The sequence below is a fragment of the Mytilus trossulus genome, chromosome 7 (genome assembly GCF_036588685.1).
Source record: "Mytilus trossulus isolate FHL-02 chromosome 7, PNRI_Mtr1.1.1.hap1, whole genome shotgun sequence".
NCBI lineage: Eukaryota > Metazoa > Mollusca > Bivalvia > Mytilida > Mytilidae > Mytilus > Mytilus trossulus.
This window is the reverse complement of record NC_086379.1, coordinates 776,246-848,334: the sequence shown is the minus strand read 5'-3', so window position 1 is coordinate 848,334 and position 72,089 is coordinate 776,246. Positions and strand designations below refer to the sequence as shown.

Sequence of the window (72,089 nt, the reverse complement as noted above, 5' to 3'; positions counted from 1 at the left end):
TTCTGGAGATTAATTTTGAAATGTCTGACATTGTAAAGTTCGACTACAGTAAAAGTTGTAAAATGCATTTTTTGTACAAAAAAACACTTCATTTTGTTATTGAAATTGTGGTTATATAAAAAAAAAAAATTTCAAACATTTTTTGTTCGTTTCAATGCCAATGTTATCATAAACAATGTTTCGATAATATTATACAAATATTTCATCCAAAAGAGAGGCTGATTTTTCAAGTTTAAAAAAATCAAGGTGTTGCAATACTTTTTTCCATGTGTATATTTACCAATGCTGTCCTTGTACCGATAATAAAATTTAGTGAATGTTTTGACTAGTTTGTGATATCGAAAACATTGGTGTCATAATTTTTCAGTAATACGTATATTTCTCTCGCTAAAATCTAAAACGTTGTTACAGACACGAGCTAGTCGTACAATACACAAGACTTGATATTCCATAGTCTGGATGTGAAACCAAACCGACAGATTTGATTTTTATACTTTAGTTATAACAAATATATCTATTGATTTAATATAGAGATGAAAGTTTAGAAAAATAGACCTTAATAAAATCAGAATGGAAATTGGGCATTTGTTGTAGAGACAACAACCCGACCATAAAGCAGACAACAGCCGAATGGTTCTTCAATTCAGCGAAAAACTCGTCCATCAGCTGGCCCCTAAACAAATATGTATACTAGTTCAGGGATAATGGACGTCATACTATACTCCGAATTATACACAAGAAACTAAAAATCATACAAGACTAACAAAGGCCAAAGGCTCCTGACTTGGTACAGGCGCAAAAATGTGGCTGGGTTAAACATTTTTTTTAGATATAAACCTTCCCCAATGTAGAAAAAACGAACGCAAAAAAATATGCACAGTTTAAATCAGTTTAAGAGAAGTTCGAGTCCGATGTCAGAATAAGCCAAAACATAAAACATATTCCTACGGAAAACTACAAACAGCGGTCTATTCAGAACAAATTAATTAACAACACAACAAGCAAAAGTTACAAATGTATTGAAATTACACCGTCTTTGTTAAATACTTGAAAGTGTAATATTTCAGGGCACGAAATAAACCGTTTCTAATCATTTTCAATTTTTTGAATTAGTTGTTAATTTCTATTTTTTTTCAAAATTTGCAACGCATGCAATTTATGTTATTGCCTTTATCAGAGTATAACATGATGATAGACGTTACATTGTATAATATAGATTTCGATAAATAAATGGTGAATCAAATTTAGTCCTCCAAAAATGCTGAAATAATTACATTAAAATAACTTATATACTATCCGATCTGTATTTTTCATTTATTATGCATTCATGATTACAATTTACTTGATAGCATAATGAATAACAACATATATACGAGGAAAATTCAAAAAATTAGAATTTTTATGAAAGATACATGATTACTATTGAATAGAATGCAGAAGGGAAATGGGGAATGTGTCAAACTGACATCAACCCGAACAAAGAGCAGAAATATGCCTTCAATGCAGCGGGAATCCCGCATCCGGAGGCGTGTTTCAGCATACACAAAAACCAAAATGTGTACTAGTTTACTGATAATGGAGTGACACCTAACTCCAAAATATCACAATGAACAAAGACAAAAAAGCCAGAGTCTTTTGACTTGCGACAGGCACAAAATGCAGCGGGTTACACATGATTTTTAAGTAAAGCTCTTTGTAAGAACCAGGCAGAGTGCGATACATGAATGTTTCCGATTTTTTCTATAATTGGTCAAGTAGAAGCAATAAATAAAAACTGCTCAAAATATAACTTTCAGTGGGAAAATATAAGTTGTTGTCATGGTAACGGATACTCTATTTTTTGGTTGTTAAGCGTGGTAAAATCTTTTAAAAATCTATACTAAGATATAGCATATTAAAAAAACCCAATTATTCAATTTTTGATGAAATCAAACAAAGTTTAGTTTTGACGCTTTTGGTCCCTAATTACTAAACTGTTGGGACCAAAACTCCAAAAATCAATCCTAACCTTCCTTTATGGTCATAAACCTTGTGTTAAAAGTTCATAGATTACCATTTACTTATACTAAAATTAAGGTGCGAAAACCAAGAAAAATGCTTAATTGGGCCCCTTGTTGGTCCCTAATTCCTAAACTGTTTGAACTCCCGAAATCAATCCCAACGTTTCTTTTGTGATCTTAAACATTATGTTTGAATTTTACAGATTTCTCTGTAGTTATACTGAAGTTATTGTGTGAAAACAAAGAAAAAATTCTAAATGGACCCTTTTTTGACCACTAATTCCTAAACTATAGGGACCAAAACTCTCAAAATCAATCCCAACCTTCTTTTTGTGGTAAATAAGCGTGTGTTTAAATTTTATAGATTTCTATTTACTTACATTAAAGTTAAAGCGGAAAAACAATGTTTCTTCGGACGACGAAACGCAATTATCTTTTCAAGTATCTATTTGTATGCAACATTTATAAAAATTAACTTACGCCCTCCCCCTCCCTTATGTTTCATGACATATTACATTTATTGAACAATCTGAAGGAAAAAAAATTCAGACAAGACTGTGAGTAAAGCAAAGAATGAAGTCATATTCCAATTTGAACCCTTTATTTATATATTTTTTACATAAATTTCTATTTATGCAGTTTTTTAGTAGATGTTGCTAAGGATAATATGTCTTTCCGTGGTAACAATTGAAGTGAACAACACTTAACGGTTGTTGTTTATATTTTGCGTTAGATTTTATGTATTTTTCTTATCGGTTATGAAAAATTCAGGACATTTAAGCTCCTAAACTGCAATATTCGGCAAATGAAAACTCTGTTTCCACTGCTGGTGGACGTTTCGTCCTCGAGGGTATCACCAGCCCAGTAGTCAGCACTTCGGTGTTGACATGAATATCAATTATATGGTCATTTATATAAATTTTCTGTTTACAAAACTTTGAATTATTCGAAAAACTAAGGATTTTCTTACCCCAGGAGTAGATTACCTTAGCCGTATTTGGCACAATTTTTTGGAATTTTGGGTCCTCAATGCTCTTCAACTTTGTATTTGTTTGGCTTTTTAACTATTTTGATTTGAGCGTCACTGATGAGTCTTATGTAGACGAAACGCGCGTCTGGCGTATAAAATTATAATCCTGGTACTTTTGATAACTATTTACACCACTGGGTCGATGCCACTGCTGGTGGAGGTTTCGTCCCCGAGGGTATCACCAGCCCAGTAGTCAGCACTTCGGTGTTGACATAAATATCAATTATATGGTCATTTATATAAATTTTCTGTTTACAAAACTTTGAATTATTCGAAAAACTAAGGATTTTATTACCCCAGGAGTAGATTACCTTAGCCGTATTTGGCACAATTGTTTGAAATTTTGGGTCCTCAATGCTCTTCAACTTTGTATTTGTTTGGCTTTTTAACTATTTTGATCTGAGCGTCACTAATGAGTCTTATGTAGACGAAACGCGCGTCTGGCGTATAAAATTATAATCCTGGTACTTTTGATAACTATTTCCAAGGAAAAAATCGGTTGCTATAGTGATAAAACTAATAAAAATACCACACATTTTTCTATTAAATTTGGTAAAATAGTATCCAAACTTCATAACTACAGTGCTAACGAGTCTGTACACATTTGCACTTTTCTGAAAAAACACCAGAGAAAATGTGGTAATTCCACAAAAATCCCAATTTCAAAAAAGTTGAAAATATGCATTTTTTCACAAAATTTTACAAAACAATTGCAAAATTGGTTGACATGCAATCGTCACTAAAATGAAGCTTAAACCAGGTTCTATCAATGTTACATATAAAAATGTATGAAAATTGCACTATTCTATTCATAATCAGGCTCTGAATAGTGGTGATTAAGCTGATTTTTGAAAGATTTTACCATGCTTAACAACCAAAAAATTGTGTGTCCGTTACAATGGCAACCACTCATATTTTACCACTGCAATTATTTTTTGAGCATTTTTCATTTATTGCTTCTACTAGGCCAATTATAGATAAAATCTGACCCCCCCCCCCCCCCCGCATGTATCACATGTATATGGCACACTGTCTGGTTCTTATAATGAGCTGTACTTAAGACATCAACCTCCTAAATTGAATAAAAAAACACACGTTATCCTTTGGCGTTTCGCAAAGTATCTATGATGTCCTAACACTGAATGATGTAAAGTTTGTAAACCAGTCCGTTTAATTGGACGTACACGTGAAATATTTTGATAAAAGAGAACATTGACATAATGATAATATACGTTTCAGAATACATTACACAATAGCTCACTATTTATATCAAATGCTATCTGCATGCGTTTTTATTTTATTAAGTGGAACATCAAATGTAATCAGGTTTATCTGTCGTACTAATGTACTTATAGATACGTCGCCCTCTTCATTAATTCCCGCGTTCTATCTACCGTTACCACATCTAAAGGAAACATATTGGTAAAGAAATATGACTACAGCCAAGCTCCTTTGTTCTTACAGGGGCGATTTGAACCGGATTACCCCTACCAGATCAACTCAGATTGATTTTCTATGTTTTCAATGCTTTCCTTTGTTCTGTAACATCAACCCATACGTAGAACTACAGCAGGACGACTTGATACCAGCCTTCGATAATTTAACATACTTAAAAGAAGCCAAATATGCTTTTACATGTCATTGGGGCAGACCTTTATTCAGTGGGGTTTAACCTTTTCGATAATAAGTGAGTTGTCAAACTGACTTTTCAATTTGAGTTTAGCCTTTTCAAAAGTGGGGCGAGTCAGTAAACACGAGTGGGGCGATTTTTAATAAAGTGGCGATTTAGTGTGTGCTAATTGGCTGATGGGGTGAGTTGACAATTTTTATATTCAATCATCGTCTTCGGGGTCAGAAAGGGTATACATTATATAGTAATATATAAAATATAGTATAATGGTTGTGTGGCGTTCTTAACTTAATTTTATGAATTTTAAATGGGGTTTCGTCTAATCTAAAACAGCTGGAATGTAAAATAATTATCCTATTCAGACTTGGCGTGTCAGTTTAAAATCACCCACTGGCCTCGGGTTAACGGCCATCGCGTCCTCATGGGATAACTATTACTATTTCTTCTCAATTCACTCGTCTCTTATCTTCATCTTTGTTTCCACCTTTTCTATTGATTTTTTTTATATTTACAAGGATTGGGTAAAACGTATGTGAGTGAGTCATCGATAGAAATGTACAAATTTCAAAAGGAAAGCAAAAGACAACTAAAGGTCGGCCTACAGTTTATTAGAATATAACAATGTTCTGATGGTGGCAAAATTATTAAGTTAGCACAATATGTTAACGTCCAAAAAAAAATAAAGATAGAAAATATTTATATTTACAATTTTAATCGAGAGCTATAACATTTTTATTGGAAACTGCTGTTGAGTTTTTTGTCTTAGTTTATTTTTTAATTAACTTTACGGTCAGGTCCAAACGGTTATTCTATCAAGACACATGAACATGTACACAATGTACATGTTACTGATTGAAAGTTTTTTTTATTTATTAAACTAGATTGTCTCATTCTGTATGTTACAGCTGTTCACATAATTTTAATATGTATTTAAAGAAGTCACCGAACAATAAACCCAATGCTTTAAGTTAAATGTTGGTCTGGTCTATATTTCTACCACTAGGTTATACATGTTGTAATTCTTAGAGTTACTGCCAATGCTTTCCAATCTATGATTCTGCTAAAATGTATTTATTAATCTTGCCTCACTTAAACTCTAACGGTCAGAATGTCACTTAAACAAACACAATTACCGATATCAAGTTAAAAGAACAAATAAGTGTCGTAATCAAGGTATTTTCAAAACTTTCACGTGTATGACATGTATTGTTTATAGTTCCTCCATTGTAAAGATAAATTTTGGGAGAACATAATGCAGCTCTAATTGATAGATGTAACTGTATTAATAATTCGATAGCCTAAATGTTGTACACAAGATCAGAGATAACGAAATAAACAAACATACATCTGTATCAAACTAGTATGGCGTTCATTATCATTATCACTGAACTAGTATATATTTGTTTATGGGCTAGCTGAAGGACGCCGTGGGTGCGGGAATTCCTCGCTACATTGAAGACCTGTTGGTGACCTTCTGTTGTTTTTCTTCTATGGTAGGGTTGTTGTCTCTTTGACACATTCCCCATTTGCATTCTCAATTTTATCTGTATCAAACAGAGATGCCAACTTTATTTTAAATTTAGTGTAGGTTAATCTCATGGACTTTTGCACACTTTCTAAATAAAAGCACATTTATAAATTACAAGCGTACAATTCAAATTAGGATGGGTGCACAAAATGATAATAACATTACTATTAATATGTCATGCGTCCAAACCTATCAACACAAGAATCCCTTAATCCGCAAAAATTAGATACCAAGCCATGGTAAGTAGCAAACGACCAAAAGGCAATAAACAAACAAAATCAAATAATGGCAAAACTGCAAAAGTAATAAAACAATTTGCTGTATGAGAGAAACATGGACAAATGTTCAAAAATGAGGCGGATGAAGATGTTTTATTATTATTTAGTTCAAAAATGATATGTGTATGAGACAAAATCCCATAACTCTCGATTAGTCATAGACAGTACATGATCCATATATCTCAAGGTGAAATTAAATAACAATCTTATCTAATACTCTCTCTCTCTCTCTCTCTCTCTCTCATTTTTAAATACACACACACACAAACACCAACACACCAACACACACACACACCACCACCATCTATCTATATATTTTTACCAATACACCAATTACTATCCCATTTATCCACTCACATAGATAACAACGTTGAGTTCAAGCTCTTTTATTTAACTGTACTTAATATTCATTGAGGTTTTTTTAGTTTATTTCTGGTAGTTGACGAACTTTGATTGGATTTATTATTGATTGACGTATGTTTCGTTTATCTGGTCATATTCGTTTGCTCCTGTGTCTTTCCTTAGATCTTGATAGGAAGATACATTTTCCATTCCAACATCGTCATAATGATGCTGATCATGACTGCAAAATAGAAGTCAGGTCAAAAACTCTTCATATTGTTACAAATATTGAATAAGTATTACATGAAATGCATATAAATTATTGGAATATGCACTATTCAATAATTTAAAATTTACAAACAAAAACAAACATGCATCGACAGCATAAATAGCTTGAGAAGCAAAAATATACTTTTCTTAAAACTCAATTCTGATTATTTTTCGCAGACTTGTATGCTTAGAACTTTGTATTTTTTCATTTTATTATACAGATAGTACAAAACATTTATGACATGTGGCAATCCAACACTTTTGATTAAACCAGGTTTAAATTCGAAACAATTTTAATTCTGGTATCTTTGATGAGTTTATATACACATTGACCAACGAAATAAACTTTCACTTAAATGTGTGGGTGCACACGGGGAGCATCGATCATGTTTCAAAACAAAGTTTGACATCAAAGAGATGCTGATTATTTAACACCGACTACAGGTTGTTGCATTGAACTTTCACGAAATTTAACAGTTTAAAGCATATGACGCGAAACGAATTAAGATCATGCCGAAGTGAAGACGAATTCCATTTTCACTTGAATTATATCTTTCGTGTTTCAGACATTTAATCATTCATTCAGAGAATAATCTAAACATATTATCAACTATTAATAACAAACATACCTCTGTGTTTTCTTTGAAACATTATATTTGCCTATAACCATAGTAAATAACATAAAACTGTTAGTATGTATGTATAGTATGTAATACAGTATCAAATGATATTAATATTTAATTCAATACATTGCATATATATTTCAAAGAAAGGAAGACCATGCAGTGCTTAGCATTTAATCGATTTTTCATATATATTCTTACCTCAATCCGAATAGATACATATATCTTTTATCAATTTTTATCATTTGATGGAAATCGATTAAACTGTCATTGTCCCCAAAAAGACATACATGTTGTTTACGATCGAGTCGGAAATTTATAATATATCGGTCTCTGGAGGATCGCATGCAATATATTTCAGAAAAAAGAAAACGATGATATTTGATTCTTGTATACAGAAGTGATATTTACAGCTTAAAATAAAAACACCAAATATGCCAGGCCTTCAATTTGGTAAGTTAAACGCTCGCAATTATCTACCTGTACCTCCTCGGTGACACTAGAATCAACAGTTGAAAGCAACTCAGGTACGAAGTTGATGATAAGTCGGTAATATTATTTTACAGTTTTCAAGTCAAACCCAATATATTTTTAGTTTCAATGGTATTATTACATTTGTCATTTCGGGGTGACTCCTTGCTTGCTATGCTGTATGAGTTTTTCACATTGTTAAAGTTTGAAGTATCGACATTGGTAATCATATCAGATCTTCTTCATTTAATATTGACAGAGATATTGGCCACTAACAAAAATTAAATATCCTAAAGAAGTTAAATACACAATAATTATGTCGGGTGTTTTGGCGTCATTTAATTAGTTTATCTGCAACATTTCTTACTTTGCTCTTTCGGTAGTTGCCGATTTTTCTTAATAACAAAACACACGAAAACTGTTATAAGAATGCCTAGAAGAATTCCTCCAATGACAATTCCAATCCGAGTAGTTACTTCGTCGTCATCGCTTCCTGCTGTGTTTATAGATACTGAAATGCAAAGGATAAAAACATACAGAGTTCATCTATTATATATGATATATTTTCACAAATAACAGCAAATGAAATATTACACATATGTGTCCATTTCATGGTTTTATTCAGCGTGATCATGGCTTTATTTTCTTTTTATCTTTGAAATCGATTTTTAACATTTTAACATCAGTACTATTTTGTACATGTTTCTGTGTATCGAAAAGCAGTATTAGCAACATTAAATCATTTTTTGTTTCATGTTCAGGTAGAAGCTAGGGGTTGTGCAAAATTGTCAGATTTTGTAAACACTCATTATTCATTTGGAAGTATAATACTTAGTCCCCCTTCCAATAAAATTACAGTATGACCATACCATATATTGGTGACACTGTTTTCGATGATAACCAAGTATTACAGTAAGGTGAGTTGTTGTTTTTCACAATACATATAGGCATCAAAATTGTATGTCTAAAAATTACTTACACTTGTTACAAAAGTCTCCTGTTCGTCTTTCCTTGCAACCATCGGTACAAATACCGGTAAATTTATTGCAATTATCATTTAAACAGTAATCAGTTTTACATCCAAAAATACAAGACCCATTTCCAGGGTAGCAATGTCGTTCCGTGCAATATTCGGAACACACTTTTTCGCAGTTACTTCCCCAAAAACCTTTTTGGCAACCTGAAAAGCAAAAAAAATCTATTATTTACATAAATGGGTTACAAGAGCGCAACACTAGTTTTAACGCTAGTAATGAAAACATTGAACATAGAAAATGAATCTGTATGATATTCCAGAGCTTACATTTTCTATCATGAATTCCTATTAAAGCGATCGAAGCTATTTAACCAAGTTATCCATGTGGCGAATTTCTCACATAACATTTCAATGCAAATAACAATCATCGAAAGTTACCCAATTAAAGGTCACCTCTTTTTTTTATCTGTGAACTAGCTGTAGTAAAAAAAGTATTTTTAGTACCCGAAGATGACATGATAGATCTTGGTCTTATCAATCTTGGTTCATTTATTATGACGTAAGTAACATGTCCAGGTCAAAGTGTAAATAGCTGTACAAAGTGAAGCAGACAGGAGGAACACCGATGAAGGCTTTTGTCATACACCTTCACTACGACATTTTTACAGGTGTGTTCTGTGTGCTGCCTATTTTTGCGTTTGGTTGTGTAATATTTCTGTCATTCAGTGTTATATTTCTTAATATTACCAAATGAGCGGCAGGTTTGGCCAGCCTGAAAACCAGGTTCAACTCACAATGTTTCCTTTTAAATACTTGTACCAAGTACAACATATGGTAGATGTTATAAAAAAAATCGATTCTATGTATGTTGGCGTTTCGGTACTTCCGTTGTATTCCTCGTAGTGTCGATGTTTTTGCCACGGTGTTAGTTTGTAATCCAGATGTGTTTGCTCTCAATTGATTAATTCCTTTTGATCAGCATTATACCATTTTTGTCTTTATTTACAGGCTAACCGTTAAAAAATCACGACAAGACAGTGTCAAAAATATTAAGACAAGTTATATATTAGTGTTTATTTTTCTATCATATCTTCAAATTTGTTTGTGTTTGTTAAAAGCTATCTAAAAACAAAATAATAGAACTCTATGATGGTATTCTGAGTTTGTGCAATCTAGCCTCAATCACAAAAACAAAAGCTACTGATCAAAGCCAAGGTATTTTAAACTTTATACTAAGTCCTCATTTAACAAAGAGACTTGAACAATCTAGCAATCGCACATGAAAGCCTGACATGTAGAAACCTTAAAGAAAATATATATACATGAAACTTTACTCACCAATAATAGCAACGTAACAAAGTTCAATTATGGGCTGAGCACCATCTGCTCCTGTAGTATCGTAATAAATGACATATCGTCCGAGTTTGTTACATGAAATAGTCTGAGTAATGTTCGGGAGACCTGGATCAGGATCCTCATAACAAAGATAACCAGCAGGTGGAATGACTGATGTATTGGTCACATATAACTTAAATCCATCCATGCGTTTAGACCCTGTAGCAGAATTACACCAGACATAAGTTTTTAAAGCAGAAAACTGCTTATAAATTTTTTTTAAACAATAAGATAAATTATTATTTGAAGCGAATCCAAAATTTTGCACAGGAAATTTGAAAAAAGTAAATCATTCACGCTTTCAGTTTCATGTTTTTTATATTTCATTAACCAGATTAATATGATCTCGACACTTTAAAGAAGAAGGGTCATGCAGTTGTTGTGTCAACATGCTTTAAAATAAAATGCAATTAGCATGATTTAATAGTATAATCAACATGGACAATTTTCATCTTGATATTATATGAACTAGATAGATTACAGATAGAACATCCCGTATATAGATATTTTACACTCATGAACATAATATCAAATATCAGGTATTCACGGTGTATTTTTGTCCTTTTCAACTTTTATTTTATTTGAGCTTCACTGATGTGTCTTTTCTAGACGAAACGTGCATCCGTCGCAAAGACAAAATTTCAATCATTGTATCTTCGGTGAGTTTATTAACAACCACTGGGTCGATGCCATTGTAGGTGCAATTTTTTTTCTCGAAGGTATCACCAGGCCAGTAGTCAGTACTTATATGTTGACATGAACTATCACGTATTATCGACTCCTAGAACTCGATATTAAGAATTGAACAATGGACAGTTAGCGCGTGAATTTGTCTTGCTACCTGGTTGAAAGAGATTACGAGACGTGAATAAGCAAAGTTTATTGATTTGTTAGGACAATCAAAACCTTGTTAATGTCTTATTATCCCGTAGAGAATCGGATTTGTCCTCTCTATTTTAGCAATTAGATGTTGCCTGGTCATTAATCATGTATATTGATTCACAGGTAACTTAGCTTATATCTATCAACAGCCGAATCTTCTGGAGGTTCGTAAACAACAACGTTAAACGATATATACTATTTCATAGCGTGTGACCGCATGTGGTTATTCCAGTAAACTGAATTAATCTACAAAGCGAGAGCACTTTCCATTTTCATCAGCTAAGAGTCGACTAGCCCTTTTTGAAAGGCTAATGCTTGTATGATCTTAATTATGAATTTTATGTTGATAAAACGAAAAATAAAAGAAAAAGCAAAGTTATTCAGACCTCAGGAATAGATTACTTTAGCTGCATTTGGCAAAGCTTCTAGGAATTTTGGTCCTTAATGCTATTGAAGTTCGTTATTTATTTCGCTTTTTAAACTTTTTTGGATTCGAGCGTCACTGACGAATTTTTTGTAGACGAAACACAAGTCTGTGGCAAATTAAAATTTTTATCCTGGTATCTAGATGCGTATATTTGATATCTTTTTGTCTAAAGACCTTTTTCAATTTTTATATGTTAAGATATCATAAAAAAAATATATGCTCGAAAAATTTATTAAGAAAGGAAATGATTCGTCTTATAAAAGTTTCGAATTAAGGACAACGTTGTTACGACACCATTTCATATGTACATGGTTTCTTTATTTTTATCTTTTCCCGTCATATTTATGTTTCTTTTGAATAACATTTATGATCGAAAATTCCGAAAGGAACGAACGGATGTACTAAAAGCTCAAATAAAATTATCGAACTCCGGTGGAAATTCAAAACATAACATCTATAATCAAATGCATGGAGATATCAAAATCTTAAACACATAAAATGTTGGATAACAACTGTCATATTTCTGACTAAGAGTTATTTCGTCTTAAAATTAACATACTCCTAAGCTCTGTTGAGTGCGTTAAATTATTTTATTAATAAATGGTTTTACTCTAAAATGTCTTCATACAATGCGTTCTGTCTTGCAAATATAACCGTCATTTGGAATTCTTTGTTAATCTAATCTGTCAAATATAACCCCTATCCATATAAGCGTAGCCCTACATGTACTTCTAATTGATGACTTTTGGCCTTAGGCTGCCAATTCAACTTGAAACCATCTCATTCGTTTGAATTGAAGTCTATTTTAGAGGTTTAAATGTTTTTCTGTGGTTAATTATTGCTGTCTCTATGCATAACGTTTCAATTACTCCAAATACATTCAGTTTTTTTTTTCTTCATATGTATACATGCCAATAGAACGCGCGAACGATACCGACGAAACATTTACACGAATAAGTTGAAAACTTACTGAAACTGATATGGAGCGAAAGTGCACCCGTCATGTTTTATAAAAGTACACATGTTTTTCAATGTGAAAGTTCAATCTTGTTAATTTCTTTATTGACCTTGCATTCTTACTTGTTTGTTGTAATGCTATTAACACTGATTAGTCGTTCAGATACGCATGCGAGTTTAATTTAGTTGTTTATAACTCTTTTATTTTTTTACGATATAGCCACGATTTCCGATTTTGGAAATATTTATGTTTCGCAATTAGTAGGGGAAAATATTTATGTCCGTTCTCCCGTGAGATAATATTTTCGATTGTCAGCTCTAAACAGACAATGACATGCATTTTCCCCCTTTTATTTTCGTCTATCAATATATACAAAATAGTGTTTACATTCCAACCAGAACTACCTTGTGCTTAAGAAAAGGGCGAAGAACAGAGGGAAATTCAAAGATCAAAAATAAACTGGCAACGCCATGGCTGTAACAAAACGGACAAACAATAGTCTACATAATTATCAATGGTACCAAGCTTATAGTTAAATTCGTTAGGCGCACGTTTTGTCTACATAAACTCATCAGTGACGCTAAGATCGAAATAGTTAAAAAAAAACAAACAAGTACAAAGTTGGAGAGCCGTTATGACTTCAATTAAAAAAATTGCGCCAAAAATGGTGAAGGATATCTTTGGCTAGAAAGAAAAATCCTCAGTATTTCGAATAATTCATTCTTTTGCAAACAGTAAATTTATAAACATGACCATATAATGATATTCATGTCAACACCGAGGTGCTGACCACTAGGCTAGTGATACCCTCGGGGACAAACTTTTTTTTATTTGAGCTTCACTGATGTGTCTTTTCTAGACGGAACGTGCGTCCGTCGCAAATGCAAAATTTCCATTATTGTATCTTTTGTAAGTTTATTAACAACCATTCGTTCGATGCCACTGGTGCAATTTAATTCCTCGAATGTATCACCAGCCCAGTAGTAAGTACTTAAGTGTTGAAATGAACTATCACTTAATATTATTAATTCGTATTATTTAACAAATTTGATTCGTTTAGGCGTAGTCACATGTTAAACTATATTTTCGAAGGTAGAGAGAAAACGGCGTATAGCAAAAAGCATATTGACCGGCAAAACGCATATCGCACGGTTATTTTGAGAATATCTAAAAACCGATATACTTTGTGACGTCATGTAATGAATTTCAGGATATTGTTTAACGTTTTGAAATACATGATATCTGTGATCAATAATTTGACGGAAAAAATCTTCAAACACATAAGATGTCAAAAAAAGGTAAATTAAATAACAACTAATATGTTGTTATTGTCAAGGAGACAAATTGATGTAATATTTATAAAATTCCAACAAACCTAAATGACGATTTTGATACCAATATGGTCGGAAATTAATAATATAACAAATATAGCCTTTGTATGAGGTCAATACAGGATATATCGACCCAAAGAAGTATATCGACCTCGGACTTCGTCCTCAGTCAATATACTTCTTTCAGGTCAATATATCCTTGTATCGACCTCATACAAAGGCTATATTTGTATAATATCATCGAAATAATTATGAATTTTCTGTTGATAAAACTAAAACAAATTTATTCCGACCTCAGTTATAAATTACCTTAGCTGCATTTGGCAAAACTTCTAGGAATTTTGGTCCTCAATGCTCTTCAAGTTCATAATTTATTTTTTCAGATCAAAAAAGTAAAAAAAACCCAAACAAGTTCAAAGTTGGAGAGCAGTTATGGCCAAAATTCAAAACAGTTGCGCCAAATAAGGTGAAGGATATCTTTGGCTAGAAAGAAAAATATTCAGTATTTTGAATACTTCATTCATTTGCACACAGGAAATTTATAAAAATTACCATATAATTGATACATGTATTCATGTCAGCATCGAGGTGCTGACTACTAGGCTTGTGATACCATCGAGGAAAAAATGTCCATCAGCAGTGGCATTGTCCCAGTTAAATAGTTTTTTCGGTACCAGACTTATAGGTTGATATGCCAGACGCGCTTTTCGTCTACATAAGACTCACCAATGACGCTCAGATCAAAAAAGTAAGAATATCAAACAAGTAAAAAGTTGAAGCGCATTTAAAACAAAAGAAATAACATAGATAACTAATGACTAAGTAGCACGAAACCCACTTAAAGTTACAGGTTATATCAGATGCTCCGAAAGGGTAAGCAGATCGTGCTCCACCTGTGACACCCTTTTGTTGTTAGTGCAACTGCAACCCGGTAAATGTTCTAATTATGTAGTCACATTCGTGAAAAAAGGAACTGGATTTTAGGTACGGCATAAGGCACATATCCGAAATTATCTGTGAAACGGATATCATATATCGGTCAACCAACTCGTAATTAATAAAATTTACGTCGGGGTTATGTCAACTTCACCATTTGAAACTCTCCATTTAATAGCTACCGTGTGAGCAGCAAACCACTATCATGGAAATCATAATAGACAATTCGAACACAAGACACCCTTGTGGATTTCGAAAAATAGTAGGCTAATGCCGCTACAAGGCAGAACTCGCACCCGCAAAGTGGAAAGGGATAAATATAAGTTACAAAACTTGTTTCCCAATCCACTATAAATAAATATGATTAAACTAATTCAAAGACAAGAATATCGTATCGATTTGACTTTTGTGTACTTCGTATTCGGGCGCTGGTGGAATGTTGCTACATGAAATAAAAAGTTAACAGTTGCGCGGCTGAAATTATCTCTTTTGTCGTAAAGTCTTGTTTTCAACTGACCCTCATTGTCAATTTCTTAATTTCAGTCAAGATATGAGGCTGACTTAACTTTCGATGGTTTTATCTTTATTTCTAGTTCAATGAGATAGATGCGAAACCAAATATTAAATCATTTAGTGATTGCTAATTTTCATATTACTTGGGATAATTGTTTAAATAGCTGACTTTTTTCACGTTTTTCATTTGAAAATGAAACCTTTTTAAAACATAGTTACAAATAAATGATTTTATAACAATCAAATTTACTCTTTAGTAGTACAACAAAACTAACGTTACGCTTGGTGATATTCCTTGCAAATTAAATTTGTATTAAAGATAAGCATATTAAGGTGAAAATAGTATCGTATTGCACAATCATTTCAAATGTATTTGATGTCTGTACTTACATCTTTCCCTGTAGTAGATTGTGATATCTGTGATGTAAGCAGTTCCAATTGAGAATTGAAACATCCACCAAGCTGGTCTTGTATTGCCTGTGTGTGAACAATTACCATAGGAAAACACATTTGATACAGGGGGTTTTATAGCATGTTGAGGAATACCACCCTTATACGTAGAACTCTGAGTAGCTGTGCCAAACGGTGTCAGATTATCTGTAAAGTACATACTGAATCAAAATAAAAACAGACGATATTTCTGTAAATTATACACATGTTGCCTTCCTTTCTAGATTATTTTTAAACATATGATAACGCAGAAATGTTTTGTTTCTATAATGTACCACTGTAAAAGTCCGGAGGTGTTTTATCAAGTTATGATCATTTGTTTCTTTAGTTGTGTCAATAACACGTGTAACGACATTATAATTGCATTTAACACAACACATTTTTAAACATTATGCTAATTCACATTGTATTAATTATTATGTAACATTCCAAGCTTTATACGTATTTTTGTGAAATCCTAATAAATTGAGGGAGAGCAAAAATATATCACGAACCTTTTTACAGGGTGAGATAAGTTTGAATTAGTAATGAACAAACATTATATGATTCAATTCTTATAACTGAGGTGAACATACGTTGGGCTACAACTCTCAATAGTATAGTTGTGTGACTGAATAAAAGTAATAGCATATCAGCTGTAGTTAATTCATACACCCAGCAGGTCCATAACAGTTAATGATTCGCTAAAATGAATGAAAAAAAGCGTTATGAGTTAGGTATAATTTAGTAGGATATATGTTCACCTTGAAGGCATGCATTTTGTACGACCTGACTTAAATTGTCTCATTGGCAATTATACCACAACTTCTTATTTTACAGCAATCTAGTAATATGCTGTTTTGTCTATTTTCTTAATAGTTGTAGAGTTAGGTATGTTATTTCAGTTGGGACGCATTATGTGTTTCCTTGTTAATTCACTGACTGAGATTCAAAAAGTAGATTAAATATATAAAGAAATATACTTTTTTTCACAAAAGATGCTTGTAAATGTCTGAAGTCATTTCATATTTATATCATGGTTATATTATAGCTTAAGTTTCGCTGGGACACAATTTGAGAACTTGATTATTTCATTATGTTGGTAACTGCTAATCTTATTTAGAATATCATTTGATTCCCTAATTTTCTATCTGCAATTTAGGAAATATGTTTCATTTCAATATACATTTTGCACCTGTCCTAAGTCAGGAATCTGATGTACAGTAGTCGTCGTCTGTTTATCATGTTTATGTAGAATTGTTATCTGGATGGAGAGTTGTCTCAATGGCACTCATACCACATCTTCCTATATATATTTGTATATGTAAATACTTTTATATAATTCATCGTCGACATTCAATACAATACACGCAAAATATAAATGGATGTTTAGCAGGATAGTTTCAATTCTCTTATAAAAAGATAATAAATATCTTTATTTGTATCTTCTTCTTTTATCACGTTTTGTTTCCTATTTGTTTTCAAAAACTTTTTTCTTTTTATCAGTTTTGTAAATACTTCTACAGATTCCAACTGCAATGCATGGCAACTATATTGTTTTAAATGCTAAAAATGTTGAAGTGCACGTGTTCTCTGAACATGTGTCTATCGTTTGAAATATGAGTAAAATGCAAAGTAGAACAATTATTTTGTGAGATTCTATTCTAAATTTCAAATGGAATATACTCAATGCGATAACTAAACCGTTCATACATGTATTGTTAACGGTATTCGAAATATAAATAATGCTTTATTGTATTGATGTCTGATGAACAAATATTACAAGGCATCTTTTATGTGTGCCTATCCAAATGATTTTCGTTCAAAATAAAAAAAACATGAAGTCAGAAACTAAATCATAATTTGATACTTTCATATATGACCTGGATCATGTGTGAGAATACAGCGAATTTGGTAAATAGAAAGTTGGTGAACAATGCCATTACAAAGACATAGCACAACGTACTGAGCACTTGTAACGTTTGATATATATAAAAAAATTAAAATCTCTATTTGACATAAAATTCCTAAGAATAAACATCGACGAAAACAGAGAACACATAAACCGGGGTACGGAAAAACAATCCCACGTTTAAAAATGTAATATATGAGACTCTAATAAAATTAATTGTTTTATATGTCTATTACTTATATTTTTTTGGTCAAATCAGAAAAGTTTGGTAAGTATTAAAACTTGCTATTTTGAACTAATCATTATACAGATATATTTATTATCGTTATTATCATTGCTTTATTCCCGAGACGGCCTCATTAGGTAAAGTAACAAGATAAACAGGTGGAAATTGTTTCTCAAACTAGTGTGTTTCCAGTATGTCTGCCTTAACTGCCGACCTGCAAGTTTTGCAGCAGAAGCGGAATTTCAATATTCTTAAAGGAGTTCATATAACTGTAGTAATTATTTGATTTAAATACGAAATATTGCATCATGTAAACAACTTCAAAATAATTTTTAAAAACCAGAAATGCTCATTTTGAATTTGCGTTTTAGAGCAAACTGCAGACATAATTTGCTATTGCTAAAGCCTCTGTGTGTATATCTGGAATACTTTTGTGCATGTGTGCTTTTTATCACTCTTTCAAAAATCTTACGAAAATTGAATAAGGAAAGCATATTTTAACAAATTTACTACATGAAATTCAGTAAAATAAATTAAAAAAATTTACCTTGTATATCATGTATATGGACAACTATCATCTGTAATACAAGTTAAACATGAAGTTAGACATTCATGATGTCTAAAGATATAACATTAATTTCAAAATCCGGTTAATGGTTAACCGCATGTTTTACATTAAGATTTGCCCTTGATAAGTACCTTTTTAAATGACTATTTAGTGAACAAAGCACTTTTTAACTGATGTTTATCTTGTGTTATTATTACTTTCACCGTTTTCAATTGAAAAGTTTCACACAATTTATGTCAGGTTTTTTCATAGCTGACTACATATACTGTCCCTTTTTTTTCTCAATGTTGAATAAAACTGTTAAAATCAACTTCATTTGAATGTTGATGGATAGTAGCGTATTTGCGATTATAACACATGTCTATGTTTGTATAAAGATATCGTAAACCACAAATGAGTGATCATCACGTAAGTGTGTTACAAGAGAATTCAAAAAATATCTGTTACCTGACAATTTGAGAAACTGTACATTTAGAAATTTTAATTTTAAAAGGAAATGTATAATAGAAATAGAAATCATTTATAATTTCAAAGATTATATTTGTTAGTTTGATTGAACCTGTATTCCTAATCAAATGGGATCAATTATTGACTAATACCATTTTGAATTTATTTGATTTATTAATTGAACAAATGTTCCACATACATGATAAAACACACAAACCACAACATACATTGAAACTTGCAAAAATTAACACAAACCAAATCAAATAACGGGATGATCTCATATCGTCGCTGGGCTTCTAAAATGTCGTATATGAATTTTTGGCTACAAATACTTTTTGACATAATGGTCTGGGCGGAAGGACATCTTTGGTTTTATAAAATAGCATACAGTTAGACCAATCAAAATGTTTGTAATAAGACATATTACAAAATTGCCAATGTCAGATGTTTGTAAAGTTTGCTTCCAAAATGTTGTATAAAAACTTGAAAATCGTTGTAGAATGGTTTTGGGTAGATAATAATTGTACATTTCTTTATTTCTGTGAAAATAATTTAAGTTCTTGGATAATCCAGAAATGCCAAAGTTTTTTTTCCCTGCTATTTACAAAAATGAGAATGTTTACATACGACATTTAGGAAGCATGCATTTTGCCAAAATGTTCAAAGCCTGTTTGTGAGATATTTTTTCTTGAAAAATTTGTAATTTACAACATTTTAGAAGTCCAGCGACGATATGCTCCGTAAGGTAATAAGCAGATTCTGCACCATATGCTCTGTAAGGGTAATAAGCAGATTCTTCTCCATATGCTCCGTAAGGGTAAAAAGCAGATTCTGCTCCATATGCTCCGTAAGGGTAATAAGCAGATTCTGCTCCATATGCTCCGTAAGGGTAATAAGGAGACTCTGCTCCATATGTGACAGTCATCACGATACTCATGTAAGTATAAACGTATATATTTTAGTTGACATGAAGTAAAAACAAATTATGGTGGGTAATCATGAAAACAAGATAATGTTTACATACTGACAAAATCATTCCAAAACGATGTAACCCCAAAACGTTCGGAAATGTTGTTATTACAATTTCTTCTATGCAAACTGTAGAATATTATTCTTTTTAAATAAGACCTGGACTTACATCTATTGTGTTAAATATGAACAAAAGTAGCAAGATAATCTTTGAATTAAAGTAGTAAACATACAATAAATAGGAAAGGATCATTCTACTATTGAATTTAATTGCTAATTTGATTTGACTTTTCATCATTATTTCTTTTTACATCCATAAAGGTAGGAATAGATAATTGTTCGTATGAAGTTAGGAATAAAATAGTTCACCGATCTTTTTACGAATGACCTTACCTTGAATGCTCGTCATAATCTAATAAGCCTAAAGTTGTTTTATGTTTTTGTTAATACAGAAAATAGCCGTTTTCTATCAGTATTTATGTCATGAATATGTTAATATATTTTGTCGGTTTGTTTTAGACTTTTGAGTTTGGCTGTCCCTTTGATATCTTTCGTCCCTCTTTTGAAACGTTACACGTGTCATGATGATTATCCCGTCATCTTATTGTGTATGTAATGTTTCATTATAAGACTTAGCTGTTAATTTTTGTGTCATGTTGGTCTCTAGTGGAGAGTTGTCTCATTGACAATCATACCACATCTTCTTTTTTTATATTAACATCTAGTGTTTACTCACATATATATTGAACACCTAGACGAGTGAACATATAAGCAGGCACACAATCATGTTGATGAATAATACTTTTCCTGAGAAATCAAGTATCTTTTTCGGTAAATATCTACTTGATTATTAAGTAAAGGTACTATGAGGAAGTGTACATATACATTTACCTATATTTCAAATCACTAAATAAATAAATAAAGCTTAACGTAGTATACAGCTGTACGCAAGTCATAAATCGGTTTAGAGGAAACAAATCCGAGTTACAAACTAATATAAATCCGAGGGCAATACCGTCAGTATTATTTTGGTCTATTATATGTCATTATGATATATTTCTATTATGAATTACTATATACGTTGAACCACAAACGTCAAAAACATTCAATCGCGTAGTGGAATTAACTATTTTTGGATTCTCATAAATTCTACCTACAACTTTTGGACTAGTTTAAATCACGGTCTATTTCTGTAATTTGTTCTTACATACCTTTGATTTTTTAACATTGCCTATGTAAATTTTAAAACTGTTTGTATGCACATTGAACGACAAATTTATGTGACGTATACAATTTTTATGATGTCAGACACTCAAGTCAATCCATGTGTTCGTAGATAGATGTTTTTGTGTTCTGTTAAATTGTCCCTTTTAAAATTGATATCGATGATGACTGATGTAACCATATTTTGACTATTTTATTAATTGTGACTGTTTATTTAACGCATCATGTAAATATAACGGAATTTGATGAGACTGTTATTAAAGAGAGAGGGTTAGCGCTATAGAACCAGGTTTAATCTATCATTTTCTACTTTTGAAAATGCCTGTACCAAGTCAGGAATATGACAGTTCTTGTCTATTCGTTTTTGATGCGTTTTGTTATTTGATTTTGCCATGTGATTATGGACTTTCCGTATTGATTTTCCTCTGAGTTCAGTATTTTTGTGATTTTACTTTACACTATATGAATGAATGAACAAATACATACTTTATCAGAGTACAACCTGAATATATACAATTTAATGTACATTGAGTATAAATATAATGATTCAGCCAGTAAAATAGGCTTATGATGCACTATAAGGGAAAAACAGCAACAAAAACAAACGCCAACATACATAGAAACGGTCTGTTTTATCACAAATGCTATATTCCTCAATTTGGACAAAACAATACTATGTGACAGTAAATAGTACGAACATACGCAAGAACACCCAACACAGAGAAAATACTCATAAATAATATAACAGAGCATACATGTAATAGCATGTCAACCCCATAACAACCGCTGTCAAGACGTCGTAATTATTTAGACTAACAAAATACTTTGTCGGTTGATAATTGAAATCAACTCAACTATACTGATAAATGAGTCATATGTGAAATGTGCCGAAAATACAGAGTTCAAACCAGAAACGAATAGGCATAACACTGTATATATATCAACCCGGACTCACAACAATATTATAGTATTAATGTATGGACTTTTTCATATCGGCCCTGTAACATGCCCTCGAGGTGTTTATAATGGCCCAGGATGGTTGTAGTGGCCCTGAGGCAACGCCGAGGGCCATTACAACTGTCCGAGGCCATTATTAATATCAAGGGCATGTTACAGGGCCAATATAAACAAAAGTCCATATATTGATACTTTTATTAACCTATATAAATATAAAGGCAACTTCATTCAAAAACAGTCTTCGAGTCTCGGATCCATAATTATACCGCTATCCACACACTACAACAGGACCAATACAGAAAAGCCCGTTTTATAACATTTCTATTTTCTAATTCTTCGATTTAACCAAGAGTAAGAAACCTACCGTGTAGAAGATACAGCAATTTCATAGCTGAACTTCAACTTGTCTTTTCGCATGGAATTTTAGTCAACATTGTGAAAGAAAAGAGGGACGAAAGACACCAAAGGGACAGTCAAACTCGTAAATCTTAAACAAACTGACAACGCCATGTGACTGTCAGATGTAATTTCTGATTTCTTATCCAAGTACTTAATTTTATGCTATTTAATTTTATTTCGTCTAGCAAATAAAAAGTATCTGGGGAAAATATATCAGACAGTTTAACAATTCTAAAGTCTGCATTCTGAGGATTGAACAACGGAAATGAAACAGTGATAATAATCGAAAGTCGTCCTCGAAAAAGTCTGTGAAATATTTCCGTTTCAAGTCGTTACAAAACAATGTCAATGCACATCATTTAAACTTGCTTTTATGATATTAAGTTTAAAAAAGAATAAAAAAATGTCACACTTATTTAAAGAAATAAAGCGACATTTTGATTTAATCGATGTCCCGTTTCATCTGTTCATAATGCATGACTGTGATTTCGTAATGCACGGGTGTGATTTCGTAATGCATGACTGAGATCTCGTAATGACTGGCTGTAGCAATTTCTCCGTTCATAATGACCAGATGTCGAAATTTTCCTTTTTTAAAGCATGGGCATTTCTATACATATTGTAGAAAGTTGGTTAATAAACTACTGTAATTACATATGATACATCATAACTTAATACAGAGTTCAAACTAGAAACGATTCAGCATAACATTATATATATCAAACCGGACTTACAACAATATACTACTGTAACTACATATGATACATCCTAACTTAATACAGGAGTGTTGGATGTATTAATACCAAGAAACGTCGTAACGCATTTCGAATTTCCACTATTCAAAACGGTCATAAATTACATTTTATCATATATTAAGTTTCTTCGTCCTTCAGTATATGATTTTTTATGCCTTTTTGATTGAGTTCAAAAGATATTTAAAGTGTGTCTTTCTGTGTTGTGATGTTACACACTTATTTCAGGTTAGGATAAAGGTTGTCGCCTGTTAAAACGCTTAAACCCGCTACAGTTGTTTGCATCTGTTTTAAGTCAAAACATCTGTTTGGTGGTTGTCGTTTGTAGATGAGGTTTATTTGTGTTTCTAGTTTCTCGGTTTTTTTAAAGATTAGACTGTTGTTTTCCTTTTTTTTAATTATATATACTAGTCATTTTTAAGGTCTCTATAGGTTCGTGTTCGGTGTGAGCAACGGCTCCGTTGTGAAGGCCGTATACGTACGTTGACATTGAATGGTTAACCTTTGCATATTGTTACTTGGATTGAGTATTGTCACATAGGCCCTCACACCACATCTTCAACCCATTATTGATGGTGTCAATCAATCTCATAAAAATAAGATGTTTTAATGAGATTGGGTGTCAATAAAATGTACGAAATTATGTTTTTTATCGTTCCTCCTCGTAACTCTGTTGAAGCAGTTTTTGCGCAATGCACTCATTCCGTATGCAAAGTCTGTAAAGTGTGCACATGAACGTATCAATAAATGCAAAGGGTATGTTACTATTGAAAAATCAAAAACTGATAATTGAGAAATTTCAATAATCCCGTTTGTTATAGATTTAACTGTGAATGACCAATCTGTGTAAATATTGAAAAAAATATCAAGGTATGATGCATGTTTAAATTTCAGAATAACTGCAGATGTCGTTTGTGTGTTACGCATTTCTATGGTTTGATCAGTTGTCATATTTTATGTTCGACTTATGATTTTGAATATTCATTTGCCTGGTTTTTTTTTACATAAATAAATATTAAAAACCTATGTTTTTTTTCTTTTGAAAAATGAATTGTTCACTGCATCCCCTATGTCTGAAAACATCCTTGGTATTACTTTATACACCATCAACTGTTATCTGATTTAGTGATAAGTGCCATACCATGAATAAATTGTAAGACCAAAATGACAGAGACATTAACAACCGTACGGCCTTCAACAATGAGCAAATCTCATACCGCATAGTCAGCTATAACAGGCCCCGATAAGACGTAAAACAATTCAAACGAGAAAACAAATGGCCTTATTTATGTAAAAAAAAAAATGAACGAATATGTAACACCTAAACAAACAACAATCACTGAATTACAGGCGCTTTACATGGAACAGGCACATACATAAATAATGCGGCGGGGTTAAACATGTTAGCGGGATTCCAACACTCCCCTCTAACCTGGGACAGTGGAAACAGAGTACAACATAAGAACGAACTATAAGAATTAGTTGAAAACTTGTTCACATATCGAAGCATCCCATTCGGAGCATCTGAAATCATTCCCAATTTTTTGTTGATTTTATGTTGCTCAATTTAAAGGGCTAATTCGCGATTTTTCACTTTTCATCTTATTATGTTCATAATACCATAAAAAACATATTCACCAAGTTTTATTTTTATATGAAATCTAATAAAGAAGAAAATTGGGAATTATTAATTTTATTTTTTGAAACTTCCTGACTTATGTGACGTAGTTTAAGTCTTTGATGCATGCCGGGAGTGAAAATATCTCATTTAAGTCTTGTTCATTAACGATCTAATAACGCGATTTTAAGCGCATCGACGACTTTTGGTGTAGCTATTAACCGACGAAAAAAAAGTGATGCAACTTTTAAAATTAGATTGTGTTGATTTTTTTAAACGAATTTTAATAATAAAAGTAAATACACTGGAATATGTTTTTTTCTCTGAAAATACTTTAAACAAACATATGAAACTGACATTATCGATAATGTATTAAACAAACATGATTGTATTCTGACCTTTCAAGTTGCTTCATTCCAGCAATAATTTTCACTTGCTTGTACGGTGGAAACAATAAAATGTGTATTGTTTTGTGACACCTACAGAATGCGGAATGCGTAGTTTAACTCAAGGTAATTAAAGATTAGCATTATGTAGTTCTAATATTTTGATTCTTATTCAATGAAATCTAGGTGTCACGGTTCACTGGCATTTCAGGTGTGAACAACTTTTCGTATCAAATGTAAACGGGAGTCAGACAAAGTTTCAGACACATGAATGTAAAACAAAATAATTAAAATTAATTAACGGGAATAATAAGATCGCACAATAACTGGATAGCTGTTGTATATTTTTATATTTCGCATAAGATCACTTTTAATGAATTATGACTTTTGATTACTTTAGTTACGATAAAATACTGAATTATTTTAATTGAAGTATTTATAAATAAAAATAGCCTTCTAAACATGAGTTTATGAACAAAATTGAACTTTTTTGAATTGGGATCGGCAGCCTTAAATATTTCAAACAGATCATTGACAATTGCAATTTGTAGTCCATCCAAATAAATCTTTAATTACCTATTTAGGAATTAATGTGCTCATCAAAATGTTTTCAATCTCACAACACATGAATACTTCAGATATTTATAAAAAAAAAATGACAAGAAATTAAAGGATCTAATTGGTATGGAATCAACAAATTACGAACAGATATGCTTTTCAATTGAAAAAAACATCAACAAAATTTATACATAATCGGGAATGTCCTTCTTAAAATACTCTTCGTCTCACACCGTAACTATATATAATACTTTAGCTATTTGACCAACGATGTATTAAAAAAAATGAACAAATTAAATGTCATCTTTCCCTATTTTTTAATGTAATTATAAGTCTGTTTCAACTGGCAAGAATATCACTAAAGCGGACAAGCAGTTTATTCTTTAAATTGCTGTCATTGAATATCAAGAGAGGAAAATAAATCCAAAAATTGATTTGAAACTTTGATACTCTATAGTTTTCCTGGAAAATATTCACATCCCTCGGTATAAGTGTACTTCCAGTTGCGTATACATTACATGCATGTCGGAATAAGTGTGATGATGACGAATTTCTTCCTTTTTTCGAGAACAATCTAATTGTTATATAAACATGATAAATGTCCATAACTTCGATGAGCCAAATAAAGTAATATATCGACCTGAATTAAAATCTCTTCTTCTTCCTCTTTTGGTATACAATAGTCTATCGACATCTGATGATTACATACTGTTGGCATACGTGGACTTGTCATTTTATAAAACTTTTACCCCAATTTACGCAAAATGTACGTTTCTTTCGTATGTTCTATGTATATATGTATGGTTCCGTAACTTATAATTCAGGCGTATTAACGAATGGTCGACAAGTGCGTACACTTTTTTAAATCAATATTTCTAGTATGTTCCAGTCAGTCCTTCACAATTGACAACAAGTATATATTACATTTTACCAAATTTCCCCTTGGAAAAAATACGTATATAAATTTTTATTTCATCAAATCTGTTTGGGTTTTTTTTTTATATTAGTATATTTTTATAAATAATTTTTGTTTTCACCAAAAATGTTGTCATAAACAAGCGTATGAGTTTAGTAATATCACTTTCGGACACGCAAGATAGAGTAATATCTTTAGCCATGCGGGTGATCAGTGGATCAAAGATCCTAATTTAGTTGAATAAAGTTTATTACATAAAAGAATTATGAACTAATTAGATTTCCGAAAACAAACAAGTTTCACGGAAGACTTATTTATGATTTGAAATTTTGACTTTTTCACTAATTCCTATATTATCAGTCTAAAAATAACAGATCATGGTTATTTAAAAAAAAAAGAAGGAAATTTTCCGTATCAGGTTAGTTAACTAGTAAACTATTCGGATAAAACAACCGTACGATTGACGAGATATGGACACGCAACTACGACTACAACGGGTTACTGTAGTGTTGGTCTTTAGACATATCCTGACTGCAAATCGGAGAAGGTGACAAAATGGCCGACCGCAGAGAATTGATACTCTAAATTTTAAATCGATGGTGATCTCTTATCTAGCAGAATAAAACTTTAATATCTATGAATTTGAGCATTTTTATACAGAATAAATATAATATCATTTTTTTATTTTTTGGCGAAGTTTCCCTTTATTGTAATGTTTTGTGTTTTTTATTTGTCATTTTTTTTTTCGATGGCTCTATCAGTTTTATATTGACTTCTTCTTGAGTTTGAATGTTCCTTTATTGTCTTTCACCCCACGTTTACTTTTAATAGCCTTCCCTCCTTATATGTATATGTTTGTCAAATAGATCATGCTGATTAAAGAGTGATTTATAACAATTAGATACAGAGAAATGGTCCAGCAATGAATATGTAAGCTAGAAAAAGTAACACATACAGTCGAATCAAAATAGATAGAAATAATATAACACTAACACTTATACGTTTTACTTCACTTTCAACATTGTTCAAGAACAAAGTTACTTACATTACTTAGAAAAAAAACTAGATTTAAAAGTTAAAAAAAATATTGAATTCAGACACTTTTACAATAACACATCTAAACTTACACACACATATATACATATTTGTTATCAAATGTCAGAATAATAGTCCATAATAATTGTGGAACGATGGATTAATATTACACATTTTTGGTGGTGCTGTATTTTTTTTAGACTTTCTTCAAATGTTTATCAATACACCAATTATTACCCAATTGATACAATCCCACAAATCACATCGTGTAGAGCAAGCTCCTATTTTTAACTGTACTTAATATCCATTTGTTTTCCCCTGTTAGGTGACGTATTATATGTTTATTTCTCAGGGATTATCGTATGCTGTGCTTATCTGGTCATATTCATTTGCTCCAGTCTCCATTATGAGATTCTGATAAGTCGATACATTTTCCATTCTAACATCATCATTGTGTTGTGGATCTTGACTACAAAATAAAGCCCGATCACAAGTATTTATAAAGTCTTCATAGTGTTGAAAATATTTAATAATAGTACCAGAATTATAAGCTAGTACGCAAGACGCGCGTTTTGTCTACATAATAGATATAGGAAGATGTGATATGAGTGCCAATGAGACAACTATCCATCAGTGACGCTCATATCAAAATAGTTATAAAGCCAAACAAGTACAAAGTTCAAGAGCATTGAAGATCCAAAATTCCAAAAAGTTGTGCCAAAATACGACTAAGTATTGCATGAAATGCATATAAATTATTGGAATATGCGCTATTTAATAAACTTATAAATAAAAACGCATGGAACGCATTAATAACTGGTGAAGCAATAGCTCCTGAATTGCTAATATTTCACCTTTTTCAGCGGGAACCGATTTTTTTTACAGTGTAATATCACCCCCCTTCTTGCAATTTGAGACAATTTGAGGCATTAAACATGGAGAAATAAATTTGGAAGAGGTATAAAAAATAACGGCAAGTAACCCACTGTCAACACTAGGGACTAGGGAACAACGAAAATCAAGGGACGACACTTGTGGTCTCGGACCAACATACTCATCGACGAAATATACTTTTATTCTGTTCATGTATGTTTTATTGTTTTTATTTACTGATTAATTTGTTAAGAGTTTTTACCGAACTTACTCTAGAATTTGAGTATTACCACGGGGAACACTAATCACATTACAAAACAAAGTTAAACATCAAATATCTGCTGATTATTTAACACTGACTATAGTATTTGCCTTAAACATGTTTAAGTTTAAAAATTGCATCTAACTATCACGAAATTGAACAGTTGGAAGCATCTGACACAAAACAATATAAGATCATGCTGAAGTGAAGAATACCGTATTCACCTGAATTATATAAAATTTCATGTTTCAAATATTTTATCATTTAGAGAAAGATTCAAATCATTTAAAATTAATATTAAACATACCTCTGTGTTTTCTTTAAACCGTTATCTTGGCCTAAAATGATAGTACAAAAAAATAAACTATGTGTATGTATGTATGTATGTATAGTATGTATTACAGTATCAAATGGTATTAACATTTAACATTCAATATAAAATTCTAAGAAGCGAAGATTAAGAGAGTGCTTTACAGTCAATCTTAATTATAAAACAAATAAGATGTGGTATGTTTCCCAATGAGACAACTCTTCACAAGAGACCAAAATGACTTAATTTTTCCGTAAATATTCTAACATCAATCCGAATGGATACATATTGGACTTATTGTTTATCACATATTGAAGGGAAATCAATCAATATGTCATTCTTCCAAAGGAGAAGAACTTGTGGATTACAGAAGAGTCGGAAATTAATAAATTATTGATTTCTCAATGATATCATGTATTACATATCAGAATAGATGACGATGATAATTGGTTCTGGATATACAGTAAGTGATATTTACAATGTATCAAAGAGACAACAACCCGACCATAAAAAAAAAACAGCAGGAGGTCACCAACAGCTCTTCAGTGTAGCGAGAAATTCCCGCACCCGGAGGCTTCCTTCCGCTGGCACATAAACAAATATATACTAGTTTAGTTATAATGATTGCCATACTAATTTCCAAATTGTACACAAGAAACTTAAATTAAAATAATACCTGACATGGGACAGGTGCAAAAATGCGGCCGGGTTAAACATGTTTATGAGATCTCAACCCTCCCCCTATACCTCTAGCAAATGAAGAAAAGTAAACGCATAACAATATGCACATTTAAAATTATTATCTTTTTAATCTAATATTGGCAGATATATTGTCCACTAGCCTAAGGTACATAAACTAGTATCAAAGTTATACGGCATGATTTCTTACTTTGTTTTTGCGGTAACTGCCGCTTTCTCCTAATAACAAAACACAAAACAACTGTCATTAGAATGCCTAAAAGAACACCTCCCATGAAAAATCCAATGAAAATTTCAATCCGAGTAGTGACTTCGTTATCATTGGTTTCTGCTGTGTTTATAGAAACTGAAATAAAAAGGACAAAAACATACAGAGTACGTATAATATATGCTAACAAAATTAAATATGATTTACAGCAAAAGAAATTTTACACAGTTGTAACGATTTGAAAAAGCTTGATCATTGCTTTATTTGTATCTTTTTAATCGATTTTTAACTTATCTTAATCAATACGTTTGTTTGTATTTCACTGTGTATCGAATGTAAAAAGAAGTATTATTAAGTATTATAAGCAACATAAACTCGTTTTTTTTTTTTTATGTATCAGCTACGGGTTGTGCAATATTATCAGATTTTGTAACGATAATGCATGGAAAATCAAATTGTGTGTGCTAAAGAAAAGTTCAGTAAAGAATATAAAGGTAAAAAAAAAAGATAGCTGGATTAATATGCACTAAGATAAGAAAACAAATGAGGTCAGCGAACTCGTTTCTTCTGCACAATAAGATAGTTAAATTCACAACCCATTACATCTCAAAAGTTACTTTATCTGAGTTGTTTCCTCTTATTTCGGATTATTTGTTTCTTATATCTAAATTATCTCGTCTTATATCTGCGATTCCTCCCATTATATTTCAAAGTTGACTAAAAGTGAATTAAACAACATATTCTGTGGTTATTTTTATTTTTGTTCTGTTAGGTTTTTGTCAATTTCCACACGAAAAATCTCACACACGAATTTCATAACACTCGAAGATTGTACATTTCGTTAAAGCTCTAGACCATTTTTTTCAAAATCAAAAATGGAAGAAGACAACCCTGCCACCTTAACACTGGAGAGTGCCTCCCTACTATATTCCGATATCTTGAAAATATTTGTCTGGTGTACGGGAGATAACTCCCTTTACAACAAACGTTGATTTTCCCGTTTTCCGCTAAAGGCATTCATTAACGTACCTATCATCTTAATATACATCTCTTCCATTTATTCTTCTTTTGGAAGGATAATACTTACCGTCAACCTCTCTCAAAAAAAATACAGTATAGCCATACCATATATTGGTGACACTGTTTCCAATGATAACCAATCATTACAGTAAGGTGATTTATTGTTTTTCACAATACATATAGACATCAAAATTGTATGTCTAAATATTACTTACAATTGTTACAAAACTCCCCGGTCCGTGTTTCCTTGCACGCATCGGTACAATTACCGGTAAATTTATTGCAATTATTATTCAAACAGTAATCAGTATTACATCCAAAAATACAAGACCCATTTCCAGGGTAGCAATGTCGTTCCTGGCAATATTCGGAACACACATTTTCGCAGTTACTTCCCCAAAAACCTTTCCGGCAACCTGAAAAGCACAAAAGTTTCTATGATCTACATGTATGGGTGACAAGAGCGCAACAATAGTTTATCATATTTAAACGCTAGTAATGAAAACATTGAACATAGAAAATGAATGTGTGTGATATTCCAGAGCTTGCATTTTCTATCATGATTTCCTATTAAAGCTAGTGAAGCTATTTAATCAAGTTATCCATGTGGCGACGTGTTGGTTGTTCGTTATGGAATATGTCTCTCTCAAATGCAGCAGATATTTTTCAATAGTCGACATAATATTCCGTCCTATTTTTTATAAATGTGACAACACCAAACAAGAGGTATAACTTCACAATTCATTTTCTCCTATTGAACTTTGATGAATATGTACTTTTCAAAAAATGAAAAAAAAATCTATCTTTGTTGCAAATAAAGAAAAATACTTGCATGGCATGGCATAAGAAAGTGTTATCCTGTCCATTACTATAGACAAAATTTTAACATAACATTTCAATGTAAATAACGAGCATCGAAAGTTACCCAATTAAATGTCACCTCTTTTTATCTGTGTACTAGCGTTGTTTTCCTCGTATTGATAATGTGTTTTCCACGGTGTTAGTTTGTAATCCAAATTTGTTTGCTCTTAATTGATTAATTCCTTTTGATCAGCATTATACTATTGTTGCCTTTATTTACAGGCTAACCGTTAAAGAATCACGACAAGACAGTGTTAAAAAAATATTAAGATAAGTTATATATTAGTGTTTATTTTTCTATTATTTCTTCAGATGTGTTCATGATTGTTTAAAGCTATCTAAAAACAAAAAAATAGAACTCGATGATCACTGGTATTAAAGAGATAATAGTTACTGCAATTACGATTATCCCAATATCGCGACGGCAGTCATTTTACAGTCATTTTACTTAAATGTAGCATGTTTTTGTCACTAGTTACTCAGCTGCAAGATTTTTCTATACCATAACATCATATAAGAATCGTAACGGTGCACTGGAATTGTCTCAGCGCTTTGAAATTTGCCGTTGAAAAATTCAGGATGATAATCGTAACTCGGAACAAAAGATAATCGTAATTATGGTATTAAAATATGAGAAGATAATCGTAACTGGATAGTGTTTTATTGATATTGACACTAAAAACGTATATCCGATAGCACATGCCATGATGAAATTATGGTGATAAATTAATCAATTCAATTAATGAAGGGTGAACAAGCTTCAAGAAATTTGGATATGAGAAAAACATGAACTATGTTAAAAAACTCCCAAGAACTCCCAAGAACTAGGAATGTCACAAAATATGGCAATGAGCGAAGATGCAATTTTAAAGGAAGTTATGATATATGGCAATACTTGTCAGGGGAAACGCATGTGTCACCCTACATCAGATTTGTGATAAATAAAATTGAGAATCTGAATGGGGGATGTATCACAGAGACAACAACCCGACCATAGAAAAAAAACCAGCAGAAGGTCACCAACAGGTCTTCAATATCGCGAGAAATTCCCGCAACCGGAGGCGTCCTTCAGCTGGCCCTAAGACTGTTAAAGAACATTGATTTATCCTGAATGAAAACATAGTAAATATAGTAATTATTGTTTTAAATCATTTAATGCAGGTGGCTATGTGTGCTATTTCTTCCCTCGGGAGGCGACTGCTGGTTCAACTCTAGTCCATACCCGTTTTGCCATAATGAAGTAGGAAAGACGTTTAGTATTCGCCAGAGACAGTTTGACGAGAAATTAAGAACAACAGTTTTGCACTTTTGGGATATGGGATATTGCTAATCCCCCACCATCTTCTTCCCCAGAAATCACCTTAAATGCGCACATAACATTGAAACTTTGAAAACACTTAGAATATCTACTTACCACAATACCTGACCCGACAGCTACTTCATTGTCAATATATTGAACAGGCACATAGATAAAGGAAGATGCAGTGCGAGTGCCAATGAGACAACTCTCCATCCAAATAACAATTTCAAAACAAGTCAACCATTATATGTCAATGTACGGCCTTCAACATGTATAGATTAAAAGGTAATGCATATTGTTGTCTGTTATAAGTGCATTTTTCAATAAAAGTGTGAATTTTAGACCTAAAAAAAATTAAAAATCAACTTGTCGAAATTTTTATTCCTAGAGTTTAATATTTTGAATACCTCTATTGTAGACCCGTTTTAAAATAAAAATTGCAATCTTAAATACTCGTTAAAATGAATACATTTTCATAATGTATGTACTGTTTCGCAGGGGACATTTGTCCACTACGTAACTGCTATTACACGCACATCTTATTGCATTTCATGTCTCCTATAAACATTCTATGTTGTTTTACTTTATAAACTAGAAAAATCTCATTTTTTAGCTAACCTGGCCCGAAGGGCCAAGTGAGCTTTTCTCATCACTTGGCGTCCGTCGTCGTCGTCGTCCGTCGTCGTTAACTTTTACAAATATTTTTTCCTCTGAAACTACTTGGCCAAATTAAACCATACTTGGCCACAATCATCATTGGGGTATCTAGTTAAAAAAATTTGCGGTGTGACCTACCAAACCAACCAAGATGGCCGCCATGGCTAAACATAGAACATACGGGTAAAATGCAGTTTATGGCTTATAACTCAAAAACAAAAGCATTTAGAGCAAATCTGACAAAGGGTAAAATTGTTTATCAGGTCAAGCTCTATCTGCCCTGAAATTTTCAGATGAAGCAGAGAACCCGTTTTTGGGTTGCTGTCCCTGAATTGGTTATTTTAAGGAAATTTTGCTGTTTTTGTTATTATATTGAATATTATTATAGATAGAGATAAACTGTAAACAGCAATACTGTTCCGCAAAGTAAGATTAACAAATAAGTCAAAATGGTCAATTGACCCCCGAAGGAGTTATTGTCCTTTATAGTCAATTTTTACTACCGGTTACATTTTCCACAGAAACTATTGGGCCAAGTTTATTATAGATAGTGATAATTGTAAGCAGCAAGAATGTTCAGTAGAGTAAGATGTACAAACATATCACCATCACCAAAACACAATTTTGTCAAAAAACCATCTGCTTCTTTTGCTTAATATTCACATAGACCAAGGTGAGCGACACAGGCTCTTTAGAGCCTCTAGTTTCTGAATGTGAGAACCATTTTTTATCGATAAATATTAGACAGAACTTAACATATGAACATACAACTTATGTTATGCAGTAGACATTTTCATGAGTGTCGAGTAGACAAACCAGTTTAGAGCGTAGTGGACAAAAAGTTTCGTAGTTGACATCAACCCTATACTATGTTGATAACATACTGAAAATTACATGAAACTAACCCTTGCTATTTTTTTTGCACGAATAGAATTGAAAACAAATAAAATCTCTAATACTTGTCTCGTAGGTGACCGTTTTGTAGTGGACATACTCATATGTTTTTCCTCACAATCTCCATATTGCAATAGTAACAAGAATGATTATATTCATCAAACACGTATTAAGCTGTACACTGATTTTTTCTCATATTTTAAAAACCAGATACTGAAGGAGATTTGAACCGTTTCGAAGTGAACATTAACAAAAATACGATATCACTCTGGTCCATTAGATGTGCTCCTTTTTTCAACAATTAAAATGCCGTTATTAAAAAATCATTTCTTTTGTAAGACCCTTATATCTCTTGCAAACATTGCGCATGCATGTTGAATAGGGCGTCTAGGGAAATGCCAGGAATCCATAGCTTATTAGTCCCTCTAAAAATAGTATGTTTCTTTGCTTAAAAAATGTTAAATCTAATTCCATGTGCTGACTGCACAAAAAATTATTTGTAAAGATAAAAAAAACATTTTTTTTAAAGTGGCTTGGACAAGAAATCACGGTTTTGTAAAAAAAAAACGCCAATAAATTGAGAGATATATAAGTAAATTTGTTTTAAATATTAACCTGTAAGTTTCTTCATTTATTTTTATTTTCTGTTAATTTCATCAATTAACTGTACATTTGCATTTTAATACACACAATACGATTGAAATACAGTAATACACATTTAATTTGTCGGTTACTATTATCCGATAAAGAAATTACGATTATCAAACAAGAAAAATTCCATAGAGTTACGATTATCATCCCGAATTTTTCAACAGCAGTTTTTAAAGCGCTTAGACAATTCCAGTGCACCGTTACGATTCAATATGAAGAAATGGTATAGAAAAACCTTGCAGCTGAGTAACTTTTAACAAAAACATGCTACATTTAAGTAAATTGACTGTAAAGATTTTACCTATATCTGCCGTCGCCATATTGGGATAATCGTAATTGCAGTTACGATTATCTTTTTAATACCAGTGATGATGTTATACTAAGTTCATGCAATCTAGCCTCAATCACAAAAACAAAAGCTACTGATCAAAGCCAAGGTATTTTAAACTTTATACTAAGACATCATTCAACAAAGAGACTTGAACAGTCTAGCTAAGTGCACATGAAAGCCTGACATGTAGAAAGGAGTAGGTCCGGTAAGGACCGATTTTGGCCTCAAATTTCAGTTTCATCTGACGAAAGATTTTGACCACTTTTTAAACACTTAAGTGTCTATTTCATTTGATTCAATTATTTTTTGTGAAAGATTTTAACTCATTTAGTCATAAAAAACGATCCGATTCAAGCTAAAATATGAAAAATCTACCAAATATGCGAAAAATGTCACTTTTCAAATGTTTTTTGTCAAAAATGAAAGTGGCCGCATCCGTGTTCATCCTCAATCTTTATATATGTTATGTATTATCATCAAATACAACTTCCATTTTAATATTTTGGATGAACACGAATGCGGCCACTTTTGTTTTACACGGAAACCGTCTACAATTTAACAAAAAAACTTGAATTTTGATGATTTCAGTAATTAAGCATGACTTAATGGTACTAGTACTCAATATATGTGCATTGTATTGCCAAAAACAGTCAATATTTCTGTAGCAGAACCATTCTACTATCCAATTACTAACTAAAAGTTTACATTTTAACAATTTTGTAAAACTGCTTTATTTTGGGGCCAAAAAGGGCTCTTACCGGACCTACTCCTTTTAAAGAAAATATATTTATACAATATTAAACTTTACTCACCAATAATAGCAACGTAACAAAGTTCAATTATGGGCCCAGCACCATCTTGTCCTGTAGTATCGTAATAAATGACATATCGTCCGAGTTTGTTACATGAAATAGTCTGAGTAATGTTCGGGAGACCTGGATCAGGATCCTCATAGCAAAGATAACCATCAGGTGGAATGACTGATGTATTGGTCAAATATAACTTAAATCCATCCATGCGTTTAGACCCTGTAGTAGAATAACATCAGACATAAGTTTTTAAAGCAGAAAACTGCTTATGAATTTTTTTTAAAACAATAAGATAAATTATTATTTGAAGCGAATCCAAAATTTCGCACAGGAAATTTGAAAAAAGTGAATCATTCACACTTTCAGTTTTATGTTTTTTATATTTCATTAACCAGATTAATATGATCTCGAAACTTTAAAGAAAAAGGGTCATGCAGTTGTTGTGTCAACATGCTTTAAAACAAAATGCAATTAGCATGATTTAATAGTATGATCAAAATGGACAATTTTCCTCTCGATATTATGTGAACTAGATAGATTACAGAAAGAACATCCCGTATATAGATATTTTACACACATGACCATATTTTAAAAAATCAGGTATTCACTGTGTATTTTTGGCCTTTTTAACTTTTTTTTTATTTGAGCTTCACTGATGTGTCTTTTCTAGACGAAACGTGCATCCGTCGCAAAGACAAAATTTCAATCATTGTATCTTCGGTGAGTTTATTAACAACCACTGGGTCGATGCCATTGTTGGTGCAATTTTATTTCTCGAAGGTATCACCAGGCCAGTAGTCAGAACTTATATGTTGACATGAACTATCACGTATTATCGACTCCTAGGACTCGATATTAAGAATTGAACAATGGACAGTTAGCGCGTGAATTTTTCTTGCTACCTGGTTGAAAGATATAACGAGACGTGAATAAGCAAAGTTTATTGATTTGTTAGGACAATCAAAACCTTGTTAATGTCTTATTATGCCGTAGAGAATTGGATTTGTCCTCTCTATTTTAGCAATTAGATTTTGCCTGGTCATTAATCATGTATATTGATTCACAGGTAACTTATATCTATCAACAGCCGAAACTTCTGGAGTTTCGTAAACAACAACGTTAAACGATATATACTACTTCATAGCGTTTGACCGCATGTGGTTATTCTAGTAAATGAATTAATCTACAAAGCGAGAGCACTTTCCATTTTCAACAGCTAAGAGTCGACTAGCCCTTTTTGAAAGGCTAATGCTTGTATGATCTTAATTATGAATTTTCTTTTGATAAAATTAAAAATAAAAGAAAAAACAAAGTTATTCGGACCTCAGGAATAGATTACTTTAGCTGCATTTGGCAAAGCTTCTAGGAAAGTTGGTCCTTAATGCTCTTGAAGATCGTTATTTATTTCGCCTTTTAAATTTTTTTGGATTTGAGCGTCACTGACGAGTTTTTTGTAGACGAAACACAAGTCGGTGGCAAATTTAAATTTTTATCCTGGTATCTAGATGCGTATATTTTGGTATCTTTTTGGCTAAAGACCTTTTTCAATTTTTATATGTTAAGATATCATAAAAAAAATATATGCTTCAAAAATTGATTAAGAAAGGAAATGATTCGTCTTATAAAAGTTTCGAATTAAGGACAACGTTGTTACGACACCACTTCAAGTGTACATGTTTCTTTATTTTTATCTTTTCCCGTCATATTTATGTTACTTTTGAATAACATTTATGATCAATATCCGAAAGGAACGAACGGATGTACAAAAAACTCAAATAAAATTATCGAACTCCGGTGGAAATTCAAAACAGAACATCTGTAATCAAATGCATGGAGATATCAAAATCTTAAAACATAAAATGTTGGATAACAACTGTCATATTTCTGACTAAGAGTTATTTCGTCTTAAAAGTAACATACTCCTACGCTCTGTTGAGTGCGTTAAATTATTTTATTACTAAATGGTTTTACTCTAAAATGTCTTCATACAATGTGATCTGTATTGCAAATATAATCGTCATTTGGAATTCTTTGTTAATCTAATCAGTCAAATATAACCCCTATCAATATATGTGTAGCCCTACATGTACTTCCAATTGATGACCTTTGGCCTTAGGCTGCCAATTCAACTTGAAACCATCTCATTAGTTTGAATTGAAGTCTATTTTAGAGGTTTAAATGTTTTTTCTGTGGTTAATTATTGCTGTCTCTATGCATAACGGTTCAATTACTCCAAATACATTCAGTTTTTCTTCTTCATATGTATACATGCCAATAGAAGGCGCGAACGATACCGACGAAACATTTACACGAATAAGTTGAAAACTTACTGAAACTTATATGGAGCGAAAGTGCACCCGTCATGTTTTATGAAAGTACACATGTTTTTCAATGTGAAGGCTTAATCTTTATTCTTAATTTCTTTATTGACCTTGCATTCTTACTTGATTGTTTTAATGCTATTAACACTGATTAGTCGTTCAGATACGCATGCGAGTTTAATTTAGTTGTTTATAACTCTTTTTTCTTTTATGATATAGCCACAATTTCTGATTTTGGAAATATCTATGTTTCGTAATTAGTAGGGGTAAATATTTATGTCCGTTCTCCCGTGAGATAATATTTTCGATTGTCAGCTCTAAACAGGCAATGACATGCACTTTCCCCTTTTATTTTCGTCTATCAATGTATTCAAAATAGTGTTTACAATCCAACCAGAACTAAATGTACCTTGTGCCTAAATAAAGGGCGAAGAAACAGAGGGAAATTCAAAGATCGAAAATAAACTGGCAACGCCATGGCTGAAACAAAACGGACAAACAATAGTCTACATAATTATCAATGGTACCAAGCTTATAGTTAAATTCGTTAGGCGCACGTTTTGTCTACATAAACTCATCAGTGACGCTTAGATCGAAATAGGTAAAAAAAAAAAACAAGTACAAAGTTGGAGAGCAGTTATGACTTCAATTAAAAAAAAATTGCGCCAAAAATGGTGAAGGATATCTTTGCCTAAAAAGAAAAATCCTCAGTATTTCGAATAATTCATTTTTTTGCAAACAGTAAATTTATAAAAATGACCATATAATGATATTCATGTCAACACCGAGGTGCTGACCACTAGGCTAGTGATACCCTCGGGGACAAACTTTTTTTTATTTGAGCTTCACTGATGTGTCTTTTCTAGACGAAACGTGCATCCGTCGCATATGCAAAATTTCCATTATTGTATCTTTTGTAAGTTTATTAACAACCATTCGTTCGATGCCACTGTTGGTGCAATTTAATTCCTCGAATGTATCACCAGCCCAGTAGTAAGTACTTAAGTGTTGAAATGAACTATCACTTAATATCATCGAAATAATTATGAATTTTCTGTTGATAAAACTAAAACAAATTCATTCCGACCAAAGTTATAAATTACCTTAGCTGCATTTATCAAAACTTCTAGGAATTTTGGTCCGCAATGCTCTTCAAGTTCATAATTTATTTTTTCAGATAAAAAAAGTAAAAAAAAACAAACAAGTTCAAAGTTGGAGAGCAGTTATGGCCAAAATTCAAAACAGTTGCGCCAAATAAGGTGAAGGATATCTTTGGCTAGAAAGACAAATCTTCAGTATTTTGAATACTTCATTCATTTGCACACAGGAAATTTATAAATATTACCATATAATTGATACATGTATTCATATCAGCATCGAGGTGCTGACTACTAGGCTTGTGATACCATCGAGGAAAAAATGTCCATCAGCAGTTTTTTTCGGTATCAGACTTATAGGTTGATATGCCAGACGCGCTTTTCGTCTACATAAGACTCACCAATGACGCTCAGATAAAAAAAGTAAGAATATCAAACAAGTAAAAAGTTGAAGCGCATTTAAAACAAAAGAAATAACATAGATAACTAATGACTAAGTAGCACGAAACCCACTTAAAAATACAGGTTATATCAGATGCTCCGAAAGGGTAAGCACATCGTGCTCCACCTGTGACACCCTTTTGTTGTTAGTGCAACTGCAACCCGGTAAATGTTCTAATTATGTAGTCACATTCGTGAAAAAGGAACTGGATTTTAGTTACGGCATAAGGAACATATCCGATATTATCTGTGAAACGGATATCATATATCGGTCAACCAACTCGTGATTAATAAAATTTACGTCGGGGTTATGTCAACTTCACCATTTGAAACTCTCGATTTAATAGCTACCGTGTGAGCAGCAAACCGCTATCATGGAAATCATAATAGACAATTCAAAAACAAGACACCCTTGTGGATTTCGAAAAAGAGTAGGATAATGCCGCTACAAGGCAGAACTCGCACCCGCAAAGTGGAAAGGGATAAATATAAGTTACAAAACTTGTTTCCCAATCCACTATAAATAAATATGATTAAACTTATTCAAAGACAGGAATATCGTATCGATTTGACTTTTGTGTACTTCGTATTCGTATTCGCTGGTGGAATGTTGCTACATGAAATAAAAAGTTAACAGTTGCGCGCCTGAAATTATCTCTTTAGTCGTAAAGTCTTGTTTTCAACTGACCCTCATTGTCAATTTCTTAATTTAAGTCAAGATATGAAGCTGACTTAACTTTCGATGTTGTTTGTTATCTTTATTTCTAGTTCAATGGGATAGATGCGAAACCAAATATTAGATCATTTAGTGATTGCTAATTTTCATTTTACTTGGGATAATTGTTTAAATAGCTGTACTTTTTTCACGTTTTTCATTTGAAAATGAAACCTTTTTAAAACATAGTTACAAATAAATGATTTTATAACAATCAACTTTACTCTTTAGTAGTACAACAAAACTAACGTTACGCTTGGTGATATTCTTTGCAAATTAAATTTGTCTTAAAGATAAGCATATTAAGGTGAAAATAGTATCGTATTGCACAATCATTTCCTGCAAAGTGGAAAGGGATTAATATAAGTTGTAAAAATTTGTTTCCCAATCCACTATAAACAAATATGTTTAAACTAAACAATCATTTCAAATGTATTTGATGTCTTTACTTACATCTTTCCCTGTAGTAGATTGTGATATCTGTGATGTAAGCAGTTCCAATTGAGAATTGAAACATCCACCAAGCTGGTCTTGTATTGCCTGTGTGTGAACAATTACCATAGGAAAACACATTTGATACAGGGGGTTTTATAGCATTTTGAGGAATACCACCCTTATACGTAGAACTCTGAGTAGCTGTGCCAAACGGTGTCAGATTATCTGTAAAGTACATATTGAATCAAAATAAAAGCAGACGATAATTCTGTAAATTATACAAATGTTGCCTTCCTTTCTAGATTATTGCTAAACATATGATAACGCAGAAATGTTTTGTTTCTATAATGTACCACTGTAAAAGTCCGGAGGTGTTTTATCAAGTTATGATCATTTTGTTCTTTAGTTGTGTCAATAACACGTGTAACGACATTATAATTGCATTTAACAAAACACATTTTTAAACATTATGCTAATTCACATTGTATTAATTATTATGTAACATTCCAAGCTTTATACGTATTTTTGTAAAATCCTAATAAATTGAGGGAGAGCAAAAATATATCACGAACCTTTTTTCAGGGTGAGATAAGTTTGAATTAGTAATGAACAAACATTATATGATTCAATTCTAATAACTGAGGTGAACATACGTTGGGCTACAACTCTCAATAGTATAGCTGTGTGACTGAATAAAAGTAATAGCATATCAGCTGTAGTTAATTCATACACCCAGCAGGTACCATAACAGTTAATGATTCGCTAAAATGAATGAAAAAAAGCGTTATGAGTTAGGTATAATTTAGTAGGATATATGTTCACCTTGAAGGCATGCATTTTGTTCGACCTGACTTAAATTGTCTCATTGGCAATTATACCACAACTTCTTATTTTACAGCAATCTAGTAATATGCTGTTTTGTGTTTCCTTGTTAATTCACTGACTGAGATTCAAAAAGTAGATTAAATATATAAAGATATATACTTTTTTCACAAAAGACACTTGTAAATGTCTGAAGTCATTTCATATTTATATCCTGGTTATATCATAGCTTAAGTTTCGCTGAGATACAATTTGTGAACTTGATTATTTCATTATGTTGGTAACTACTTATCTTATTTAGAATATCATTTGATTCCCTAATTTTCTATCTGCAATTTAGGAAATATGTTTCATTTCAATATACATTTTGCACCTGTCCTAAGTCAGGAATCTGATGTACAGTAGTCGTCGTCTGTTTATGTAGAATTGTTATCTGGATGGAGAGTTGTCTCAATGGCCCTCATACCACATCTTCCTATATATATTTGTATATGTAAATACTTTTATATAATTCATCGTCGACATTCAATACAATACACGCAAAATATAAATGGATGTTTAGCAGGATAGTTTCAATTCTCTTATAAAAAGATAATAAATATCTTTATTTGTATCTTCTTCTTTTATCAGTTCTGTAAATACTTCTACAGATTCCAACTGCAATGTATTGCAACTAGATTATTTTAAATGCTAAAAATTTTGAAGTGCACGTGTGGTCTGAACATGTGTCTATTGTTTGAAATATGAGTAAAATGCAAAGTAGAACAATTATATAGTGAGATTCTATCCTAAATTTCAAATGGAATATACTCAATGCGATAACTAAACCGTCATGTATTGTTAACGATATTCGAAACATAAATAATTCTTTATTGTATTGATGTCTGATGCACAAATATCACAAGGCGTCTTTTATGTGTGCCTATCCAAATGATTTTCGTTCAAAATAAAAAAAACATGAAGTCAGAAACTAAATTATAATTTGATACTTATATATATGACCTGGATCATGTGTGAGAATATAGAGTATTCGGTAAATAGAAAGTTGTTGAACAATGACATTACAAAGACATAGCACAACGTACTGAGCACGTGTAACGTTTGAAATATATAAACATTTTAAAATCTCTATTTGACATAAAATTCCTAAGAATGAACATCGACGAAAACAGAGAACACATAAACCGGGGTACGGAAAAAACAATCTCACGTTTAAAAATGTAATATATGAGACTATAATTAAATTATTTGTTTTATATGTCTATTACTTATATTTTGTTGGTCAAATCAGAAAAGTTTGGTAAGTATTAAAACTTGCTATTTTGAACTAATCATTATACAGATATATTTATTATCGTTATTATCATTGCTTTATACCCGAGACAGCCTCATTATGTAAAGTAACAAGATAAACAGGTGGAAATTGTTTCTCAAACTAGTGTGTTTCCAGTATGTCAGCCTTAACTGCCGACCTGCAAGTTTTGCAGCAGAAGCGGAATTTCAATATTCTTAAAGGAGTTCATATAACTGTAGTAATTATTTTATTTAAATACGAAATATTGCATCCTGTAAACAACTTCAAAATAATTTTTAAAAACCAGAAATGCTCATTTTGAATTTGCGTTTTAGAGCAAACTGCAGACATAATTTGCTATTGCTAAAGCCTCTGTGTGTATATCTGGAATACTTTTGTGCATGTGTGCTTTTCATCACTCTTTCAAAAATTGAATAAGGAAAGCATATTTTAACAAATTTACTACATGAAATTCCGTAAAATAAATTAAAAAAATTTACCTTGTATATTATGTATATGGACAACTATCATCTTTAATACAAGTTAAACATGAAGTTAGACATTCATGATGTCTAAAGATATAACATTAATTTCAAAATCCGGTTAATGGTTAACCGCATGTTTTACATTAAGATTTGCCCTTTATAAGTACCTTTTTAAATGACTATTTAGTAAACAAAGCACTTTTTAACTGATGTTTATCTTGTGTTATTATTACTTTCACCGTTTTCAATTGAAAAGTTTCACACAATTTATGTCAGTTTTTTTCATAGCTGACTACATATACTGTTCCGTTTTTTTCTCAATGTTGAATAAAAATGTTAAAATCAACTTCATTTTAATGTTGATGGATAGTTGTCGTATTTGCGATTATAACACATGTCTATGCTTGTATAAAGATATCGTAAACCACAAATGAGTGATAATGACGTAAGTGTGTTACAAGAGAATTCAAAAAATATCTGTTACCTCACAATATGAGAAACTGTACATTTAGAAATTTTAATTTCAAAAGGAAATTTATAATAGAAATAGAAATCATTTATAATTTAAAAGATAAGATTTGTAAGTTTGATTGAACCTGTATTCCTAATCAAATGGGATGAATAAGTGACTAATCCAATTTTGAATTTATTTGTTTTATTTATTGAACACATGTTCCACATACATGATAGAAGCCACAAACCACAACATACGTGTACATTGAAACTTGCAACAATTAAAACAAAACAAATGAAATAACGGGATGATCTCATATGCTCAGTAAAGGTAATAAGCAGATTCTGCTCCATCTGTGACAGGCATCACGTTGCTCATGTCAGTGCAAAAGTATATATTTAATTGACATAAAGTAAAAACAAATTATGGTGGGTAAACATGAAAACAAGATAGTGTTTACATAATGACAAAATCATTTCAAAACGCTGTAAGCCCCCAAACTTAAGGAAATGTTATTACAATTTTTTCTATGCAAACTGTAATAGAATATTATTCCTTTTGAAGTAGAGCTTGACTTACATCTATTGTGTTAAATATCAACAAAAGAAGCAAGATAATCTTTGTATTAAAGTATTAAACATACAATAAATAGGAAATGATTATTCTACTATTGAATTTAATTGCTAAATTGATATGACTTTACAACAATAGTTCTTGTTACATACATAAAGGTAGGAATAGATAAAAGTAAGTTTGAAGATCTTTTTATGAATGACCTTACCTTGCATGCTGTTCATAGTCTAATAAGCCGAAAGGTGTTTAATGATTTTGTTATTACCGAAAATAGCCGTTTTCTTTTCGTTTTTATGTCATGAATATGTTGATATAATTTGTCGGTTTGTTTTAGATATATGAGTTTGGCTGTCTCTTTGATATCTTTCGTCCCTCTTTTGAAACGTTACAATTATTATTGTCATTTTGTTTATTTACTTTGGTAATATCTTCTGACATCAGACTCGGACTTTTCTTGATTTGAATTTTAGATGTGCGTATTGTTATGCATTTACTTTTCAACATTGGCTAGATGAATAGGGGAGGGTTGAGTTATCATAAACGTGTTTAACCCCGCCGCATTTTTGCGCCTGTCCCAAGTCAGGAGCCTCTGGTCTTTGTTAGTCTTGCATTTTTAGTATGACGTTCATTATCACTGAACTAGAATAATTATATTTGTTTAGGGGCCAGCTGAAGGACGCATCCGGGTGCGGGAATTTCTCGTTACAATGAAGACCTGTTGTTGACCACCGGTTGGTTTTTTTCTATGGTCGGGTTGTTGTCTCTTAGACACATTCCCCATTTCCATTCTCAATTTTATACATTGTCATGATGATTATCACGACATCTTTTTGTGTATGTGATGTTTCATTATTAGACTTAGCTGTTAATTTCTGTGTCATGTTGGTCTCTAGTGGAGAGTTGTCTCATTGGCAATCATACCACATCTTCTTTTTTATATTAAAATCTAGTTTTTACTCACATGTATTGAACACCTAGACGAATGAACATATGAAGCAGGCACACAATCATGTTAATGAATAATACTTTTCCTGAGAGATCAAGTATCTTTTTCGGTAAATATCTACTAGATTATTTTTATGAGGAAGTTTACATATACATTTACCTTTATTTCAAATCACTAAATAAATAAATAAAGCTAAAAGTAGTATACAGTTGTACGCAAGTCATAAATCGGTTAAGAAGAAAAAAATCCGAGTTACATACTAAATCCGAGGGAAATACACTAGTACTATATGAATGAATGAATGAATGAATGAATAGTTTTTGAGTGCAATCTGAATATAATGTACATTGAGTATTGACAAAATGATTCAGCCAGCCAAATAGGCTTTTGATGCACTATAAGGGAAAAACAGCGGAAAAATCGAAACACTGAACAGCAACAAAAAACAAACACCAACATACATCGAAACGGTTTATTTTATCAAAAATGCCATATTCCTCAATTTGAACATAAAAATACTACGTGACAGTGAATAGTACGTACAAACGAATGGAAAGCCAACACAGAAAAAAACACTTTTAAATAATATAAAAGTAATAACAGCATGTTAATCACGGTATAACAACTAACATCTGACATGAATTATTGACTGCATAGGACAACACAAATTAAGCGTCACATTTTTAATGAATCAACACAAAAATTACTGTATTTTTAAAACGTATTTATTATCAAGGTAATCTTAAAATTCATACAAGTATATGAAACGAGATCCAAACTTCGGTTATTTTCACATTACAAGTCTATATAATCATTATAATTATGATAAAAAGACTGATTTATTTATTTAGACTAACACAATATTTTAGCGATTGATAATAGAAATCAACTCGACGATACTGACAAATGAGACATATGTACCGAAAATACAGAGTTGAAACCAGAAACATAAGGCATAACATTATATATATATATCAAACCGGACTTTTAGCAATATATAATTGTAATAACATACGATTCATCATAACTTAAATGTTGGGTATTATAATACCAAGAAACGTCGTGACGCAATGTACATTCCCACTAGACAAAAAAGTTATCAAATTGCATTGTATCATATATCAAGGTTATTCGTCGTTCAGTGTATGGTTGGGGGTTTAATGTTCTTTTTGTTATGCTTTTTTGATTCAGTTCAATATATATTCTATCGTATATCTTTCTGTATTCTGATGTTACACACTTATTTCAGGTTAGGATAACGGTTGTCGCCTGTTAAAACACTTAAACCCGCTACATTTGTTTTGCACCTGTTTTAAATCAAAACATGTTGCTTGGTGGTTGTCGTTTGTTGATGAGGCTCATATGTGTTTCTAGTTTTACGTTTTTTATATCGATTAGACTGTTGGTGTAGCTGCTTTAATTACACCAGTCATTTCTAGGGTCTCTATACCTTGATGTTTGGTGTGAGCAAAGTATACGTACATTGACCTAAAATGATTCACTTTTGCATATAGTGACCTAGATTGAGCATTATCACATTGGCCCTCACACCACATCTTCTTCTATATATATATCCAGGAATATGTCACTGTTGATGTTTGCCAGACAGGCGACGTAGATAGTTAACCATATTCTAAGGTATGGTAAAAATGTTCTTAGTTAAAAGTAAAAACACAAAAATACTGAACTCCGAGGAAAATGACATATAGACACATCGTATAAATCAACCTATTCGAGATGGTGTTAATAAAATTTAAGAAATTTCATTTTTTTATCGTAGCTCCTCATAACTCTGTTGAAGCAGTTTCTGAACAATGAGCACACTCCGTATATGGAGTACGTGTAGTGTGAACATGAACGTATCAATAAATGCAAAGGGTATTTTTCTGTTGCGAAATCGAAATTGATAATCAGGAAATTTAAGGGAATTTTTGAGGAAAAGACCAAGGTGACATTTTATATTTTAGATCATTTTTAACGAAGTATCAATTTGAAAGTGAATATCTTTTAATATCGTCCGTGTTATATAAGCCCATCGTTGTTCAATATATGCAATTGCGTTTTATACTGTAAATTAAAAAAAAGTCATTTTAGCTACTAACGACTGTGTAATATAAGCCCACTGTGAATAATCAAGAAATTGATTTGCTCCTAACCACAGGAGGAATTTACGGAAAGAAGAAGAAGGTATGAAGCATGTTTAAATATATGCAAGAAATGATTAAATATCAAAATAACTGCAGATGTCGTTAGTGTTTAACGAATTTCTGTGGTTTGACCAGTTGTCATGTTATGTTTGACTTATGATTTTGATTATATATTTGCCTGTCTTTCGCCTGTCTTTAAAATAGGTTAACATTACCCAGGGGCGTCTTAACCTCATTTTAGCGGTCTCAGATAGGTTTTCGCTATATATTTTGAATATCTTACTTGCACTTTGGGTGCTCCGAAAACATGGAAGACAGGAAATGTACCCCCATTCCTTTAAGTGACGTTTGTATTTACCTATTAACTAAAGGTCTGCATAGTATTAGTCAGATTGAGAGATCAAGGGGCTCTCGTCTTTGCCCTGTGCCCTTTGTCCTTACATTTTGAAATGTTTTAGCTGAAAAGTGACAATTTAAGCCCTCTTAGATATCGAATATGACATTATCCTTGAAAATCCTTCTTATGCAATCTTTATAGATACAGAGTCTTTGATTTAGTTAAATTTTATGGACATTGAAAGACCAGGGGGTATCACCCTCATTTAAGCGGTCTCAGATAGGTTTTCGCTGTATATTTTCGTTTTTGAGCTTTCCATAAATATTTCTATTTATATTCCTAAATGTTTCTAGAGTAATCGGGTTTTCCTTTAACTTTTAGAAATATCATGTATAAAAGTACGTCTTTGAATTTTTTTTATTGACAAAAATCTATATTACATAAAGACAAATATGCATGTCAGAAAAAGGTTTATATGAGAGATCAACGCCAATTTACGACACCTTGAAGAGGTCATGAAACGATTTCATACCTATCTTAACAGTCCTCTTTACTATGAAAATTATGCTTTTAATGTTATTAAGTTTTGTTTTTTTGTGATATTCAATTAAATTTTGAATATCCAACCGACTACTATCAACCGGTAAGGATATTAAATAGCGAATATAGAATAACAAACTGGCTGGTAACTTACATACATAATAAAATGTTGAATTCAGACACTTACAAACACACTCCTACACTAACATACACATAAAATTATATGAATGAATAAATAAATAATTTTTTAAAGTGCGACCTGAATTGCCATTATATAATACATCTGATATGAACATTGTTATTTTTAGCCAGCCTTATAGGCTAACGAAGCACTGTCATTTTAAAACATTAGTATACATGTATAGCTACATTTGATTTGATATAAAATATTAAGTTTGACAGTTTTTACGTCGTGTAGTTTTGTTCAAGTAAAAATATTTATATAACATCTTGTCTTATCCTTAAACAGTCTATGATAAAGTTTGCCACCGTTTTCGGGTTGCTGGTGAACAGTTATTTTAGTGTTTCTTCTGGGGAGTCAAAGTAAACTGAGGTGAGTTCTCGTCTGAGTTCGTTCCTTCTAACAGAGTAACGGTTACAAAAAAAACATGGATTTCATCTTCAGTCACATTGGAGTTATACATATTATTTATCAAATGTCTGAAAAAAGTCAACAATAACTTTTACGAAACGATGGATTATGTAACAATGATACATTACACTACAAAGTATTATATGTAATAAGCAAGTCTTAACGGATACAATTGCACAAAAAGGTTGTGGGTTTTTTTTGTGTTGTTGTATTCTCTCAGACTTTCTTCATATGTCTATCAAAACACCAATGATTATCTAATTGATACAATCCCACAAATCACATCGTGTAGATCAAGCTCCTATAGTTAACTGTACTTAATATCCAATATTTTCCCCTGTTAGATGACGTATTATATGTTTATTTCTCAGTGATTATCGTATGCTGTGCTTATCTGGTCATATTCATTTGCTGCCGTTTCCATTCTGAGATCCTGATAAGTAGATATATTTTCCATTCTAACATCATCATTGTGTTGTGTATCTTGACTACAAAATAAAGCCCGATCAAAAGTATTTATAAATTCTTCATAGTGTTTAAAATATTGAATAATATTTATAATCTAGTACGCAAGACGCGCGTTTCGTCTTCATAATAGATATAGGAAGATGTGATATGAGTGCCAATAAGATAATGGACCAAATCACTAGTTTCCTTAAAAATCGGGACCCGAATTTTTTTAAGTGTAATATCACCCCATTCTTGCAATTTGAGACAATTTGAGGCATTAAAAATGGAGAAATAAATTTGGAAGGGGTATACAAATTTATTGCAAGTAACCCACTGTCAACACTAGGGACTATATTTATGAACAACGAAAATCCAGGGATGACACTTGTTGTCTCAGACAAACATACTCATTGACGAAATAAACTGTTTTTATTTTCTGATTAATTTGTTAAGAGTTTTTTCCGAATTTACTCTAGAATTTGAGTATTACCACGGGGAACACCAATCACATTACAAAACAAAGTTAAACATCAAATATCTGCTGAATATTTAACACTGACAACAGTTTTTTGTCTTAGAGTTTCAAAAATGCATCTAACTATCACAAAATTGAACAGTTGGAAGCATCTGACACAACACAAAATTAGATCATGCTGAAGTGAAGAATACCGTTTTCACTTGAACTATATCATTCAAGTTTCAATTATTTTATCATTTAGAGAAAGATCCAAATCATTTAAATAATATTAAACATACCTCTGTGTTTTCTTTAAAGTGTTATCTTTGCCTATAATGTAGTTAAAAAAACAACCTATATGTATGTATCTATCATGTGTATAGTATATATTACAGTATCAAATGGTATTAACATTTAACATTCAATATAAAATTCTTAGAAGCGAAGATTAAAAGAGTGCTTTACAGTCAATCTTAATTATAAAACAAATAAGATGTGGTATGTTTGCCAATGAGATAACTCTTCAGAAGAGACCAAAATGACTTATTTTTTCCGTAAATATTCTAACACCAATCCGAATGGATACATATTTTTAAGGGAAATCAATCAAAATGTCATTCTCCCAAAGAATGAGAACTTGTGGATTACAGTAGAGTCGGAAATTAATAATTTATTGATTTCTCGATGATAATATGTATAACATATCAAAATAGATGACAATGATAATTGGTTCTTGATATACAGTAAGTGATATTTACAGCTAAATATAAAAAACCAGAGATGCCAGGCTTACAATTTGGTAAGTTAAATGCTTGCAATTATCTACATATACCATATCGGTGACACTTTAATCAAAACTTGAAAGCCATTCAATTACGAAGACTCCTTGTTTTCTATACGGTATGGGTTTTGTACATTGGTAAAAGTTGGAGCATCGACATTGGTTATCATATTATAAAATTAAAATGGAAATTGGGAATGTGTCAAAGAGACAACACCCCGATCATAGAAAAAAAACAACAGCAGAAGGTCACCAGCAGGTCTTCAATCTAGCGAAAAAATTCCCGCACCTGGAGGCGTCCTTCAGCTGGCACCTAAACAAATATAAACTAGTTCAGTGATTGATAATGAACGCAATAATAATTTCCAAATTGTACACAAGAGACTAAAATTTGAATAATACAAGACTAACAAAGGTCAGAGGCTCCTGACATGGGAGTTAAACATATTTATATGATCTCGACCCTCCCCCTATACCTTTAGCCAATGTAGAAAAATTAAACGCATAACAATACTTATTGATTCAAAAGAGGGACAAAAGATACCAAAGGGACAGTCAAACTCGTAAATCTAAAACAAACTGACAACGCCATGGCTAAAAATGAAAACGACAAACAAAAAAACAATAGTACACATGACACAACATAAAAAACTAAAGAATAAACAACAAGAACCCCACCAAAAACCAGGGGTGATCTCAGGTGCTCCGGAAGGGTAAGCAGATCCTGTCTCCACATGCGGCATCCGTCGTGTTGCTTATGTGATTACAAATCTGGTAAATAGTCTAATTCGGTAGGTCAAATTCATGAAAGGGAAGGGGATTGTAGTTACGACGTTAGGAACATATCCGACCTCATTTGTGAAACGGTTATTCCATAACGGTCAACCAACTCAAATTATTATCTTCTAAATCTAAAATTGGCAAAGATATTATCCACTCGCGAAAGGTACATAATATATACTAGTATCAAAGTTATCCGGCATCATCTCTTACTTTGTTTTTGCGGTAACTTCCGTTTTCTCTTAATAACAAAACACACAACAACTGTCATTAGAATGCCTAGAAGAACACCTCCCATGAAAATTCCAATAAAAATTCCAATCCGAGTAGTGACTTCGTTATCATTGGTTTCTGCTGTGTTAATAGAAACTGAAATAAAAAGGACAAAAACATACAGAGATCGTATAATATATGCTAAAAAAAATAGATATGTTTTACAGCAAACGAAATATTACACAGTTGTAAAGATTTTAAAAAGCTTGATCATTGCTTTATTTGTATGCATTTTACTGTGCATCGAATGTAAGAAAAAAAAGGATAATTAAGTATAATAAGCCACATAAACTCGTTTTTTTTTCTGTTTTCGTGTACCAGCTACGGGTTGTGCAAGTTTATCAGATTTTGTAAAGATTATGCATGGAAAATCAAATTGTGTGTGCTAATGAAATTTCACCAAAGAATATAAAGGTAAAAAAAAGATAGCTGGGTCAATATGCATTAAGATAAGAAGAAAAATGAGGTCAGCGAACTCGTTTCTTCTGCACAATAAGATAGGTAAATTCACAACCCATTACATTTCAAACGTTACTTTATCTGAGTTATTTAAATTTCCTCTTATTTCTGATTAGTTTTCTCTTATATCTGAATTATCTCGTCTTTTATCTGAGATACCTCCCATTATATTTCAAAGTTGACTAAAAGTGAATTAAACAACATATTCTGTGTTTTTGGTTTTGTTTTGTTGGGTTTTTCAATGCAGCCGTAAAAATGATCAATCGCACGATTTCCACACGAAAAATCTCATACATGAATATCATAACACTCGAAGTTTGTATATTTCGTTAAAGATCTAGACCGATTTTTCAAAATCCAAGATGGAAGAAGACATCCCTGTCACCTTAACACTGAAGAGTGCTAAATTCCGACACATTGAAAATATTTTCTCTGATTGATGTACTGTAGTAACTCCCTTAACAACAAACGTTGATTTTCCCGTTTTCTGCTAGAGGCGTTTATTTACGTACCGCTCACATTAATATAAACTGACCGACTTTAGAAACGCAACACTAGATTTGTTTGTGTTAATTTTGAATTAATGCGTCAACGTCAAAAGCAATGACTGTCTGTTACAAGCACCAAAATGATTGTCAGAAAGGTCTACAAATTCTGTTTGACATGTTTTGGGTTCTGTTTAACACCTTCTGATTTTGCATTTGTTCAACCCATTAATTGATTTTTGCAATAATTTGGTTGGAACTTGAGGGTTTTAAAGGTATTCCTCCAGTCGATTCTTTGGCAATTCAGTTGATTGGAAACATTTACGGCATGAATCTGTACTCTATGGCACTCGGCAATTGTGTAAGCAGTTGACGTTGCGGCCGAAAACATGTCTGGCAAATGACGTTGCATAATCAAATTTTGTTGACGTTTCATTGTCGCTACACATTGATCTGTTCATTGATGGACAGCAACAACTCCTGTCTACTTGTATCGTTGTCGGACGGCCAGTAAGACGAGATTCTGAAGTCAATACAGTAAGCTTGCAGTTTATGTTTTCATGTTTGCAGTATTTTTGAGGGCTTATTCAGTGTTTATTTCTCAGTCTTGGCAAAATGGAGATGCAACATTTTTGAACTGATTTAAGTGAGGCAAAGGATGAACTGTTTCACAAAGCAAAAATAACACTGAAACAATCTTTCATGGGTCCAAAATTTCGCTTCAAGGAACTAAACCTAAACAATTTTGGTATGTTCAATACCCACAGGTAATTCAGATTTAGATTTTTTGTCAAGAGAAAGAAGCATGATAAGCATGATAAGTAGTTATAAAAGAATCTAAAGTTTCTCTAAAGTCGTTCAGAATACATCTCTTCCAATTATTCTTCTCTTGGGAGGATAATACTTACCGTCAACCTATCCCAACAAAGATACAGTATAGTCATACCATATATGGTTCACTTTGTTTCGGATGTTGACCAATTATTACAGTCAGGTTAGATGTTTTTTCACAATGTATATAGGCAACAAAATTGTATGTCTAGAAAAACTTACACTTGTTACAAAAGTCTCCTGTTCGTCTTTCCTTGCAACCATCGGTACAAATACCGGTAAATTTATTGCAATTATTATTCAAACAGTAATCAGTATTACATCCAAAAATACAAGACCCATTTCCAGGGTAGCAATGTCGTTCCTGGCAATATTCGGAACACACTTTTTCGCAGTTACTTCCCCAAAAACCCTTTCGGCAACCTGAAAAGCACAAAAGTTTATGTTATTTACATGCATGGGTGACAAGAGCGCAACACTAGTTTATCATATTTTAATGCTAGGAATGAAAACATTGATCATATGAAATAAATCTCTATGATATATTTCAGAGCTTGTATTTTCTATCATTATTTGCTATTAAAGCGATTGAAGCTATTTAACCAAGTTCATGTGGCGAATTGTTTAGTCATCCTCTCAAAACGTTTACTCACGCCATCACGTGTTGGTTGTCCGTTATGGAATATATCTTTTTCCGATGCAGCAGATCTTATACCATGGTCGACATAATATTCTGTCCTATTTTTGTGACAACACCAAACAAGAGGTGTAACATCATAATAGACAATTTTCGAGTTCGATGCATTTCCGTCAAAAACCCTGGATTTAGTGAACGTCATTTGTGTGTTTACGGGCATCGTCACTTCCATTCCAATGTTGAGTGAGTGGTTGGAAAACTATAATTCTATATTATACGAATTATTCGGCAAACTGAATTCTTAAAATTGACAATCAGCACTGCTGTCATTGGAGAATTGTCATTAAGTACCTACAGAATCACAGTTATTTCTGGTTTATCCTGCACAATGACGACCACTAAGACGCTTGATGGACGTTAATAGTGCAAGGATACAGGCGACCCCCTCTATATGATAAATGACGTCATAAAGGCGCGTGTAATTGACGATTTTTTTTCGGTGACCACTCGAAAGTGATCTATTCATTCTCCCCTATTGATAAATATGAACTTTTCAAAAAATGAACAAAATCTATCTTTGTTGGAAATAAAGAAAAATACTTGGCATGGCATGGCATTAGAAAGTGTTATCCTTCCATATTACTATAGACAAAATTTCACATGATATTTCATTGCAAATAATAATCATCGAAAGTTACCCAATTAAATGTCACCTCTTTTTTTTATCTCTGTACTAGCTGTAGTAAAATCGTCTTTTTTAGAACCGGAAGATGACGTGGTCTTATCAATGTTTGTTCATTTATTGTGACGTACGTAACATTTTCGGGTCAAAGTTTAAATAGCTGAACAAAGTGATACAGACAGAAGAAACATAGATGATGGTTTTTGCCATACACCTTCCCTTCGACATTTTTACTGGTGTGTTTCTGTGTACTGCCTATTTTTGCATTTGTTTGTGTTATATTTCTGTCATTCAGTGTTATATTTTTTAACATTACCAAATGAGGGGCAGGTTTGACTAGCCTTAAAACCAGGTTCAACTCACAATGTTTCCTTTCAAAAACTTGTACCAAGTAAAAAATATGGTAGATGTTATAAAAAAAAATCGTTTCTATGTATGTTGGCGTTTCGGTACTTCCGTTGTTTTCTTCGTATTGTTGATGTGTTTGCCACGGTATTAGTTTGTAATCCAGATTTGTTTTCTCTCAAATGATGAATTACTTTTCACCAGCATTATACATAAAGGCAACAGTAGTATACCGCTGTTCAAAACTCATAAATCCAGGGACAAAAAACAAAATCAGGGTAACAAACTAAAACCGAGGGAAAGGCATTAAATATAAGAGGAGAACAACGACACAACACCGAAACGCAACACACACAGAAACGGACCAAGCAACATTATACTATTGTTGCCTTTATTTACAGACTAACCGTTAGAGAATCATGACAAGACAATGTTATAAACATTAAGAAAAGTTATATAGTGGTGTGTATTTTTCTATCAATTCTTCAAATTTGTTCGTGATTGTTTAAAAGCTATATAAAACAAAATATTAAAAATCTATGATGTTATTCTAAGTTTTTGCAATCTAGCCTCAATCACAAAAAACATAAGCTACTGATCAAAGCAAAGGTATTCGAAACTTTATACTAAGTCCTAATTCAACAAAAAGACTTGAACAGTCTAGCTAAGCGCACACGAAAGCCTACGGCTGACATATAGAAACTTTAAAGAAAATATATATAAATGAAACTTTACTCACCATTAATAGCAACGTAACAAAGTTCAATTAAGGGGCCATCTCCACCTGATCCTTTATTATCGTAGTATATGACATATTTCCCAAGTTCATTACATGGAATAGTCTGAGTGATGTTTGGGAGACCTGGATCAGGATCCGCATAACAAAGATAACCATCAGGTGGAATAGTGGTTGAATTGGTTACATATAACTTGAATCCATCCATGCGTTCGGAAACTGAAGTAAAATAATACCGAACAAAACTTTTTAAAGCAGAAAACTGATTATAAATTTCGAAAAAAAAACAATAAGATATGTTCAGATTTGAAGCGGATCCAAAATTTGGCTCCGAAATTTGAAAAAAAGTAATTCATTGACGATTTAAGTTTTATGTTCTTTATATATTACATTCACCAGATAAATATGATCTTGACACTTTAAAGAAGACGGGTCTTGAAGTTGTTGTGTCGACATGTTTTCATAAACATAATGCAATCAATATGATTTATTAATTTGATTAAAATTGACAATTTAAATCTAGATGTTATGTGAACAAAATATATAGCAGAAAGAATATCAAAAATCAGGTATTTACTGTGTATTATTGGCCTTTAAAAAAAATCATTCGAGGTTCACTGATATGTCTTTGAAGACGAAACGTGCGTCCGTCGCCAATACAAAATTTCAATCATAGTATCTTGGATGAGTTTATTAACAACCAGTCGGTCGATGCCACTGTTGATGCAATTCTATTCCTCGAAGGTATCACCAGCCCAGTAGTCAGTACTTATGTGTTGGCTTTGTACTTGTTTGGCTTTATAACTATTTTGATATGAGCGTCACTGATGAGTCTTCTGTAGTCGAAACGCGCGTATGGCGTACTAAATTATAATCCTGGTACATTTGATAACAATTGACATGAAATATCACTTATAATAAATGATCATAATTATGAATTTTCTGTTGATAACACTGAAGAAAGAAATACAAAGTCATTCCGACCTCAGGAATAGATAACCTTGGTTGCATTTGGCAAAACTTCTAGAAATTTTGGTCCTCAATGGTCTTTCATATGAACATGGTTTCTTTATATTTATCTTTTCTCGTCTCATTTATGTAACTTTTGAATTACATTATTTTTTTTAAATTCCTAAAGGAACGAACGGATGTACTAAAAAGTAAAATAACAAAATTATCGAACTCCGGGTGAAATTCAAAACAGAAAAATCAAAGTTTTAAATACATTAAATGTTGGATATTTCTGACTAAGAGTTCTTTCGCCTTAAAAGTTACATACACTTAAACTCTGTTTTGTGCGAAAAATTAAATGATTAATACATGGTTTTAGTCTAAAATGTCTTCATACAATGCGATCTGTATTGCAAATATAACCGTCATTTGAAATTAATTGTTAATCTAATATATATGGCATATATTAACCCTATCAAACTTTGCGTAGCCCTATATCTTCTTCTAGTAATTGACTGTTGGCCTTAGGCTGCCAATTCAATTGAAACCATCTCATTAGTTTGAAATAAAGTCTATTTTAGAGTTTTGAATATTTTTCTGTAGTTAATTTAGTGCTGCCTCTGTATATTACGTTTCAATATCGCCAGATCTGTTCAGTTAGTGTTATCATTTACATGCCAAAGAGAGGCGCAAACGATACCGAAGAAACATTTAAACTAATAAGTTGAAAATTAACTGAAACTGCTATGGAGCGCAAGTGCACCCGTCATATTTTTTGAAAGTACACATTATTTTTCAATTTGAAGTTTTCAATCTCGTTAATTTCCTTATTGACCTGGCATTCTTACTTTTTTGTATTAATGTTATCGTCACTGATCAGTCGTTCAGATACGTATGCGAGTTTAATAACTCTTTTATCTTTTTATGATATAGATCAGTCTTTGCACTTGAAAAATCTGATTTCCTCGATTTCCAATTTATGTTTTGAATTCAGTAGGGTCAATTATTTATGTCCATCCTCCCATAAGATAATATTTTTGATTGTCAGCTCTGAGCAGACAATGCAATGCATTTCCCCCTTTTATTTTCGTCTATAAAGATATTCAAAATGGTTTTTACATACCAACCAGAACACCTTGTGCTAAAGAAAAGGGCGGAAAAACAGAGGGAAATTCAAAGATTGAAAATAAACTGGCAATGTCATGGCTAAAACAAACCGGACAAACAATAGTTCATAGTTATCAATGGTACCAAGCCTAAAGTTAAATGCGCTATGCGCGCATTTCGTCTACATAAACTCATCAGTGACAATCAGATCAAAATAGTTAAAAACGAACAAACAAACAAACAAGTACAAAGTTGAAGACCAGTTATAACCTAAATTTAAAATAGTTACGCCAAATACGGTGAAGGATATATTTGCCTAGAAAGAGAAAATTATTGTATTTCGAATAATCCACACTTTTGAAAACAGTAAATTTATTAAAATGACCATATAATTGATATTCATGTCAACACCGAGGTGCTGACTACTAGGCTGGTGATACCCTCGGGGACAAAACGTCCACCAGTAGTGGCATCGTCACAGTGGTGTAAATAATTTTCGTAGGTACAAGGCTTACTGTTTGATACGCCAAACGATCGTTATGTCTACATAAAAGAGGGACGAAAGATACCAAAGGGACAGTCAAACTCATAAATCTAAAACAAACTGACAACGCCATGGCTAAAAATGAAAAAGACAAACAGAAAAACAATAGTACACATGACACAACATAGAAAACTAAGACTCATCAATGACGCTCAGATCATAATTGTTAGAAAACCAAATCGAAATATTAATAAAGCCAAACAAGTACAAAGTTGAAAAGCATTTAAAACAAAAGACATCGGTCAACCAATTTGTAGGGGTTATGTCAACCCCACCATTTGGAACTCTTGGATTTAAAGGTTCCGTGTGAGCTGCAAACCGTTATCATGGAAATCATGATAGATAAATTAAACACAGGAATATCGTATCGATAAGATATGTGTGTACTTCTTATGCAGGCGCTGCTGGAATGTTGCTACATAAAATAAAAAGTTAACAATTGTGAAGCGGAAATTATCTCTTTTGTCGTAAAGTTTCGTTTTCAACCGACCTTCATTGTCAATTTCTTGATGCAAGTCAAGATATTAGGCTGACTTAACTGCCTAGTATGTTGTTATCTTTATATCAAATTCAATGTGATAGATGCTATACCAAATGTTAAATAATTCAGTGATTGCTAATTTTCATATTACTTGGAATAATTGTTTTAAGGACTGTACTTTTTTCACGTTTTTCATTTGAAAATGTAAAACCTTTTTAAAACATAGTTACAAATAAATGATTTTAAAACAACTAAATTTAATGTTTAGTAAAAATAAAATTGAGAAAGGAAATGAGGAATGTGTCAAAGAGACAACAACCCGACCATAGAACAGTCAACAGCAGACTAAAGACTAGTTAAACAAAAAAATTGGCTAACGCTTGATGATTTTACTTACAAAAGAAACATGTCTCAAAGATAAAAGTATTACGTTGAAAATAAAATCGCATTGCACAATCATTTCAAATGTATTTGATGTCTTTACTTACATCTTTCCCTGTAGTAGATTGTGATATCTGTGATGTAAGCAATTCCAATTGAGAATTGAAACATCCACCAAGCTGGTGTTCTTGTATTGTCTGTGTGTGTACAAATATTTAAGGAAAACACATTTGATACAGGTGGTTCAACAGCATTTTGAGCAATTCCCCTCTCATACGTAGAGCTCTGAGTAGCTGTGCCACTTGGTGTCAGGTTATCTGTAACGTACATACTGAACAAAATAAAAGCAGACGATATTTGTGTAAATTTGTTTCAGTGTTGCTTTACCTTATTTATATATTTATGTGTAAAAAGAAATTCTTCATTTCTATAATATACCACTGGAAAAATCTAAATGTGTTTTATAATGTTAGATATCATTATAACAGTTTGGCTTGAAACATGTGTAAAGTGCGTGGGTACAATAACAACGAAAATAGACATAATTAAAAACCAATTGTTCAGAGAACAATTGAAGGTCTTTCCATCAAAACAATGTATTTTGATATGAAAAGTTGTGAAACTAAGTTTAAAATGTCATTTCAATTGTCAAATGATAGCTCCTAGTAAGCTGATTCCAAAAATATATTGTTCCCATACATTTTTTTTTAAATAAGGGAGATAATTTGTTACTTCCGGTTTGAAAAATGTTACTTCCGATTATATTTGAATATTTACTTGACACCGATTCCAAAAATATCTGGTTCTATATACTTTTATATTATTAAAGTACAAAAAATAGCTACTTCCGGTTTACAAAAGGTCACTTCCGGTTGTTTTTTTCAAGGTTAAATGGTTTGATACCTTTTTCTAAAAGTTGGATATCTTTATCATGTATACATATAGAATAAAAGCAAAGGTCAAAATCTAGAACGTCAAATTAAGCTATGACCTTGAGATCAATTTCAAGGTCATAAACCAAGGACCTCAAATCAAAAGACCATAGGTCTTAATTATATTTAGTTAATGAGTTATATCACCAAACGCGTATTTTTTAATACAAGAGGGGAGAAAACTCCCTTTTACATTCAACGTACGCTTGCAATCAAAATTTACATTTTACGACATGTCGCAACTAACAATTTAGTAAAAGTAATTTGTTGATATCTTATACAGTCTTTGGATATAAGTGAAAATAAGCCAAATTCAAATATTAGAATATGACCTTGACCTTTGACCTTGACCTAATTTTCATTTTTTGGGACCAAGGACCTCAAATCAAAAGATCCTAGGTCTCTATCACTTATGGTTTATAAGATAGAAATTCATATCACTTATATCAGATGCATAAGGGGAAATAACTCTCATATGGAGCGGTCATATCGCTTCGGTCAAAATAGGACAAATCATGCGAAGGATATAACGAGGAATTTTGTAAAATAAATTTGTCATAATCTTTTACGGTTGCGAAGGAGATGCGATAACAAGGAAAACAGTGTTTGGGGAGATAACTCCTACAAAGAAAAGTATTTGTTTACGCAGGGTAAATTTCAAAAGCGCATAAACTGTTCGATATCATATACAAAATATCTAAGCGACATATTGGGAAACAAATGTTTATCGCAAGAACAAAATTAGGCGGAAGAAAAAAAAAATAATCAGAAGAAAAACAATAGGTCTTTCCACAGAAAAGTGGAAAGACCTAATTATAATATTATAATTAACAAAATACATTTTTTAACTTTGTGATAATGCATATTGTATTAATTCATCCTGTAACATTTCAAGTGTTTGCATGTCTTTTTGTGTAATTCTAATCAATTGAGTTATGTAAATAGATAACAAAAATTAATGAATTTGGCGTGCCCGATGCACCTCTCTGTAAATTACATTATTGGTATTGGTACAAATGACACAACGGAAACACAACTGTAACACACACAGAAACGAACTATAATATAACAATGATCATATTCCTGACTTGGTTACAGGACATTTCTAAAGAAAAAAATGGTGGGTTGAACCTGGTTTTGTGGCATGACAAACCTCGCACTTAAATGGCAGTATTAAATATAACATTAAAATGACAACATAATATTAAATGACTACAACACAAATAAATTGGAGAACATATTAGACAACGAGACACATAAATAATAGCTAACAAAAGGCATCAGGATTACAATTCAATACGCCAGAAACGCGCCTCGTCCACACAAGACTTACCAGCTGTGACGCCAAGATATAAAAGTTCGAAAGTCAACACAAAGTCAAAAACAAGTTGTACAGAACTGAAGATCAAATGTTCAAAAAGGTTGTGCCAAATACGGCTAGGGTTTTCTGCTTGGAATAAGAACGTCCTTATAATTAAAAATAATTTATGCTATTGCGCACAGTAAATTTTATCAAATGAATAAAAAAGATAAACATGATAAAACTTAAGTACTAACTAATTACAGAAAACAAAACCCGGATACATTACATAAACCAACACAAAAAAATAGACACACCCGACTTAGTCAAGGCCTTAATGCGAAAAGTGAAAAAAGTGACGTCACATGCGAAGTGGTGGAAATGCACAAAAATTACGTCACAATTGAAATTCTGAAACAGCACAAAAATGACGTCACATTTGAATGACTAAAAACTTTATCTCAAAAATAGATAGATTAAGGATTGATTTAAGATTGTATTTGAACTAAATACTGATATAACATTTGATAACAATGCACATAGCAAACTGAGGTAGCAATTAACTATATTATATAGCTATGACAAAAGATCAGCTGGGAACAATATCAAAATAAACAATTGTGTATTTAGAGTGAAATAAAGCAAGGGTTAAAATGTCATATCTGCATTTTATAAACTTTCATATCGTCTGCTCATAATTTATTATTTATTGATTTAAAAAAAATGGAACATGTAACGAAAAGTTATATTCAAACATCCGTTTTTCCCTAAACAAGCAATTCACAGGACGTATGATATGAGAAAACGAATTACTCATTATATATATATGTGATCGGAAAAGAAATTATAGAATCTATATATGATGATGAAAATATCGTGATGGTGTCTTTTAATTGCAAAACATTTCGTTTTTGAAACAAAAATTGTCAAATAGTACCTTATAAACCCCTGCATATGACAGAATGAATAAAACCCAAATCCGAATTGACCAAGATTGACAGTTAAACTGTGGAAGATCGGGGAATTGATCCTGGAACATCGGCTTCCAAAAAAAATTGGCCGCAACAAACTAATCAAAAGTGTAGAACGTGGCGTTACAACTCATTAATCCAGAAGTGTATCTATGACACAATATCTATAATTATTAATGAATAAAGAATATATTTTTGCTGATATAAAAATTAAGTGTTAATGAACAAATATTTCTAAATTTGGCTAGCTTGGTTACAGACATCTTCGCTAGCCAAGGGAAACAAACCACCCCCGTTCACTTCACCCTTGGCAGATTGAGCTAACATTTGCGATATCAATGTTGCGCCACCTATCGTTAGATGAAAGTCACGCCCATTCCGAAAACATGATAATTGACCAATGGTAGCACTTGCACTCTTCAATTTAGAGGTAAAAACACGATAGCTTCTATATTCTACACACCACTCGGTAAAGCCGGAAACGAAAATATACATCAACATTCATTTATTTGTGCATGAAACATACACAGGAACTTCTATTAGTTGATTAAAACATTCAAGTTGTTACTAAATATAGTCGTATGCTTAGTGATGTAATGACTTGTTGCACAATAGACATGTGGCAATTGTTTGCAAACACTTTCTACATCTACATGTGATCATGTTATATGCTCTTTTTGATTGGATGCAGCGAGTTTCAACTGCAATCAGTTGAAATCCTTACCTTGAGTCTCCGAAATTTTATTTCAATCCGCCAAGGGTGAAGAAAACTGGAGTGGATCGTAACCCTTGGCTAGCGAAGATGGGTTTCAGAGGAAAAAGAACATTCGAAAAAGTTAACGACGAACATTACAGACGCCATTTTTGGTAAGGGCTAGCATTAACCTTAGATTCAATGTGAGATAAAGCAGAATAGGGAATGAACAAACATTGAACATGCTGAATGTCTCAAATCATTATAGAAGTGTACATACTTTGGGCTGTAATTCTCAATATTAGAGCTGTGTGACTGAGTAAAACTAATAACATATCAGCTGAATTCTAAGTGTACATGCAGCAGTAACCATAGCAGGAACGATACGCTGTAATGAACGGGGAAATAACAAAATCAAGATTTATATTGAAAACCATACAATAGTCTTGCATTTTATTGATGTTTTTAGAGTTAGAAATACACCTTGGTATGTGTACACTTTTCAACTGACTGCTATTGAAAAACGAAAATTTATACATAAACAATATATTATTTACACAAAAGACGTTCTGAATGTCATAAATAGTAATGTTTTGTTGGGTACCTGATTAGGAAACAATATCACAAATCACCTGTTATACCTGTGAATATTGAATGTATTCTTACAAATTTTAAACTTGTGGCCGGACACCATATTTTTTCAACTTTTGATTTGATCTGTTCTAATTTGACCTGTATGATGTGTAATGAGTATACAGTAAACAGGAAGTTCATGAGCTATAAATTAAGTAAGGCATAACACAGTGTTTCCTGCTCGCGTAACGTTCTATATATACATTTATATATACCAGTCTAAAGATTTGCACAACGGTACTGATATAAGGTGTTATTAAACGAAAATGTTGTTATAAAATCGTGTTGACAAATATTTCGGCTCAACAAATGGCCTTCTTCTTGTGTCACAGGTTTTAACAATACTGTAATAAAACTTGTGACACAAGAAGAAGGCCATTTGTTGAGCCGAAATATTTGTCAACACGATTTTAAAACAACATTTTCGTTTAATAACACCTTATATCAGTACCGTTGTGCAAATCTTTAGACTGATATATTTTATTCCTTATCTGCATAGTATCGCCTATTCTAGACGATCCGGTACATAGTAAATTTGCTGGTTGGTCCTTTTTATAGACTTTTATACATTTATATATATATATATACAACTCGTCTAAACATCAACCCAACAATGTTAGATCTGTAAATTTGCTTTCGCAAATTTATGGTTCTTCCCTCGCCGGGATTCGAACCCATGGTACTGTGATATCGTGACATCAAATCGCCTGCACTGCAGCCGTCCCGCTAGACCACACGACCACCTGGGCTCTCAAAAAAAGAGCTTTCGGTGGCCATATGTTACCTTTCCATGTCAGTTTTAATCTAGCGGCGTACTATATATATATATATAAATTCACGTAGCTCTATATGACATAAATTCCCGAATAATATTTATCAACCAATATATAGAACAAACAAAAAAATAGACGTGAAGATATATATAAGATGGTATGTCATAATTCTGAGAACAAACATTTAAAAAAAATGTTAACAGCTACGAATGTTTTTGCAAGACAAATATTCATTGAACCTTGAAATTTAATGTGTCTATTATATGTATAACATATATAGTGTTGGTCAATTCAGTAGATTCTCTTTACTGTAAATCACACCAACATCCACATATATTTGGTTGGCATTTACAACTGTTGAGATGAAACAATCATTATACAGATACATTATAGCTTGTTGTTCGGTGTGAGCCAAGGCTCCGTGTTGAAGGTCGTACTTTAACCTATAATGGTTTAATTTTTAAATTGTTATTTGGATGGAGAGTTGTCTCATTGGCACTCACACCACATCTTCCTATATCTATTATACAGATACATGTTTGTTTATTACCGTAATGACCAGAAACGGGCATTTTTATGTATAGTAACGATATAAATTGTCCCTTCAACTAATGTGTTTCCAGTATGTCTGCCTTAACTGCCGACCATCAAATAGAACCATCTGAGTTCTGCAGCAGAAGCGGAAGTTTATATAGCTGTAATATTTTATTCAAGTACGAAATATTGCATTATGTATACTACTTCATATCAAAATAATTTTAAAAAAAACTGCTCATTTTGAATTTGATTTTTAGAGCGAATTACAGACATAATTTGCTATTGCTAAATCCTCTATGTGTATATCTGGAATACTTTTGTGCAGGTGTGTTTTCGTTACTCTTACAAAAATCATGTAATTATGTACGAAAATTGAATAAGGAAAGCATATTTTAACAAATTTACTACATAGTCTACCGTAAAATAAATAAAATAAGACATACCTTTTATATGGACAACTATCCTCTTTAATACAAGTTAAACAGGACGTAAGATATTCATCTTGTCTAAAAATATAACATCAGTTTGAAAATCCGGTTATTTGTTAATCGTAGCGTTTTGTGTGTACATGTTTCAAATGTGTAAGTTTTGTTTTAGCTGTAACAAATATTTTTTTAAAGTGTACAGTAATAATTATTTTATTTCTTATTAAGTGCAGTTACAAACTCACACCACCCCTTCTTTTTTCAAACAATATAAAAAATAAATTTTTAACAAAAATATAATTACAAAGTATAACCCTATACTCATAACATATCCTCATAATGTTCATTCATTCCACCCTAAATTTATACACATGTTAGATACCTTATAGTAAGAGCTGTTCACACTACAAAATAATGAAAATAGAAAATATTCAGTACGGTTCAACGATTTTTAAGAAGATTCTAGATATGACAAATATTTACATTAAGATTTTCACTTGATAAGTACATCTTAATGACTATTTAGGTTGTAAAATTTAAGTTGATAGAGTGTAATAATATAACAGTTCGAGGTCTTTAAAAGATTGAAAACGATGATGTGTTTGCCATTTAAGGTAGATTGATTGCATACCGCCATCTTGGATTGTACTATCACAGTACAAAATCGGTCTAGTTATTTGCCTAAATCTGCCTATTTAGAGACAGATTTGCAATTCAATAGTTAGACTGTTCTTTTTCTATTATACAAAATATTTTAACAAATATCATTTTTTTTGTTTTTAAAATAATTGTTTTTCAAATGAGCCATTAAAGGGGAGATAACTCTTTTAGTACGAAATTTATACTAGGCTAATAGGGAATTTTTTTATTTTTACTTGTAGCAAGAAAACAAGTTCGGTGACACCATGTTTTTTTTTTATTTTCTTAAAACATATTATGAAACCTTTCTTCTCACAATTTATTTCAAAGTTCTATCTCATAGATTTTTTTATGCACACTAATGTGTTTTTTTATGAACAAACTAACCAAATTTTGGCAATTGTCAACGACTCATAGCTTGAAAAGTAGCACGGTGACCCATACTTTCTATTAAAAATTTTAAAAAAGCATAGTAAAATCTTTATTTTTGCAAATTATAAGAAAATACTGTCTCAAAAATATATATTTCCTGTGATCTACCTTAAATAGAAATTAAAAGGACTGAGTGTAAAGGTGACTTATTTCCAACTTTCGGTTGTTTTTTTTTATATATGTGTTTTGGGGGGATTTTTTATGGGATAAGCAAGGAACTTTTTAGCTGGGGTTCATCTTGTGTTATTATTACTCACACCATTTCTCGGGTCCCCTTAGCTGACTTTTCGGATTTTTATAACTTGTCTTCTGTTGCACTGTAACACCACTGTCAAAGATACCAGAATTTAAAATGTGTACGCCTCAATATTGTTATGTATACAAAACACTCAGCAGTGATGCTTAAATCTAAACAGTTTCGGAGAGGGTTGTGCATTCCAATATGGTCAATCCCGCAATAGTATACATGTGCATATCCTAAGTCTTGAATCTGTGGTTCTTTTGTGTCTGTTATAAAAAAAAATCGCAAACCTTTTTGTTATAGATTGGTCCGTTTGTTATCTTGATTGAATCGTTTTACACAATTCATGTCAGGTTTTTTCAGAGCTGACTATATATACTGTTCCTTTTTTTGTCAATGTTGAATAAAACTGTTAAAATCAACTTCATTTTGATTTTGATGGATAGTTGACTTATTTGCAAATATACCACTTGTCCATATTTGTATAAAGATATCGTAAACAACAAATGAGTGATAATTACGTTAGTGTGTTACAAGAGAATTAAAAAAATATCTGTTACCTCACAATATGAAAAGCTGTACATTTAGAAATTTTAATTTTAAAAGGAAATGTATAATAGAAATAGAAATCATTTATAATTTCAAAGATTATATTTGTTAGTTTGATTGAACCTGTATTCCTAATCAAATGGGATAAATTATTGACTAATACAATTTTGAATTTATTTGATTTATCAATTTAACAAATGTTCCACATACATGATAGAAGCCACAAACCACAACATACATTGAAACTTGCAACAATTAACACAATCCAAATCAAATAACGGGATGATCTCATATCGTCGCTGGGCTTCTAAAATGTCGTATATGATTTTTTGGCTAAAATTACTTTTTGACACCAATGGTCTGGGCGGGAGGAAATCTTTGGTTTTACAAAATAGCATACAGTTAGACCAACCAAAATGTTTGTAAGACATATTACAAAATTGCCAATGTCAGATGTTTGTAAAGTTTGCTTCCAAAATGTTGTATGAAAACTTGAAAATCGTTGTAGAATGGTTTTGGGTAGATAATAATTGTACATTTCTTTATTTCTGTGAAAATAATTTAAGTTCTTGGATAATCCAGAAATGCCAAAGTTTTTTATTTCCCTGCTATTTACAAAAATGAGCATGTTCACATACGACATTTTGGAAGCATGCTTTTTGCCAAAATTTTCAAAGCCTGTTTGTGAGATATTTTTCTTTAAACATTTGTAATTTACAACATTTTAGAAGTCCAGCGACGATATGCTCCGTAAGGGTAATAAGCAGATTCTGCTCCATATGCTCTGTAAAGGTAATAAGCAGATTCGTCTCCATATGCTCCGTAAGGGTAAAAAGCAGATTCTGCTCCATATGCTCCGTAAGGGTAATATGCAGATTCTGCTCCATATGCTCCTTAAGGGTAATAAGGAGACTCTGCTCCATATGTGACAGTAATCACGATGCTCATGTAAGTATAAACGTATATATTTTAGTTGACATGAAGTAAAAACAAATTATGGTGGGTAAACATGAAAACAAGATAATGTTTACATACTGACAAATTCATTCCAAAACGATGTAAGCCCCCAAACTTTCGGAAATGTTGTTATTACAATTTCTTCCATGCAAACTGTAGAACATTATTCCTTTTAAATTAGAGCTGGACTTACATCTATTGTGTTAAATATCAACAAAAGAAGCAAGATAATCTTTGAATTAAAGTAGTAAACATACAAAAATAGGAAAGTATCATTCTACTATTGAATTTAATTGCTAAATTGATTTGACTTTTCATCATTATTTCTTTTTACATACATTAAGGTAGGAATAGATAAACGTTCGTTTGAAGTTAGGGATAAAATAGTTCACATATATTTTATGAATGACCTCTTACCTTGCATGCTTTTCATATATTCATAATCTAATAAGCCTAACGGTGTAGTCTGTATTTGCTTTTACCGAAAATAGCTGTTTTCTATCAGTATGAATATGTTAATATAATTTGTCGGTTTGTTTTAGATTTATGAATTTGGCTGTCCCTTTGATATCTTTCGTCCCTCTTTTGAAACATTACAATTGTCATGATGATTATCCCGACATCTTTTTGTGTATGTGATGTTTCATCACTTAGCTGTTAATTTCTGTGTCATTTTAATCTCTTGTGGAGAATTGTCTCATTCAATTGGTTATCATACCACATCTGCTTTTTTATATTAACATCTAGTTTTTACTCACATGTAATGCACAACTAGACGAGTGACCATGTAAAGCAGGCACACAATCATGTTGATGGATAATACTATTCCTGAGAGATCAGGTATCTTTTTCGATAAAAATCTACTAGATTATTATTTGAAGGTACTATGAGGAAAGTTACATATACATGCGTCGGAACTAAAGACATTTATTCTAAAAACAGTTGTTGGCATGACACGGGTTATGTTCTTCTCATATATGTTATGATGGTATGATACTAAACCCCTAACGGGAAGGATTGTGCCTGATGTTCATATGATGAAATCATAATCTTTCAGTCAGTTTAATTGAAGTCTGGAGCTGGCATGTCAGTTAACTGCTAGTAGTCTGTTGTTATTTATGTATTATTGTCATTTTGTTTATTTTCTTTGGTTACATCTTCTGACATCAGACTCGGACATCTCTTGAACTGAATTTTAATGTGCGTATTATTATGCGTTTATTTTTCTACATTGGTTAGAGATATAGGGGGAGGGTTGAGATCTCACAAACATGTTTAACCCCGCCGCATTTTTGCGCCTGTCCCAAGTCAGGAGCCTCTGGCCTTTGTTAGTCTTGTATTATTTTTATATTAGTTTCTTGTGTACAATTTGGAAATTAGTATGGCGTTCATTATCACTGAACTAGTATATATTTGTTAAGGGGCCAGCTGGAGGACGCCTCCGGGTGCGGGAATTTCTCGCTACATTGAAGACCTGTTGGTGACCTTCTGCTGTTGATTTTTATTTGGTCGGGTTGTTGTCTCTTTGACACATTCCCCATTTCCATTCTCAATTGTATTATCTCCCTCGTGCAAAGCTTTGATTCCCTTCACGGATTTGGCTGTACTTTTTTTACCTTTTGGATTATAGCCTTTTATCTTTAATAAAAGCCTTGGATTTCAAAAATTTTGGCCACGAACATCACTGAAGAGACATGTATTGTCGAAATGCGCATCTGGTGCAAGAAAAATGGTACCGTTTATTTTATTACCTTTATTTCAAATCACTAAATAAATAAATAAAGCTCAAAGTAGTATACAGCTGTTCACAAGTCATAAATCGGTTAAGAGAAAACAAATCCGAGTTACAAACTAAATCCGAGGTAAATACACTATATGAATGTATGAATGAATAAACAGTTTATCAGAGTACAACCTGAATATATACAATATAATGTACATTGAGTATTGACATAGTGATTCAGCCAGCCAAAATAGGCTTATGATGCACTATAAGGGAAAAACAGCGGGAAAATCGAAAAATGAACAGCAACAAAAACAAACGCCAACATACATCGAAACGGTCTATTTTATCACAAATGCTATATTCCTCAATTTGAACAAAAGAATACTACGTGACAGAGAATAGTACGTACATACGCAGAACACCAAGCAAAAGAGAGAAAATACTCATAAATAATATAACAGTGCATACATGTAATAGCATGTCAACCGCTTAACAACCCCTGTCAAGACGTCGTAATTATTTAGACTAACAAAATACTTTGTCGGTTGATAATGGAAATCAACTCAACTATACTGATAAATGAGTCATATGTGAAATGTGCCGAAAATACAGAGTTCAAACCAGAAACGATAAGGCATATATATATATATATCAAATATACTACTGTAATTACATATGATACATCATAACTTAATGCATGAATGTTGGATGTATTAATACCAAGAAACGTTCTAACGCATTTCGAATTCCCACTAGTCAAAACGGTCATTAAATTATTTTTTTTCATATATTAAGTTTATTCGTCGTTCAGGTTTTTTTTGTTTTTTGTTTGCTTTTTTG

General features: G+C 32.0%; 2 protein-coding genes across 9 annotated transcripts; both read right to left on the bottom strand.

Moving 5' to 3' along the window:
• Positions 1–6,836: 6,836 nt before the first annotated feature.
• On the bottom strand, positions 6,837–18,795 carry LOC134724463 (uncharacterized). Of its 4 annotated transcripts, XM_063587490.1 has the most exons (8): positions 18,705–18,795; positions 16,616–16,723; positions 15,981–16,187; positions 10,487–10,702; positions 9,152–9,352; positions 8,540–8,683; positions 7,708–7,738; positions 6,837–7,049 (listed from the first exon to the last, which is right to left on the bottom strand). In XM_063587490.1, the coding sequence occupies exons 2-8, from the start codon at positions 16,668–16,670 to the stop codon at positions 6,929–6,931; spliced, it is 975 nt and encodes a 324-aa protein (XP_063443560.1). In that variant the 5' UTR covers positions 16,671–16,723; positions 18,705–18,795; the 3' UTR covers positions 6,837–6,928. The 4 variants fall into 4 exon arrangements, with proteins under 4 accessions (XP_063443560.1, XP_063443563.1, XP_063443561.1 ...); XM_063587493.1 differs by lacking the exon at positions 7,708–7,738; XM_063587491.1 differs by lacking the exon at positions 16,616–16,723 and having other exon boundaries at positions 18,705–18,784.
• A 9,185-nt stretch (positions 18,796–27,980) lies between these two features.
• LOC134724462 (uncharacterized) lies at positions 27,981–66,795 on the bottom strand. Of its 5 annotated transcripts, none has more exons than XM_063587486.1 (8): positions 66,724–66,795; positions 64,618–64,725; positions 60,548–60,757; positions 56,980–57,195; positions 54,799–54,999; positions 52,742–52,897; positions 51,267–51,297; positions 27,981–28,455 (listed from the first exon to the last, which is right to left on the bottom strand). In XM_063587486.1, exons 2-8 carry the CDS (start codon positions 64,670–64,672, stop codon positions 28,335–28,337), a joined length of 990 nt encoding a protein of 329 aa, XP_063443556.1. In that variant the 5' UTR covers positions 64,673–64,725; positions 66,724–66,795; the 3' UTR covers positions 27,981–28,334. The 5 variants fall into 5 exon arrangements, with proteins under 5 accessions (XP_063443556.1, XP_063443558.1, XP_063443557.1 ...); XM_063587488.1 differs by lacking the exons at positions 51,267–51,297; positions 52,742–52,897; positions 54,799–54,999; ... (2 more) ...; positions 64,618–64,725; positions 66,724–66,795 and adding exons at positions 29,429–29,459; positions 30,321–30,476; positions 31,574–31,774; ... (2 more) ...; positions 42,524–42,632; positions 45,707–45,773 and having other exon boundaries at positions 27,990–28,455; XM_063587487.1 differs by lacking the exons at positions 51,267–51,297; positions 52,742–52,897; positions 54,799–54,999; ... (2 more) ...; positions 64,618–64,725; positions 66,724–66,795 and adding exons at positions 29,429–29,459; positions 30,321–30,476; positions 31,574–31,774; ... (2 more) ...; positions 42,524–42,632; positions 44,487–44,568 and having other exon boundaries at positions 27,991–28,455.
• Between the last annotated feature and the right edge of the window lie 5,294 nt (positions 66,796–72,089).

Excerpts from the sequence above, each read along its gene's own strand:
- LOC134724463 (XM_063587490.1), bottom strand. The coding sequence starts at position 16,670 with ATGCTATTACTTTTATTCAGTCACACAACTATACTATTGAGAGTTGTA. Across the intron at positions 9,353-10,486 it reads TTGTTACGTTGCTATTATTG|GTTGCCAAAAAGGTTTTTGG; the intron begins GTGAGTAAAGTT and ends TTTGCTTTTCAG. Across the intron at positions 7,050-7,707 it reads GTTTCAAAGAAAACACAGAG|TCATGATCAGCATCATTATG; the intron begins GTATGTTTGTTA and ends TCTATTTTGCAG.
- LOC134724462 (XM_063587486.1), bottom strand. The coding sequence starts at position 64,672 with ATGTTATTAGTTTTACTCAGTCACACAGCTCTAATATTGAGAATTACA. Across the intron at positions 57,196-60,547 it reads AATCTACTACAGGGAAAGAT|TTTCCGAACGCATGGATGGA; the intron begins GTAAGTAAAGAC and ends ATTTTACTTCAG. Across the intron at positions 55,000-56,979 it reads TTGTTACGTTGCTATTAATG|GTTGCCGAAAGGGTTTTTGG; the intron begins GTGAGTAAAGTT and ends TGTGCTTTTCAG.